The following is a 72089-nucleotide window of genomic DNA, read 5'->3' on the forward strand; positions in this document are numbered from 1 at the left end:
TCCAGCTTATTTGTCAAAAGAAAATCTTTTCGCCTTTGACGTGAGACTCTGGGAGTGTGGTGAGGTTGGCTTAGCGTGCAGGGCATAGGGAGCATAGCAGTTGGAGAAGAAAGCAGGTTGGGCTAGAAGGGAAAAATTGTTCCTCTTTTACTAAAATAAAATACATAAATGAATTACCACAGTGGCAATAATTCATAAAATGGAGTACACATGGAAAAATGTGTGTGGGAAGACAGAGGAAAGGGATAATTTTTGATGTGATAACATTCATTTTACAACCAAAGTGTGTGTGTGGGGGGGTGGGGTGGGGGGGCAGGGTGTTTAAGTTTTAAGGAGAGGGAGAGTTACAGGAATAGGTGATACTATTTAAAATGAGTATTAATCATTCAAAACAAAAACATGCTCATCTTACCACACACCGCTCAGGTTTCTTCTGAAGAAGCCTTGGCTATTAAAATACGTAAATCCTACCTGTGCCTTAAATCTGAGCCCCAAACGTTAGCATGGCAGTCTCTCAAAATTTGTAGCTGTTAGACCAGTTAAACCTGTATCACCTGACTCTAGACTCATAGGAGGCTGTTGACTTCTCTAAAGCTGTGCTCAACCAGTTGAGAGATTAATTTACCTACAGGGTGAAGTCGATGAAGCTTGTTTTTCTTAAAACCTTTGACCTGGCAGTGATCCCAAGTGTCATTTGGTTTCTGCTTCCGGAAGGGAAGGGCTACAATGATACCATTCTACAGTGTTCATTGGTTTTCCTGTCAATCTACACGTCCTCAGAATGCGATTCCTTAGGCTTCTGTAGTGAAAGGGTATTGCATGTTTCACAGCCTGTGTGGGGACCCACTCCTGCTTTGGTTCATGTAGTTAATCCTTCCCTGGCTAACACTGCATTTTCCCTCCTCAGCCATGTTATGTCACTTACCCTGCTTAGCCAGGGACAGACTGCAGCTTCTCATTTGCTTTCAAGGCTGTGGACAGCCGCCACCTGTCTCAACACTTTTTATCATCAGATGCTATTCTGTAGTCCCGCCTTCCACACTATACTTGATTGCTTCTGAGTGCTTGTCTTTCCTAAAACTGGACCCATGTCCTCTCTCAAATGCAAAAACACAGGGGAAATATTTGTGTTCTGAAGCCTACTTTTAGATTTTTAAAAGGTGCTAATCATGTGGATAACATTATGCTAGACACGGAGAAAATTACAAAGTAAGAAAAAACAGAAATCTAGCCAGAGAAGAAGAGTGTGAAGAGAAAGTTGTTCAGGAAACAATCTCATATGATAGAGGGTCTTAAATCCATGACTGAAATATTTGAACTTTACCACTGGGAGTAGGTATATGGGAGATACTGGAGGCAACAGGTTGGAAGAACAAAGAAACACACTGATACAGCACTATTGTGCAGCAGATTGGGAAGAGGTAAAAGGTTACATAGGGAGGTTGTTAGGAAGGTGGTATAGTAATCCCCTTGGGAGTCAATTACATTTAAGACATTTTATAAAATAAATTAGGAGAAATTGTTTTTATTATGAAAGCAATAACGGTTTGAGAGAATGTGGAAATTTCTAAAACATATAAGGAAGAAAAATGTCACCCATAACCTCACAATCTAAAGATAATTATTGATATTTTATTACTTTTCTATGGACATAACTGAGACCATATACATGGAGTTTAATACTCTTTTTAAAACTTAGCATAAATATTTGCCTGCATTACTATTATATGAAATACAATCTATAAGTAGTCACTAAGTCTACCAAATGGATGGTCCATAATCTGATAGCATTGCTGCCTTTGTTGGATATCCAGATTATTTCTAGTTTTAGCTATCAGTAGTCAAAGTGCAATAGTTATCCTTTCTCTAATATCTTTACTTCCCTAATCATTTGCTTAGCATATATTCAGAGGGCAAGTTCCTTTTCAGGTTCTTGATGTTCCATAGAGACATTTGCTCCTCTTACACAAGCAGTGTGTGGCACTGAGAATACTCATTATTAAATAATTGTGAATTTGATAGACAAAAAAGGTTATCCTTTGCGATAAGCACTACTTTGCCAGTTAACTATTAACATGGTTGAACGTTTCACTTAACAATTACAGTTTGAGGTGGGCGGATCACTTGAAGCCAGGAGTTTGAGACCAGCCTGGCCAACATGGTGAAACCCCATGTCTACCAAAAACACACAAAAAGCAAAAAACAAAAATTAACTGGGCATGGTGGCACATGTCTGTAATCCCAGCCACGTGGGAGGCTGAGGCAGCCGAGGCTATTGGCTTCATCTGTGTTATTTTGGAATTTACAAACTGTTTCCTCCTTTGTGATTCTGTACTAGCTGTTTCCTACTTTGGGGAGAGCCCTTCTCCCAGACCTCCACGTGCTGGACTCCTTGCCTTGACACGGGCCTCTGCTGCACCATAGACCCTTCTGAAGGGAGGACTTCCCCAACACCATCTCCATCACTTCATCATAATTGCTTTCAGGGTTCTCACCAACCTGAAATCATCCTTCAAAAGTTTCTATTTATTTGACACTAGAATGACTGTAAACTCTAAGAGGGTCTGTCTTCTGTACAGCTGTATTTCCAGCACTTAGAATGTCACCTGGAACATAGTGGGAACTGTATAAATATTTGATGAGGGACTGAGCGAACTAATGAACGGAGCTCAAGGGAGAGATTAAGCCCAGTACTGCAGGAAACCAAGTGCTTTAAGGACCTCTCTCTAGTCTCCCTGGCTGCTTCTTCCATTTCTGGAAGTTCATTTTATCCCAACAATAGCAGTCTACTACAGAAATGCTGCTATATATTCCCAAGCCTCACGGAGCGGAAATATGAGAACTTAAGGGCCTGAAAAGTATAAAGATCTTGGTGGAGCCCGAAACCCCCACCCCAACCTAATACTGAGTTTTGCAAAGTTTAATTGTTGCTTGTGAATATATTTCTGTTTCATTCTCATTGGGAAACCTTATCTGTGGGTTATGGCCAATGGGAAATCATCAGACATTTAGACATCAGACATCAGGCATCATGTAAAATACACATTTGTATATGAAATCTTTAATCCAAATTGTTGCCCTGCTACCCTTCTGAGTAGCCGTCATATCCTAGTCTGAGGGCCAAATAGATTGAAGGTAAAATTCAACCAAGCAGAATTCTGTAATGCCTTCTTCACACACAGATTTGTTGCTTTTTGTCTGCTCTCAGAATGAAGTAATGAATCTCTAGAGGAAGTTGATTTACTTCATTAAAAAAAACCAACTGAAAATATATCTCCTATGGCCACTGACTAATGCTAGAAAACATTAAGAATATTCCCCATTGCAAAAATATCTGCAAGTGGGAGAGAATTAGACAAGCAGGGGGATGGTGATAAGCATCTATTACATATTATACACCCTGTTATGGAGGCTTTACCACTGCCATCTCTGAAAAATGGGCTTTACCTCCCTATCTAAACATATATATAATAAAATCACAGGATAGCTTTTACATAAGAGCAGCACAACTGGCAAAATTTAAAAGTCTGACATTACCAAATATTGGTAAGAACATGAAGCAATGAAATTATTTTCCTCTAAAGGATATAGTTATGGCAAAAAATTGGGGCTTTTCTAATACAATTGAGGATGTACCTACCCAATGATTCTGTAATTCCATTCACTAAACGACCCCTGAAATACTCGCAGAGAAGGACATTACCAGGAATCTTAGGAGCAGCAATGTTTATAAGAGCAAAACATACATTTGGTAAAACTTAAATGTTCGAAGGAGATGAATACATTTAAGGTTTTTTTTTCCAGGTAATTGAGAATCTGCAGTAAATGTTATGGTTTCCTGTTATTTTTAATTGCTAAGTTTACAATGCCTGGAATCAGTTCTGCCTTCAAAGCCAAGTGTTCATTTTCCATGTATCAGGAAACCCATTTGGCACAGAGACCATCCCAGGAAGTTAAGTTTCAGATTCACAGAATCAGTAGCAAAGTGCAATGTCAGAAGTGTCCAGTGAGAGGGACTGCAGGGGACTGGGATGACCTGTCTTAACTTCATACATTCTACGGCAACTATACCCATTAGACTTGGCATATAGTCCTCAGGCTAAGAAAGAAGATAGGACACAAATGCATCTATTCATAAAGTGAAAATGAAAAAAGATAGCGTAAAAAAAGATTTAGAAATAACTTTATAACTTTAGAAACACTGCTTATAGCAATAGTTCTGAATGCAAATCATATGACTTTTATAAAAATAGTAACACCTTTGTTTTGTTTTGGATGAGGACATAAACCCTGAAGAATATACACATATAGAGGAACCTCATTTACTGCTGATGGTAGGGGAAATAAATAATAATCTCTATTTATAGCTTAAGAAAGAGGTCCTCAAAGAGTGGGAGCCGTATGGGTCCCTGACAGATCCTTCAAAAAGATCTGTGAAATCAAAACTATGTTCATCATGATATTAAGACCTATTCCTTTTTTATTCTCATTCTCTCATTAGTGTATGGTAGACCTTTTCAGAAACTATATGACATATTCTATCATGAGACTGATTGCAGAAGCAAATATGAGAATCCAGTCATCTTCTAGTAAGCCAGACATCAAAGACATCTGCATCTATGTAGAACAATGTCATTTTTCTCAATAAGCCTGTTTTAGAAAGTAGTTACTTTTCATAAATTGTATGATATTTGTGTTAACACGTAATGGGTTTATTGTTACTTAAATAAGAAAGTAAAAGTTTAAAAATTCTCACTTTAATTTCTAACATAGTAATATTGACAGGCATAACCTACATAGACAAAAGCACGTTGGAATCCTCAATACTTTTTAAGAGTGTAGAAATCTGCAAACCACTGACCTTCAGCCCATCACAGGAAGTTTTGCTATTAGCACAATTATTGCATCTTTGCTCCTTCGGTTGCTTTTGTCTCACTGTCTCTGATCTTTCAAAGACCATCTGGAAGAGCTTGGCCAGTCATCTATTGAATGGAGATTACATTTTGAATCTTTTCCTACATCTCAGTGCCCTGTGGGACGACTCTGGGGTGTCTCCAGATGGCTAGGGCAACAGGTCCCTGTTGACATCACCTTATGGGGAAGTTTTAGACAGGAACACTCTTCAGGCTCTGAAGTACTTGAAGAGCACCATGGGATGCCTGCCTTACAGAAGTTAATGAGCATGATTCAGGCAGATTCATAATTCTCCGTAGAAGCCATTTGGGATGCCTTCCACTTCGGGGTCATTCCACATAGACCAATGCAGAGCATGCAGTAACTGCTCAAATGGGATTTGGAAAGGAACGAACAGTTCATTTAGACGTTCAACTTGGAATAGACTTAAGCAGACACTCCTGGTGATGAAGGCCTTAGATGCCAGAAAATCAGGCTCAGAGGCTTTCAAGCCACTTCCTAGAGTGATGTCACATTCCTTTCTACGCTCCACTGGGGAAGGCAGGTCTGTCCCGCCCACGGTGGCGGGGAAATACCTAGGCATGGAAGTGGCATGACAGGGCTTAGGTCCCTGTCATATTTTCCAGTCTCCACGAGGTCCTGCACGCTTCAATCCTGCAGGCAGGTAGACACCGGGCCGGCAGTCTGGCTGAGCCAGGCATGGGTGGGGCCCCGACAGTAGGAGAGGTGTGCAGGAAAAGACGTGGCAACAATGTGTGCCACCGCAGGCCAGGGATCAGGTCCCCCAGGCGGGCCTCCGACCGCCTAGGTGACCATGGGGGAGACGACTCCCTCTCTGGGTCGAGGTGTGGAGCTCGCGGCTACTCTCAGCTCCAGCGGCTCCCTGCCTTCCTTTCTGCTTTCCCGCCGGCCCCTGCCAGGCAGGCCTGCTCTGGTTGCTCCCAAGTAAGCCGGTGTTTGGGGTTTCCGTTTAGACCGCGGATCCCGAGGACAAGGGCGCGCAGGAGAGGAGGCTCCGTGCGACGCGGGTAGGGATGGGGTCCCACATCCGGGACCCAGGCCGCGGGCTGCGCTGGGGGGCGCCCTGGCCCTCGCGGGAGCTCTGGACGCGAGCCTGCTTCGCTGTCAGGGGGCGGAAGCGGCTCCCACGCGGGCCGCAGCGCCGCCGCCGCCCACTCTTCGCCCATCCTCCTCCGCGGCGGGGCGAGGTCCCTGCCTTGGATCCTAAAGGTCGGGCGCGCAGACGAAGGAGACAGGGGACGGGCAGTCTTTGGGGAAACGTGGGGCCAAAGTCAGAGGGCTCCCCAGGAAGAAGGGAAGGTCAGCGGCCTGGGCGGTTGTCTTTGAGATTCCGAGGTCGCCCACGCTGGCGCCTCGGGCCCGCCCCACAGCGCTCTCTCTTCCCACCCTCTTCTCCCTTCCTTGCAGCCCGGTTTGGGGATGTGGTCCTTGCTGCTCTGCGGGTTGTCCATCGCCCTTCCACTGTCTGTCACAGCAGGTACGTCCGTCCCGTGTGTCCTCAGTTCCCAGAGGCCGCCCTAGTCCACAGGCTCCTGGCCCCTCACTGGGAGCCCCAGGGGATCGCGCCAGCCGGAGCGCGGCTGCTTATGCTCCCAAGACCGCGAAGAGGAAACAGAGCCAGCTCCACGTGCTGGGATGCTCAGCCCCATGCTGGGATGCTCAGCCCTGAATGTCACCTTTGAGCTTGGAGGTGACTTCGGGGAGGGGAAGGAGTTAGGCAAATTGCAAGTGAAGACTTGAGTAAAAATGCTCAAATGGAGTTACTACTGCCTATTTTATATGATAAAGGGTTATTTTATGACAAGATGAAAGCAAGGACGCCATCAATAGAACAAATTTCTTCTAAGAAATTTGGCAGAAATGAGCTTTAAGAATGAACCAACTTTTTTTTTTTAACGTTTTGGGATGAAATAGCTTTTACTCAAGGCAGAGTAACTGGGTGGCAGAGCAGAAACAGAAAAGACAAGAAGGGCTTCTTTACTCTGTAGATGAATGAGTGCAGAGTAAAGAACTCTGTGGATGAAAAGAACTAGGGGTCGTAGAATAGAAAGGAAAGAGGGAAATCACTCGCAATGGGGAAGAGGTTTGTGAGGAGGGAACGGAGTAAATTATGTCTTATGGATACATTTGAAGAACTTGGAATATACTTTATAATGAGCATTCTATTTTTAGGAAACTTTCAGACTCAGGAAACTCCCAAATAAAATTTCAAATTGACTGGAAAATTGAAGAGGCATTTAAAAAAACTAACAGTAAATAGAACTAAAGTTTTCTTTCACAGATAATTGTTTTGTTTTTCTTTCCCTAGATGGATGCAACGACATTTTTATGAAAAATGAGATGCTTTCAGCAAGCCAGCCTTTTGCTTTTAATTGTACATTCCCTCCCATAACATCTGGGGAAGTCAGTGTAACATGGTATAAAAATTCTAGCAAAATCCCAGTGTCCAAAATCATACAGTCTAGAATTCACCAGGACGAGACTTGGATTTTGTTTCTCCCTATGGAATGGGGGGACTCAGGAGTCTACCAATGTGTTATAAAGTAAGTTCCTCATTTAAAATAGAACTAACTCATGTGTGTGTATGTATAAATTCTTTAAGGAAAATTCTTAATGAACATAGAGAACTCATTGAGAAGAATTACTTTGTTGTATGTTTTTATAATTGTTACAAGACAGTTTCCAGTGAACACATTTTTAAACAGAACAGATTTGTAAATCATTTTTGGAATCTGATATGCATCTTTCCCCATGGAAATGGCACCTCAGACCAGACCCACTCACAAAGTGTGTCTGTCCCAATATTATTGCTGCCATCTTTCTTTCTTGTTTTCTTTTTCTTTTCTTTTTTTTTGAGTTTCTGAGACGAAGTCTCACTCCGTCACCAGGCTGGAATGCAGTGGCGCAATTTCGGCTCATTGCAACCTCCGCCTCCTGGGTTCAAGCGATTCTTTTGCCTCAGCCTCCCAAGTAGCTGGGACTATGGTGTGTGCCACCACACCTGGCTAAATTTTTGTATTTTTAGTAGAGACGGGGTTTCACCGTGTTAGCTAGGATGATCTCGATCTCCTGAACTCCTGATCCACCCGTCTTGGGCCTCCCAAAGTTTTGGGATTACAGGCCTAAGCCACCTAGCCTGGCCACTGCCGTCTTTCTTGAAATGCCAAAAGCTTTTGTGGGAAATGGCACATCCAGATAGGAATAAGCCTCCTATGAGCCCTTTTCACAGGGAATTTGCTTAAGGCAGGGAGTAAGCATCGAGCATGTTCCAGACCTCACTGGAGAACCCGTGCTAAGAAACATGAATGAGTAACACAGGCCTGGTGGTGACTGCCCCTCAAAGGTAGCTGTCTATTAGGATCAAGCCCATCCTCTCACTTTTCAAGGGAATCTGGAAATTGGAATTTGTGTGTGCGACTTTTTATAATTTGTAAAGCTTTGTTGGGCCTGAATAAAACACATCTGTAGACCAAATTTAGTTTGAGGGTCACAATTTTGTGACTCTCCCACACTGGCTTGCATGACCTTAACAAATTACTTGATCTCTCTGAGCCTTGGTTTTTTCTGTAAAATGGAATTAATACTGGCCCGATAGGGTTCAGGTGCAAATTAACTGAGACCAGGTGTGAAGTAGGTACTCCATTCTCTCTCTCTTGTTTTGATTCCGTGATATTTGCCGGCCCCTTTCTGTGTCCCAGCATGGCCCATGTCCCACTCTGATTTCTGCCAGATTCCTCATTTCTATCCACCAGACAGACAAAATGCACAAAATCGAGTGGTTCACATGTGGAAGTGGTCGTTAGCTCTGCCTGGCTCCTTTCCACAGATTTAGTCGCTAATAAACCACTCAGAGCATGTGGAGGTCTGCTTTCTTATTTTAGCCTAGGCTGTGAATTATTAACTAGACTTGAAGATCATACATCACATAAATGAATCTGGATGTCGAAGCTAGATTTAAACTATTTAAATCTGGGAGCTGTGAAATGAGGAAAAACAATCTTTAATATAAATTAGACAAGGATATCTGCCATGAAAGAAAATGAACGTGAATTCTCCAAGACTTTTACTACTAACATCCAGATAGGATACGTATTTAGGAAACTGTATATTTTTACTTTTTGCTTTGAAATAATTTTAAATATAAATAAATTTTGCAGGAATAGTATCAATAACTTCCTTCTACCCTTTATCTAGATTATCTAGATTCCTCATTTTTAAGAATATATTTTTACATTTATCTTATAATTTTCTCTTTCACCATATATATGATATAAATTATAAACAGTATTTTTCTCCTAAGCCATTTTTAAACCATTTCAGTTGTATGCATCATATCCTCTTAGCTCTTAATATTTCCATGTATATTTCCTATCAACAGTGTATATTTCCTATTTCCTTTCAATGTGTATCTGTTTATTTCTTACATAATGACAGTATAGTTATCAAATTCAGGAAACGTAACCATCATATAATACCTTAATCTATAATCTATATTCTAATCTTATCAGTGGTCTCATTGAAGACCTTTTATAATTTTTTTCTTTCTTTTCCAGTACAGTTACCAATCTAGGATCATGCATCACATTTGGTTGCCATGAATATGTAACTTATTTTAATCTGGAACGGTTCCTCAGTCTTAGTTTTTCATGATACCGTCATTTTTAAGGACTATAGGCAATTATTTTGTATTATCTCCTTCATTGGTGTTTGTCAGGTATTTCTTCATGATTAGGTTCAGCCGTTTTGGCTGGAATGCTAGGTGAGTGCTTTGTGTCCTCTTCAGAAAATTACTCAGAGGCACATGGCGTCCACTTGCCCCCAGTTGGTGATGTCCATTTTGATCACTCAGTTAAGGTGTTGTCCGGTTTCTCCACTGTATGAATACCATTTGTCCTTTCGTGATGAATGATTTGGGGGGTGCTTACTGCTTTGTTAGAGGCAGAGGGTTTGCGTGGTGCTGTGAAAATGATTTGAAAACATTTGAAAATGAGCTGAATTATTTGATTTTGTGATTTTTTAGAAGAGTTTATGAGGTCTCAATCTGTCTTACAGGGGTAGAGACAGCTGTCATAGAATACATGTAAACCTAACTGTTTTTGAAAAACAATGGTGTGACACTTCCGTAAAAGGTTTACCGAATTTATCAGATGAGTACAAGCAAATATTACATCTTGGAAAAGATGATAGTCTCACATGTCATCTGCACTTCCCGAAGAGTTGTATTTTGGGTCCAATAAAGTGGTATAAGGTAAAAAAAAAAATTTCTTATTGATATTTTTCCTCCTTTTCTTTAAAACCCACTGTTTTTTATAGGTTAAGTTGTATTTTTAAAGGCAGAATTGGTAAAGAAATTTGTGTTCCTAAGATAGATTAGTTAGCTAGCAGTCATTGATAATGTTACCTTCCTAATTACTGTTTTAAAAAATATTTTGGTTATTGTATCTTTGTAATATTTTATTATTTGGATCCATCACCTTCCTCCAGTCATTCTTGTTTTTCAGGCTGTTCTTTATTTTCTAACATTAATTATGTTTGTTTAAATACATACTACGTGCGCATGGTTCAATAATCACAAATCGTAAGAGGTCACTCTCTGGAAAACCTCTTTCCTGTTACCATATTTGCTCTGGGGTCATCACACCTTCCTCGACATGTGGCTACCATGATTAGTGCCCTGTGATTATTCTTGTATAATGCTATACTAGCAAATAAAAATATATAGTCTAACTCTTCCTAGCCCTTCTTTTTCAAGCTCATCTTTCTGCTCTTCATGTTTTCATCTTCGAAATTTCTCTTTTCTTGATGATCCTGGCATATGTTGACATAGAAAGTAGCCCTTAGCATGGAGGAGCACAGGCTAGTTATTTGAGATTGGAATTAGTTTTTCCTGCTTGTTAACTCTTGCCAGCACACCCCTCCGGGTCATGAGTTTTCTTTATGGGAAGGTTTTCATCTATTGATTCAATTTCTTTAATGGTGAAAGGATTACACAAATTTCTTACTTTCTCTTGTGTGAGTTTGGTAAGATTTTGTGTCTTAGGAAGTTTCTCGTTTCATTAAAGGTCTCGTATATTCTGGAAAATTGTTTATCAGCTCTTCTCTTTTAATGTCTGCAGACATTAAAACCTTCAAAGTAAGGTTCACCTTTAGTCATTATTCATTCTCTCTTTCTTACACACACATGCGCGCACACACACGCATGCTTACTTGATTAGTTTCATCAGAGACTTGTCAGTTCTAGTACTCTTTTCAAAAACTAACTTTCGGTTTTGTCGATCCTTTCTGTTACATATTTCATGTTCATTTAGTTTGTTTAGTTGCCCTCTTTCACAAGAAATGTGGAAATGAATGTCCTTATACCTGTCCTTTAAGCATATTTGCTAGTGCGTGCAGTTCTCTAAGATACATGATTGCTAGCCCTAGTATTGCTCATTTGTAGGGCATGCAGATTAATAAAGTATTCAACTTTGTTGATGTTGCAAAAATTGCTTTACAGAATTTTGTATCCGTTTATACTTTTGCCAGGAGTATTTTATTTTATTTTATGACAGAGTCTCACTCTGTTGCCCAGGCTGGAGCGCAGTGGTGTGATCATGGCTCACTGCAGCCTAACTCCTGGGCTCATGTGGAAGCCCAGGTAATTTTTAAAATTTTTTTGTGGTGACAGAATCTTGCTGTGATGCCCAGACTGGTCTCGAACTCCGGGCCTCAAGTGATCCTCCTGCCTTGGCCTCCCAAAGTGGTGAGATTATAGGCATGAACCACCATGCCTGGCTCACCATGAGTATTCTAGATTTCCTACAACCTTGTGTTGAACTTTGTGTTATAAGACGGATTTTTAAAATCAATCTGGTGAGTATAAAATGTACCTTTTTGCTATTTTATTTTGCTTTTCCTTAATTATTAGTGAGATTAACCACTTTTTTTCATATGTTTATTAGCCATTTCTGGATCCTCTTCTGAACTGCCCACTCATATCTTTTGGTATATTTCTTATTTTACTTTTCATGCCATTTTCTTGTGACTTATAGGAGATTTTATATATTTATATATCCTGGGTATGTTTGTTTGCAATGCATTAAAAAAAACCTTTCCATTGAAGTTTGACATATACATATAAAATGCAGAAATCATAAGTGAACAAGCTTGTTGGATTATCAGAAAGTGAACATACCTTTTAATTACCCTTTCCCACGAAGGTTAAGAAAACATTACTAGCACCTCTGAAGGCCCACCTCTTCCATCTTGCAAAACCTGTGCCTCCCTAGTCCCCAAATAACCACTTCCCTGATTTATACTATCATAGATTAGATTTACCAATTTTTGAATTTTATTAATTTGAATAAAATCGTATGTAGTATTTATGTCTAGCTTCCTTGGCTCAATAGCGAACCAGTGAGAATCATCCATGCTATTGCATGTGGCTATATTTCATCCATTTTCATTGCTTATACTATTTCACTGTTATTATTGTTAGACTCTTGAGTCATTTCCAATTTCTGGGTCTTAGAAACAAAGCTGGTATGAACACTTTTCTCACTTATGAATGCAATTTTGTGGGACATATTACACGAGAGTGAAATAGTTGGGTCATAAGGGTATGTAGAAAATGCCAAACCATTTTCCAAATTGGTGCCAATTTACAGTTCCAGCAGCAGTGTATAAGAGTTATTTATGCCCCTATATCTGACAACACATGGTACTGTTAGCCTTTTTAATTTGCTGTTTGGATAAGTGAGTAATTGTGTCTCATTTCAGCCTTAATTAACACTTCCCTGATTATAACTGATAATGTTGATCTTCTTTAAATTTTCTTCTTGGCACTTGGATGTGTGTGTGTGTGTGTAATTTTTTTTTCTTTGAGTGCTTGCTTGTGAAATTTTTTTTTTGAGATAAGCTCTTGCTCTGTTGCCCAGGCTGGAGTGCAGTAGTGCAATCATAGCTCACTGTAACCTTGAACCCCTGAGCTCAAGTGACCCTTCCGCCTCAGCCTCCTGAGTGGCTGCGGGTTACCTTGTCCAGGAGGGATCTCTATTTTTTTTTTTCTGTAAAAAACCAAATAATAAATATTTTAGGCATTGTAGGCCAGATGATCTCTGTTTCAACCACTCAACTCTGTTTTGGAAGCACAAAAACAGTTGTAGACAATATAGAAAAGAAGGAGTGTGGTTGCGTTTCAACAACATTTTATTTACAAAAACAGGTGGTTAGCCACATTTGGCCAGTGTGTGGTTTGCTAGCCTCTTGTCTATTTCTCATTGATTTGTAGTAGCTCTTTATAGATCTGGATATGAGTAATGGTTACACTGTGCCCTTCTAAGCAATGGCTAGCTTTTCAACTCTGGCAATGAGGTCTCAGACTTCCTAGTGTTAATGCAGTCTAATGTACTGATTTCCCTTTGTGATTAGTACTTTCTGTGACTTAAGAATCTTTTCCCACCCCAAGGTAAAAGGACCTTTTCCTATATTTTCTTCTTGAAGTTTCATTGTTTTTCTTTTTCCACTGATTTTTAAGTGTGTAGTGTTGGTAGGGTCAAATGTAATTATTTTCTGTGTGGACTTATGGTTTACCTGTTCTTCTCACGTTGCTTTGCATGCCACCTCTGACTTAAATCATATTGGTCTTTGTGTGTAGATCTGTTTCAGAGCCCTCTGTAGCATTCCCTTATTCTATTTCTTTCTTTTTCCCTCCCTCCCTCCCTTCCTTCCTTCCTTCCTTCCCTCCTTTCAGACAAAGTCTCACTATGTCTCCTAGGCTAGAGGGCAGTGGCGTAGTCTTGACTCACTGCAACCTCTGCCTCCTGGGTTCAAGCAATTCTCCTGCCTCAGCCTCCAGAGTAGTTGGGATTACAGGCACACGCCACCACGCCTGGCTAATTTTTGGTATTTTTACCAGAGACGGGGTTTCACCATGTTGGCCAGGCTGGTCTTGAACTCCTGACCTCAGATGATCCACTTGTCTCAGCCTCCCAAAGTACTGGGATTACAGGTGTGAGCCACCACACCGAGTCTTTATCCTTATTAATTATTATGGCATTAGATAAGTCTTGTAAGTTTTGTATAAGTCCTCTGCTTTTCCTTTATCTGAAATGTTGCCTTGGTTATTCTAACTTCTGTTTCTGCAGCACTTGGAGATGGCCTCAGAGCTGTGACTAGCAATCTTAAGTAAATATCAGAGTTGATCCTCTGGACCTTTTAAAAATCCAGATATTCAGCCTCACCCTCTACTAACTGAAGCAGGTCACCCATGGGTGGGGCTTAGATGCCTTTATTTTAAAAACAATCCCTGGGCTTGCAAAAGTAGGCAAAAGCTGGGGGCCAGCAGTGTAAGCGGGAGGGGCCACCTGATACTATACCACCTGCTCAGTTTTGGTGACCCAGGTGTGGCTGTTTTTGCCACTACCAGGTGCTCAGACCTGGACTCACTCTTTGGGCCTCAGTGTTGTCATCTGTAAAACCAGAGGGTTGGAATCAATTCTTCAAGTATTTGGAATCTGTGATCTTCTTGGTGCTGTGCCAAGGGATGTCATATGTCTTCAAAGAAGTTACAATTTATCAGAGGAAGCAGACAAGTAAACTATGAATTTTATTACAGCATGAGGTGAACATACAGAAAGCGAAATCAGAGCAGACCCTGGGAATGTCCGTGGCTATGCTTCCCGGAAAAGGTGACTTTGAACTGTGCTTGAAGAGTGACCACAGTTAGCCTGGTGGGTACGGCAAGGAAGGTCAGTAATTAGAGGGAAGCAGCAGGTACAAAGGTGTTGGGTGAGAAAGAGAATGGTGTTTAGGGGCCCTGGTTAGAGTTTAGGGCACATGTAGAAAGATGGTGCTAGAAAATAAACACTGTTTATGCCAACCTAAAGCATTTCAACAGTGAATCCTACCATCTGGAGAATAGCATGAGCAAATTCGCATTTGAGAAAAGTCCTTCCGTAGGGGCTGTAGTGAATCCACTGGAAGGCCTTGAGAATGGTGGCATGCTGATCATTTGGACTATCCTAGAAATCAAGTTAAGAAGTGTGGTTCATTTCAGAAAGTTCTAAAGTAGAACTGATACAATGAGGGAAAAGGAGGAGGAGAGGAAGTGGGGGAACTCATGTCTGAGGGCTCCTAATTTTTATAATTGTAAGGATATGTTATGGGGAGAATTTGAAAGAGTAATGTAGGTAAATAGATGGAGATGCAAAGAATTGCTAAGGTGAAGACCATGAATTTGTAGTGGTACCAAGACGCCTGTATATGTGATTAGCTCCTATAGTGCTCTGCTCTCTGGTTGGAGGTGTGTAGGAGAGGGATGAAGGGATTCATCAGAATGGGGGCTTTGCAGGTGAAGATGCTGGAAGGATGGAGGGCTACAGAGTTGAGGTATTGGAAAGGAAATGATTGAAGTGATTGAAGTGATGGATAATGGTTCTGGATAATGGCAAATCCCTATGATAATCCTGGCTTATGTCTGGGAGGATTGAAAACTGAGAGAAGTCCCCAGGAAGTCTTTGAAATTGAAGAGCTTACAGAGGACAAGGTTAGGGTATTAAGACATCTGTCTACACCTGGAAAAGTGGTAATGTCTCCAGTTTTGTTTTCGTTTCAATCCCAAATTACTCCTCAGCACAGTGGTTTGGGGCCCCCATCATTGTGCTCAATCTGAACTTGCTAAAGTTACTTCGGGCTCTCCAGTTGCTAAACTGACATTGATTTTCAACCTGATTGTGGCATTCAACATTGCTGGGCACTCCCATCAGCTGGAAACTCCGTTCTCATTTTCTTCTAAGACTTACTCATTCTTTGTCTCTGTTTATCTTTTTTTTATTATTATTTTTATTTTTTCTGGCACTTCCTTTGTAATCATCACTGAGTTTTTTTCCTCTATAGTTGGGTCTTAGGATTTGAGGTTCCCCATAGTTTCAGCCGTGGTCACCTTCTGTGCTTGCTTTTGCTTACATTCAAGTGGATGATTTATAGAACCATCTATTTCACTTTATATTCTCCGTATGGCTCCAAGTTCTCTTCCACTTGGATCTTTCTTCCACCCTCTGGATTCCTTTGTCCAACTGTCTAATATAGATTCTTCTTAGACCCTCCCATCCCCACCACTCGCCTCATGCACCGTGGTTAGAGCTATTTTTTAATCTTACCCCAGATAGGACCATTTTTTCCATTTCTTTGCATTCTTTCTTCTTTCTAGTAACACCTTTGCATACCCAAGCTAGGACTGTAGAAGTCCCGCTCCCTCTGCGTAGCCCAAATCTGTCACTACATTCAGTGGACTGGAACTGCTTAAAATCATTGTTTTTGTTTTTTACTTGTTATCCTTACTTCCCTGCTTTAGTTTAGGTTCCATTTGGCCTCAGTTTATGGAAATAAGATCTAAATGGTCTTTAGCATTGCATTATTTTAATCCTTTAAACTACAGAGCAACTAAAGGATGTTTCTCAAAAGAAAATCTGATTGTCTTATTCTCTTGCTCTGAAGGCTTCTGAAGCTCGTCTCCTTTTCATGGTTTTCTGTGACAGGGCTCCTGACTACCTCACCAGTTTTATCTCCATCACTCTTCATACTCATTGCATCTTAGTAAGAATTCTCAGGTTATTTTGTGTTTCTGAAATATTGTACGTCCCGGGTCAGGAGTTTTCTTCACGATGCCTGGAATATATAAGGTATTCAAAAGTGGACACTATTGTTCTTAATATTTTAATTTTAAATCTTGTTAGTGAGACATTACCCTAAAGATTTTAAATTTAAATCCAAGCTTGTTGAAAGTTTAACCTTTGAAATAATGCTCCAGTGGATCAGAATAGAGGCAGTTCAAGTTATAGCAAAGTGACAGAATGGCCTTCAGCTGCAAGGCTGAACTTTAAGATGATTAAAATATGTATATCTTGAAAGAAAAAATGCATCCTTCAGAAAGAGGACTGCTCAACTGTGAAAGCACAGAAAGGGAGGCCCAGAGATTATACCTAGCCAGAGACTATCCAGGGAAGAGGTTTATGAAGTGCAAGGACTAGACTTTGTGCTTTGTTCGGGCTGAGTGCAGTGGTTTACGCCTGTAATCCTACACTTTGGAAGGCTGAGGTGGGCAGACTCCTTGAGCCCAGGTGTTTGAGACCGGCCTAGGCTTCATGGTGAAACCTTGTCTGTATTAAAATAACAAAAAATTAGGGTGTGGTGATGCATACCTATAGTCTCAGCTATTCAGGAGACTGGAGTGGGAGGATCCCCTGAGCTCAGGAAGTGGGCGGCAGAGCTAAGACTCTGTCTCACAAAAAAAAAAAAAAACAAAAAAACAAAAAAAGCAAAAAAAAGGGCTTGTCTGTATCCTAAAGAAGGAGACACCACAGTATCAGGGTCTGATGCCTTTATACATCTAACTCTGATTAGTAACTCCCATTTTGTTTGATAAGCAGTTGTCAGATTATGAGTTGGTTTCCCCTATCAGGTATTTACAGGGAAATAATGTAAGCCTTCTAGGAAGTAGCATTTCACATTATAAATAAACCAGTGCTTGTTTGGCATTAATTATTTACTGCATCCTGCTGGGCGGCTCTATTCATGCTGTTCCAGGGGTGGAGAGTGAAGTGTGACTCTGAACCGTGCCTAAGTGAGGAGAGAGCTTAACGCTTGGGCAGGTGAATATTTATTTAATTAGGGGTTTCCATGTTGGTTTTATCTTTTATATTGTGTACTTCCTGAAGAGAGGGATTGAATGTTAGTCCTGCATGGCCAGGCCTGTCACAGTGCAAGCAAACTGCAGGAACTCAAATGTTTGAATGAACAAATGGACCACTTAGCTAAGCAGTCACTCTGTGGAGTGCAGCTTCTTGAAGGACAGGGAACAGGTTTGGGAGAATTCAGAAGTGGGCCCAAGGTATAAAAGAAGTGGTGATTAGCATGAGAATGTGAGCCTAGGACAGGACAGAGGAATGGTGAGGCTTGCCCTCTGGGTGGTTGCTGGGAGAGAAAGCATTCCTGAAACTCACTGGTCTTCTGGTTGGTTGGGTGTGAGGTTGTTGCCTTGTCCATGGAGGAGGCGGGGGGAGCAGGAGAAGTGATGTGATATCTGCCCTCCATAAACCTGGCCAGCTTCCTTTGCTCACTGTTCAGACCTTCAAATTGGATGTTGGCGAAGAATTATTTTGGATTTCTATAAAGTCCAATGCTTGATAAGTGCAGAAATTGGGCCCGCAGTGGGAGCAGTCATTATGAACTCGGGTTTCCAGTCTTGGCAGAGGGACTTGGGCCATTAAGTGGGAGTCCACTGGCAGACGTGGGCCCCTGAAGGTGGAGGATGTTCCTGCCTGTTCATGTCCTCCTGTGAAAAACTGACCCAGGCTCAGTTTTCCTCAATGAAGTCTTCCTTCCATCTCACATAGGCCACTCTCCTCTCAACTCCTGCTAGACTTAATGTTTGTATCATTCACTTCAGCCTGTAAAATATCCTTTGTCAAATCTGTGTATATCTATATACACATACACATATATATACACATTATATACAGACTGGGCAAGGAATTCTGCTGTGTCTGTCTATCTATCACCAATCTGTCATCTACCTATTTTTCTATTTACCTAGCTAGCTAGCTATCTGTTGTCTTTCAGTTAGATTGTAAATTACCTGAATTCTAGGGATCACATAGGTTTCTAAGTATTCATTGAATTGAATTTTGTTTTTATTTGTATTAGGACTGTAACGAGATTACAGGGGAGCGGTTCACTGTTTTGGAAACCAGGCTTTTGGTGAGCAATGTCTCAGCAGAGGACAGAGGGAACTACGCGTGTCAAGTCATACTGACACACTCAGGAAAGCAGTACGAAGTTTTAAATGGCATCACTGTGAGCATCAGTAAGTATGCTCATGTATGTCTGTTGCCTTGTCTTCTTTTGGCTTTGTGGGAACTGGCTTCTGGCTTTGGGCTTTGGGATTTGAGCAGGAGTGATTCTAGGTCTTGGTTTCCCTGAAGGCTAGTAGGCTCTCAGATGTGCCACTCTTAGAATCAGAAGGTGGGAAGACTGAGGCAAAAGGGCATGAGCAGCTTAGTTCCCTCTTCTGAACAACAGAACACTCAAAACTCTTGATTGATTTTTGGTGTCCTCTTCAATTTCTTTCATCAGTGCTTTATGGTTTTCATTATAGAGATCTTTCACTTCTTTGGCTAATTCCCAGGTATTTAATTTTGGTTAATTCCTATGCATTTTAATATTTTTGAAATGATCATATGGTTTTATGTGTGGCTATTGTAAATGGGATTACTTGTAAAATTTCTTTTCACATTGTTCACTGTTGGCATATAGAAATGTTACTGATTTTTGTATGCTGATTTTGTATCCAGCAACTTCACTGAATTTATTAGTTCTAATAGTTTTCTTGTGTAGTCTTCAGGTTTTCCCAAATATAAGATCATATCATTTGCCAACAATGATAATTTGAATTCTTCTTTCCTAATTTGGATGCTGTTTATATCTTTCTCTTGTCTGATTTCTCTAGCTAGGACTTATAGTACTATATTGAATAACAGTGGTGACAGTGGGCATCCTCGTTGTGTTCCAGAACTTAGAGGAAAGGCTTTCAGCTTTTCCCCATTCAGTATGATTCTAGTTGTGAGTCTGTCACATATGGCTTTTATTATGTTAAGGCATGTTCTTTCTACTTCCAGTTTTTTGAGGGTTTTTATCATGAAGGCCTGTTGAATTTTATCAAATGCTTTTTCAGCATCAATTGCAATGATCATATAGTTTTTATCCTTTATTTTGTTGATGTGATGTATTACATTGATTGATTTGCAAATGTCAAACCATCCTTGCATCCCAGGGATAAATCCCATTAGCTCATGATGAATGATCTTTCCAATGTATTGTTGAATTCTGTTTGCTAGTACTTTGTTGAGGATTTTTGCATCAATATTCATCAGAGATACTTGCCTATAGTTTTCTCTCTCTCTCTTTTTTTTTTTTTTTGATGTGTCTTTGTCTGGTTTTGGTATCAGGGTAATAACTGGCCTCATAGAATGAATTTGGAAGTATCTTCTCCTCCTCTATTGTTTTGAACAGCTTGAGTAGGATTGGTATTAGTTCTTCTTTAAATGTTTGGTAGAATTTGGTGGTGAAGCCATTGAGTCCCAGGCTTTTCTTTAATAAAGAGACTTCTTTCTCTTTAATAAAGAGACTTTATTAAAATTTTTATATTGTTACTTGTTATTGATCTGTTTAGGTTTTGGATTTCTTCCTGGTTCAATCTTGATAGATTGTATTTGTCTAGAGATTTGTCCATTTCTTCTAGATTTTCCAATTCATTGGCATGTAGTTGCTCATAGTAGCCATTAATAATCTTTTGGATTTCTGCAATAACAGTTGTCATGTCTCCTTATTCATTTCTGATTTTTTTTTTTATTTGTATCTCTTCTCTTTTTTTCTTAGTCTGGCTAAAGGTTTGTCAATTTTGTTTCCCTTTTCAGAGAACCAACTTTTTGTTTCATTGATCTTCTGTGTTTTTTTCATTTTGATTTAATTTATTTCTTCTACTGATTTTGGGCCTGGTTTGCTCTTGCTTTTCTAGTTCTTTAAGATACACCATTAGACTGTTTATTTGAAGTAGTTCCTCTTTTTTTGATGTAGGCACTTATAGCTATAAACTTTTCTCTGAGTACTGCTTTTGCTGTATCCCATATGTTTTAGTATGTTGTGTTTCCATTATTTGTTTCAAGAAATTTTTCAATTTCCTTCTTAATTTCTTCATTGACCCACTGGTCATTCAGAAGCATACTGTTTAATTTCCATATGTTTGTATAGTTTCCAAAATTCTTCTTGTTATTAATTTCTAGTTTTATTCCATTGTGGTCAGAGAAGATGCTTGATATTTTTCCAATTTTTTCAGTGTCTTAAGACTTGTTTTATGACCTAACATATAGTCTGTCCTTGAGAATGATCCATGTGCTAAGGAAAAGAATATGTATTCTACAGCCATTGGATGAAATGTTCCGTAAATGGATCTATTAGATCCATTTGGTCTATAGTGCAGATTAAGTCCAATGTTTCTTTGTTGATTTTCTGTCTAGAAGATCTGTCCAATGCTGAAAGTGGGATATTGAAGTCTCTAGCTGTTACTGTATTGGAGCCTATCTCTTTCTTTAGCTCCAAGAATATTTGTTTTTATATCTGGGTGATTCAGTGTTGGGTGTTGACCTTTTTATCATTACATAGTGACCTTCTTTGTCTTTTTTTATAGTTTTTGTCTTGAAATCTATTTTCCCTAAGTATAACTACTCCTGCTCTTTTTTTGTTTTCAATTGGCATGGAATATCTTTTTCCATCTCTTTATTTTCGGTCTATGTGTGTCTTTATTGGTGAAGTGTGGAAACAATCAATGGGTCTTGTTTTTTCATTCATTCAGCCATTCTATGCCTCTTTATTGGAGAGTTTAGTCCATTTACACTTAATGTTATTATTAATAGGTAAGAACTTACTCCTGTCATTTTGCTATTTGTTTTCTGCTTGTTTTGTGATCTTCTCTTCCTCCTTTCTTTCCTTCCTGTCTTCTTTTAGTGAAGGTGATTTTGTCTGATGATATGATTTGGTTTCTTGCTTTTTATTTTTTTATGTCTCTATTGTATGTTTTCTGGTTTGAGGTTTCCACGAGGCTTGAAAATACTATTTTATAACCCATTATTTTAACCTGATAACAACTTAATATTGTTTGCATAAACAAAAAAGAAAAAGAAAACTAATAAAAATTCTACACCTGAACTTTATTCCCCTGCTTTTTAACTTCTTGTTGCTTCTATTTATATCTTATTGTACTGACTACACCTTGAAAAGTTGTTGTAGTTATTATTTTTGATTGGTTCATTATTCAGTCTTTCAAGGATAAGAACAGTTTCATACCACAGTTACAGTGTTAAAATATTCTGTGTTTTTCTGTGTACTTATTATAACCAGTGAGTTTTGTACTTTCTGGTGATTACTTATTGCTCATTAATGTCCTTTTCTTTCTGATTGGAGTAGTCCCTTTAACATTTCTTGTAGGACAGGTCAGCGAATGAAATCCTTCAGCTTTTGTTTGTCTGGGAAAGTCTATTTCTTCTTCATGTTTGAAGGTTATTTTTGTGGATATATTATTCTAGGGTAAACGCTTTTATAATGTGTCATGCCACTCCCTCCTGGCGTATAAGGTTTCCACTGAAAAGTCTGCTGCTAGATGTGTTAGAGCTCTATTGTATATTATTTGTTCCTTTTCTCTTGCTGCTTTTAGAACCCTTTCTTTGTCCTTGACCTTTGGGGGTATGATTATTAAATGCCTTTAGGTAGTCTCCTTTGGATTAAATCTGCTGGGTGTTCTATAATCTTCTTGTATTTGGGGACTGATATATTTCTCTAGGTTTGGGAAGTTCTCTGTTATCCCTTAGAATAAACTTTCTGCTCTTTTCTGTTTCTCTACCTCCTCTTTAAGGCCAATAACTCTTAGATTTGCCCTTTTGAGGCTATTTTCTAGATCCTGTATGCATGCTTCATTGTTTTTTATTCTGTTTTCTTTTGTCTCCTTTGATTGTTTATTTTCAGATAGCCTGTCTTCCAGCCTGCTAATTCTTTCTTCTGCCTGATACATTCTGCTATTAAAGGACTCTGATGCATTCTTCAATATGGCAATTGCATTTTTTTCATTTCCAGAATTTTTGCTTGATTAAAAAAACATTATTTCAGTCTCCTTGTTAAATTTATCTGATAGAATTCTGAATTTCTTTTCTGTGTTATCTTGAATTTCTTTGCATTTCCTCAACACAGCTATTTTGAATTCTCTGACTAAAAGATCACATGTCTCTGTTTCTCCAGGATTGGCCCCTGGTGCCTTATTTAATTCATTTGAGGAGGTCATGTTTTCCTGGATGGTGTTGATGCTAGTAGATGTTCTTCAGTGTCTGGGCATTGAAAAGTTAGGTATTTACTGTAGTCTTCACTGTCTGGGCTTATTTGTACTTGTCCTTCTTGGGAAGGCCTTCAAAAGGATTTGAGTGTTTTGATCTAAGCTGTATCTGCTTTAGGGGGCACCCTAAGCCCAGTAATGTTGTGGTCCTTGCAGACTTGTAGAGGTACCACCTTGATGATCTTGGACAATATCTGGGATAATTCTCTGGATATCAGGCAGAGACTTGTTCTCTTCCCTTACTTTCTCCCAAACAGAGTCTGTCTGTCTGTTCTGAGCCACCTGAAGCTGAGGGTGGAGTGACATAAGCACCCCTGTGGCCATGACCACTATGACTGCTGGGTCAGACCTGAAGCCAGCACAGCACTGGGTCTTGCCCAAGGCCTGCTTTACCCACTCCCTGGCTACTGCTCATGTTTGCTTTAGGCCCTGGTGCTCTACAATCAGCTGGTGGCAAAGCCAGCCGGGCCTGTGTCCCTTCCATCAGGGCTGATTGCCATTGGTGAGGTCTCTCAGGCCCTGGGAGGATCCAGAGGTGCCGTCTCGGAGTCAGGGATTAGAGTAAACCTTAGAAGTCTACCAAGTGTTTTTTTTGTGCTGCAGCTGAGCTGGCAGTCAAACCATAAGACGTAGTTCTTCCCACTCTTCCCTCCCCTTTCCAAAGGCAGAGGAGCCTCACCATCCATAGCCACCGCCACAACCGGCCACAAGGAGTCCTGCCAGACTACCGCAGATGTTCTCTTAAGGTCCAAGAGCTCTTAAGTCAGCTTGTGGCCAATGCTGCCTTCCTGGGACTCACTCTTCAGGGCATTGGGCTCCCTTTTGGCCCAGAGCACGTGCAGAAGTGCCAGCCAAGATTCAAGTCCTAGAATCGGGGACCTCAAGAGCCTGTTTCATGATCTACCCTCCCCTGTGGCTATGCTAGTACCTAAAGTGCAAGACCAACTTTTCCCTCTGCTTTTCTCAAGCAAAAGGAGTTTTGCCCTATAATCACTGCAGCTGGTCATGTGCTGAGTCTCACCTGAAGCCAGCAAGTTTCAGACGTTCACCCAAGGCATTCACCGTAGTACCTGGATAATTGCTACTGATTGCTCATGGCACAAGGGCTCTTCAGTGAGCAGGTGATGAGTGCTGCAAGGACTGAATCCTTTCCTTCAAGGCAGCGGGTCCCCTTCTGGCCCATGGTATGTCTGTAAATGTTGTCTGGGAGGCCTGGAACAGGGGCCTCATGACTCTGATCATTGTCCTCTCTTGCTGTGGCTGAGCTGGTATCCAAGATGCAAGATGAAGTCCTCTCTAGTCTTCCCTCTCCTGTCCTTTAGCAGAAGGAAAGCATCTCTTTTAGAGCTATAAGCTGTGCAGTGTGGGATGATAAAGAGGGGTGATGCCCACACTCCCTTGGCTGTCCTAGATGGGATTACTGAGGTATATTGCATGCCCCACTCCAGTACACGGTCTCTGGGCAGCACTAGGATTTCACCTAAGAGTTGCAGTCCAGACTGCCTCTCAAGTTTAGTTAGAGACCCAGAGCACTTTAGCCTTTGGTGGTAAGATTTATGGGAAGTCAAGTTCTGATCACTGGGATCAGCAATTCTCTTCTGTCTCGGGCTAGTTTAAATGCTCCCTCCATGTGCCGGTGGCAGCTGAGTTTGGTCCGGTTTTCTGTTCTGTTCTAACAAGACGGCACTGCGTTCAGTGCCTCACAATTGCTGTGTTCTTTCTTCCCCAGCAAACAGAGACACTCTCAGTACCATGCCGCCACTGTGGGGGGTTGGCGAGGGTGGCATTGGCAATTGAGGACTGTTTCTTCTATCTCATTAGTGTCCTTTTCTGTGATACCGAGTTAAAACCAGATACTATGAGTGATTTCTGGTTCTTATGAAGGTGTTTCTTCTGTGTAGATAGTTGTTAACTTGGTGTCCTTGTAGGGGAGACAATTGGCGGATTCTTCTATTCTGCCATCTTGGTCCACATTCTCTCCCCAAGCTATACATTTTACAGAGTTGCAGGAGAGAAGCAACTTACCGAAGGTCACAAAGCTGGTTATTGTCAGAAACAGAGCCAGAGTGCTGGCATTCAGTGCCCAGGCAAGCACTGGTTTTTCCAAACACATTGGACAAGGAGTTCCTGCTGTAGCGGCTTTTGCTCTTTCTTTAGTAGAAAGTTGTTTTCTATATTTACTCATCTAGATGAGAAGAACCAAAGGCTGGATACTTCTTTGATGTAGAGCTTCCTATTTGTCACTAGTTTCCAACACACTTCAGAGTACTGGGGGAGACGGAGCTATTTCCGGATGCTGTGGATCCCTAGGGGGTCTGTTCAGCATGGATGGGAGCCAGCATGGTTGGGTGCTGCCTTTGCAGGACAGGGCTCTTTATTCTGTACAGTCCAGTGACTCCCTGCATTCCAGCTGTTCTTCTAGAGAGCCCGTTCTAGTCCTTCCATGTTCTTTGCTGCAACTGCTCCTTTGATTTAAATATTTTTGGGTGGTTTTCAATTTTAATTGTTCTTGTTAAAAGCACAGTAATTAAGAAAATTAATTGTACAAGGTTTTTTTTTTTTTTTTTTTTTTTTTTTTTTTTTTAATGCTCTTGGGTTTTCTGCTGACCATTATCTCTCTGAAAGAAAGCACCTTCCTCATCTTGTTCACAGTGGAATCCCTGGCACTGAGCCCAGTGCCTGGCCTAGATTAAGCACGGATCTATTTATTAAGCGAATGATTGACTTCTATAACGCATTAACTGTACATTGGTAACTGAAGGGAAATTTCGAAAGGTAGAAATTGCTCAGGTAAAATGAAGAATCCCTTAAGAAGTAACGGGGTTCAGTAGTCACTACTTCGTGTTCAATAAACATACATTTATGATCTGTTATATGCCAGTATTATGGTAGGTCCTGATAATTGAAAAATGAAAAAAGTGTTGTTTCTTCTGCTATGAAACTATCAGCCTGGTTGTGGTGAATCTAGGGGTTAAATGGATCATTTTAACATCATGTGCTAAGGGTAGAGTCACAGACAGTGTTTGCGGAGCAGGAAAGGAATAAGAAGGGTCCATGGGTGGCAAGCAAATGGTCTGGGAAGGCTTCCAAGAGGAAAGGAGTTCTCAGCTGAATTTCGAAGAATGAGTAGGATTCACAAAAGTAGAGGAGGGTGAGGAGGGGGTCTCTAGGCAGAGAGAACAGAGGGAACAGTATAGGACAAAGCATGGAAGTATTAAGCATTATGTTTATGTTGGATCTAAAATGACTTTCGTTAGAGCCTATGTGAATACGGGGTGGGGAGGGTGGGAGCTGAGGCCATGGAGTTAAACGGGGGCAAGGTACAGGTGGCTGCATATGCATAGGCTTTACCACGCAGCCATTGAAGGGCCCTGGGACGGTGCAAATGCAGAGTCATTGGGCTGCATTTGTGATGGGAGATGTCAGTTTTGAGATGGTTTGAAGCCAGAGTTGGCGAGGGCCTTGCAGCTTGGAGACCACTTAGGAGGCTGATAAAATATCCAAAAGAGCACTGATAGTCTCAACTTGGGAAGAGGCCATGGGAGAGCTCTTCTTCAAGCAATCATTTAAGGACTCTTTGCTGAGTACTGAACAAAGCTATGTTCTGTGCCAGGCAGAGAGAACATTGTGGTGAAGAAAACAGCCACCACCACTGCTCTGATGAAGCTTGAAGGCTGAGAGGAAGGAAGGCAGAGATTAATCAGATAATTCACTAATAAGATGTGTAATTATAGGGAAGATGAAAGCAATGAAGGAAAGGAAAAATCTGAGATCAAACAGACCAGGGCCTGGTGAGAAAGCAGTGGCTCAGGGAAAGCTTTCTAATAGTGATGCTGATGGTCAGGAAGCATTATGTGGATGACGGAGTTGGGGAGATTTTTTCTAGACTGAGGAAGTAGCAAATGTGAAGACCCTAGCACAACAGGGAACTCGGAATATCTGAGGAGTGGAAAGCAGGGCTAGAGTGATCCTGAATGAGAGAAATTATGGTAGGTGATGAGGCTGGGTAAGTAGTCAGGAGCCGAGATCATGTAGGAACCAGCAATTCAGAGTAAGTAGCATGAATTTTATTCTAAGAACAATGACAAGCAGCCAGACAGATTGAAAGCAGGAGAGTAGCGTGGGTTGATTTTCACTTCTGAAACAGCAGACTGGCTGCTGTGCACAGAATGATCTATTCTAGGGTGGATCCGAAGTGCAGGTGTAGAAGTTCAGGTAAGGCATGAAGGCACAGGTAACATGGTGTCATTGAAGATGGAGAGATGTGGATGGGTTCAAGGCATTTTAAGAGGCAAAACCTACAGGGTTTAGTGTTGGACTGAATATGGGGAGAAATATGGCAAGGTCAAAAAAGTTAACCAGGCTTTTTGACATGCACTATTGACTGGATGGTGATGCTATTCGGTGAAATAAAATGGCTCTGGAGGAAAACCAGATTTAGGAGTGAGACCATGAGTTTGGTCATTGCTACGTTGAGGATGAGGTGCCTTTGGATTGTGGAGGTGCAGAGTAGGTCATGGCCTGTATGGGTGTGGAGCTTAGAGGAAGGACTGGAGACATGACTTTCAAAGTCATTGGCCTTGAAATGATATTTGAAGAAGTAGGTGTGAATGAGATTGCTTAAGAAAAGAATGGAAAATAGAAGGCTTAGGAGTAAAGAAAAAGCCAGACTGAGAAATGAGGAGGTAAAAGTAGTTGAATTTGGTGATTGATAGATTGAAGAAGGTGAAAGAAAAGCTGTTGCCCAGAATGGCTTCTGGATTTTACATGTGTGCAATCTAGTGGGTGATGGTACATTAACTAGCTGGGGATAACTTTTGTTTGGGACATGCTGCATTTAAACAGTGTGTGGAATGCACAATTATTATTGCCATCATAAAATGTATGTGTTCTTGCATTTTTCTTAGCTTCTCTCTTGCAACTTTTCCATATCCCACTCCAAATATATAGGAGGAATAATGGAACTAAGTAGGTGATCGCTAAATTTTGGTAGACAAATGGGAGAGGGAAGAAGTACAGAAAGACTCAGGGGCAGGGAGTCCAGGGAGTCAATACAGGGAGACAATGCTAAAGCTTAGTGGTAGGATGAAAAGTTGGAAGAATAATAGAAGAGGATGGGATATAAAAGAATATGGAAATGCAGAGTTGGAGGAGGAAGAGCAAAACTGAAGATGTGATGAACCTTCACAGATCCCTCACCCAACTTTGACAATTATCAACTTCTGGTTAGATTTTTTTCATCTTTACCTCTACTCACTCCCACCAGTTCCCAAGGTTATTTTAAAGTAATTCAAAAACATGATATTATGTGTTTTTCCATCTCTATAACATTCTTAAAAGGACAAAACTATAGAAATAGAAAACAGAGTAATGGTTGCCATGGAACAGGAATTGCATGAGGGAATTTTCTGAAGGTGAAATAAGAGGGTTACTATTTCTCTCAAGCTAGCACCTAAGCCAGGCCTTTGCTTATTATAGCCACTGCCTGAAAAGTGTCTTTGGATTACTAAGTAATGAGATTTTATTATACAAGCTTATTATACAAGCTTTATTATACAAGTAATGAGATTTTATTATACAAGTTTACATTACAAACAATATAGTTTATGGTTTATATCAAAATATAATGGCCAAAGTGGACTCTTTTTATAGCTCAGCTTCTAGCTTATTGTTTTTTCTTTTTTGGCAATTCAGTTACTTCTGGTTAAAAATGTGTATTTATGGAGTGAGATTTTGACCAGAGCTTATTGATGGTCTGCTGTGTTGGGCTTCATGCTATTGCATCAAAGTACTTGGGAATGTATCATATGTGATTCTAATTAATTTCCTGTGGTATGATTTCTTAGCAGAAAGAGCTGGATATGGAGGAAGTGTCCCTAAAATCATTTATCCAAAAAATAATTCAATTGAAGTACAGCTTGGTGAGTAAAATCATTGAAGCCATTGAAATCACCAGGGGAAGAGCTCATTATGTTTGCGTATTCTGGTGAATATTTGAATGTTAAGGATGAAGATAAATCCCAAACACACCCAGTTTCCAACTTTTGATATACCTGAACTCATGGGAAGAGGAATCAAAATAAAACACCAGAGAGCTGAAGCTTGGAAAAGTTGTGGTGGCAGAGAAGTCTGTCAGTGAGAACTCTGGGCCCAAAATGATTATTATAAATCTGTTTATGCAAAGGCAATGAAGGTGCAAATAATTCTTCAGACAATATGTAGTATAATATAAAACTACTATTAAATAATGTTGACCAAGAGTTCTGGATTGTATTATCTCACAATGCAAGGTATATGAAAGGAGTGAAAAAAATATGTTACATTCCTTAATCTGCATGGAAAAGCATCAATAAGCATTGCCTCAGTTTGTGATCTAAGTAGATAAAAAGGGGTCAAATTATTTTTTTAAATTAAAAAATAATCACTAGTGGCCGGGTGCGGTGGCTCAAGCCTGTAATCCTAACACTTTGGGAGGCCAAAGCGGGCAGATCACGAGGTCAGGAGATCGAGATCATCCTGCCTAACACGGTGAAACCCCGTCTCTACTAAAAAATACAAAAAATTGGCCAGGCGTGGTGGCGGGCACCTGTAGTCCCAGCTACTCAGGAGGCTGAGGCAGGAGAATGGCGTGAACCCGGGAGGCGGAGCTTGCAGGGAGCCGAGATTGTGCCACTGCACTCCAGGCTGGGCGAGAGAGCAAGACTCTGACTCCAAAAAAAAAAAAAAAAAATCACTAGTAAAATAAATATGCTGTATTACATCTGAAGAAAAAGCAAATTAGACAAAAATCTCAACACCTCCCAAAATAGAAACTTTTAAGTGTCAAATAGTAGTGTATCAAAATATATAATGCTAAAAGTCTCAGAAATACAATACAATAAAACAACACAATTGTTTCAGTTGTAGGGGGAGGTTTTAACATACTCTTGCTTTGAGAAATTTGCTAGAAAAGTAAGAGTCTACATGGTTCGAGTAATCTAGCAAAAGTAATGTGTCTAATACATAGATCACTCTCAGAAACATCTATGAAAAACCCAGAGTCCAAAAGAGGAAATTGTACAGATCATGGGGTATAATCATGATGCAGTAAGTGTAAAAATTTGTATCTAAACCAAAACAATAAAATAATCACATTCATTAAGTATGTGAAGTGAATTTGTTAATTAGCTTGATTTAATTATTCTACAATATAAACATGTATCAGAACATCACATTGTACCCATAAATATATGTAATTATTATTTGTCAATTAAAACTAAAAAAAAATTTAAAAACGTAAACAAAAAATCCATCTCAATTATTTGCATTTTTTTTTTAGAGAACCAAAGCCATAGTTAAAGAATATTTAGAAAATAATGATAGTGAGAATACTTCATATCAAATTTCATGGCATATGACCAATGCTGTACTCTAAACGAGTTTATATCTTTAAATAACGTTATTATTAGTAAGTGTGGAAATAATTAAAATATGCAACTAACCATTTGACTCTATAAGAAGACCAATTGAACAACTAGAATAAAAGTAGAAAATAATGAATTTATTAAAGGAAAATAAACTAACTGAATCTGTCCCAAAGTTGGTTAAGGGCAGAAGAGTTGAGGTGGGAGTTGGGGAGAAAGATAAACTTCCAGCAAATCTAATCCCCTAAATGCAGAGACACCCAAATATAAAATAATTAGAAACGTGGGAAGGTTTATATAAAAGAACAAATGGTAAAAGATAAAATCTGTTTAAATGCCTCTAGTCCCATATGTTTTTAGGAGAATTCTTTTAAACTTTCAAGGAAATAATAATACCCATAAAAAGGATAATTGTCTACACATTACTCATTATGTGACTAGTCTTAAAAGACACATTTGGCTGTTTTATCTCTCTTAGTTGACTTTCTTCCCCTACTCCTGTCTTTGGAAATTCTAGCCAACGTATTGAGACAATTAAAAGGCAAGAGAAGGAGTTTTGGAAGTCTTGGAGGGAGGAAGACAAACATAATTTTTAAAACATGATCTATTGGTTTCTACTTAGAAATTTTAAGAAAATTAAGTTAAAAAATGACTAGCATTTGCTTATTAATGTTATTTTAATACAAGATAAACATTCAAAGCTCATAGCATTTTTACATGCCTGAAATAGCACATATTATGTAACCAGGGAAGACAGCATTCACAATTGCAATACAAGAAACAAAATAGTAAGGAACAACTGAATAAGAAATTAGAAAGAGTTGCCTACATGATTAGAAATGCAACATTTTATCATTTTATAGGTGGAACATAAAATAATATGTGTTTTAGTGAAATTTCAAAAGATGTTCCTAAATAGAAACACTCAGTATTAAAAATGTTATTTCTCCTAGATTAATATACAAGTTTAATATAACACCAATTAAATTACTGAATATCCTAAAACTTGTCAAAACATTTCTAAAATTTCTGTCAGAAATGCTGGAAAGAGCCAAGAAAAAAATTGAATAGAAGAAAAAAGAGAGAGTCATTTCCTTGTAAGTATTAAAATATATTATAAAGATAGAGATTATTAGTATGTCAACAAAATTGCTGACTAGGGGTTCCTAGCACTAATTCCCCTACAAAAGGGCCAAAATATTAAATTAATAGCTACATTTTGACTAGTGTGTCTGAAGGAGGGCGCTAGAGTACAGCATAGAAATGATGGAATCTCTGCGGAGCACGGAAACCCAGGATGGCAGCATAGAGAGGGGAGGAAATCACCCTTTCTCTGTCACTCTGTTTTCCCCACCAAGATTGACTTGGCGCCAAGAGAAACTTCTCCTTGAGGGAAAAGGTAAGCAGAAGGCCCCTGCAACCTTCATTATTACCACAGACACCTGCAGTTCTTGCTACAGAAGAAACCTGCAGTCCTCACAGGCCCTGAGCCCAATTTGGGGAGCAGCCTGGGGTTCTCATGGCTACATTGCTCCAGTGCGGGAAACTACCTATTGCACACCCTTATCCCCTATGACCTACGAGCTATGTCATGGCACTATCTTGGAATTATAGCTACTGCTAGAGTGAGTCCTGTTCTGGGGGCCAGTAGCCCCTGCATCTCTTCATCCCCAAGGCTTTCCCATTATTCCACCATGTTCATACAGGTGGCTACAACTTCACAATCCTGGTTACTTAGAGTATGGGCCCTGTGAAATTACTGTGCCCAAAGGCACATGGTGCCCTGCTTCCTGAATGGACAGGCAGTCCTGCACAACCGGGGAAGCTTCCCCTAGCCAGCAGATCTACTCTGCTCACCCTCGTACGCATGAGGGTGTATGTACTCACCCTCAGCCTGAGAACCAGCTCAGTAGCCCTGCCCCTGGCAAGACCACACCCCTTTTCGATTGGACCTACTGTGTGTGCACACACACCCTTGGCCTGAGAACCAACCTGGTAGCCCAGCATCCTGCAAAGCCATGCCACTGCCAGTACAAACTCTTGCAGCCTAGGCCAGTGAAACACTCAAAGATATTGCAGGTGTGGATTGTAGCTGAAGACACTGCATGAAGACTACACTTCTGTCTCTATCTAGAACCAAAGCCAACATACCCTATCCAACTGACATGCTAGGATGCATCTACAGAAAAAGTCTTTCTCTAAGAAAGCTACTTCATAAAATTAGAAGAGGTGACTGTTGCATCAGATGTGCAGCTATCAACATAGGGACACAAGAAACATTTAAAAACAGGAAACATGACACCTCAAAGGAGCACAATAATTCTCCAGTAACAAACCTCAAAGAAAATAAGATTTACTAAATGCCTGAAATGGAATCCAAAATAATGATCTTAAAGAAACCCAACTAGATACAAGAGAATACAAGCAAATAATGTAATGAAATCAGAAAAACAATTTATGAAAAAAAATTCCTTAGGGATTTCTTGTAAGGCTGGTCTAGTAGCAATGAATTCCCTTAGTTTTTGCTTGTCTGGAAGGGACTTTATTTTTCTTACATTTCTGTATAAGAAATTCAACAGAGATATACATTATAAAGAAGAACCCAAGAGAAGTCTGAGTTTAAGAATTCAATGAATGAAATAAATGCAATTGAGAATTCAACAACGGAATTCAACAATCTAGTGATCATTATATAATGACCTTCTTTGTCTCTTCTTACAACTTTTAACTTAAAGTCTATTTTTTCTGATGTAAGTGCAACCATTCCTGCTTGCTTTTGTTTTCCATTTGCATGGAATATCTTTTTTTCATCTCTTCACTTTCCATGTATATGTATCCTTACTGGACCTACTGTGAGTCTGTGAGTAAAGTGAGTCTCTTTTAGGCAGCACATAGTAGGTTCTTGTTTTTTCTTTTAATCCAGTTTGCCACTATATGTCTTTGAAATAGATAATTTAATCCATTTACATTCAAGGTTATTATTGATCGGTAAGAACATGACTCCTGACATTTTGTTAATTGTATTCTGGTTGTTTTCCAGATCCTTTGTTTCTTTCTTTCTCTCTTGTTTACTTTTGTGGTTTGGTGGTTTTCTGTAGTCCTAAGTTTGGATTCCTTTTTCTTTTTATTTGTGTATCTACTGCAATTTCTATCATTGTGGCTACCATGAGGCTAACATAAAGACTTTTATAGTTATAATAGACTATTTTAAGCTGATTACAATTAACTTTGGTCACATAAAAATACTCTAGACTTTTATCCTCCTCCTAACAGTTTATACTTTTGTTGCCTTAATTCACATCATTATACATTGTGTGTTCTTTAATAACCAATTGTGTCTGTAGTTATTTTTGACCATTTTGACCTTTAAACTTATTACTAGAGGCTTGAAAGATTTACATAGCACCATTACAGAATTGAGATATTCTGAATTCAATTTTGAATTTACCTCTACTAGTTAGTTTTCACATGTTTTTATGATGGTAATTATCACCCTTTCACTTTCAGTTGCAGCATTTCGTTAGGGATTTCTTGTAAGGCTGGTCTAGTAGCAGTGAATTCCCTTAGTTTTGCTTGTCTGGAATGGACTTTATTTTTCTTACATTTCTGAAGGATAGCTTTGCTGGGTATAGTATTCTTGGACAGCAGTTTTTATTTTCATTCAGCACTGAATATATCATCCTATGCTCATGAATTGGAAGAATTAATATGGTTCAAATGTCCATCCTACTGAACGCAACTTACAGATTCAGTGCAATCCCTATTAAAATACCAATGATGTTATTTTGACAGAAAGAGAAGGAACAGTCCTAAAATTCATATAGGACCACAAAGCACCCTGAATAGCCAAAGCAATCTTGAGGAAAAGACCAAAAGGCCCCAAACCAAAGACAAAGCTGGAGGTATCACACTATCTGACTTCAAAATATACTAAAAAGCTATAGTAATCAAAACAGCATGATATTAGCGTGAAAACAGACACATAGATCGATGGAACAGAATAGAGAGTCCAGAAATAAATCCACAAATCAACAGACAACTGATATTTGACAAAAGTGCCAGGAACACACATTGAACAAGTAAGAGTCTCTTCAATAAATGGTGATAGGAAAATTGGATATCCACATGCAGAAGAATGAAACTAGACCCCTATCTTTTAACGTATTCAAAACTCAACTTGAAATGGATTAAAGACTTAAATATAAGACCTGAAACTATGAAGCTACCAGAAGAAAACATAAAGGAAGTGCTCATGACATTGGACTGGACAGGGATGTTTTGGATAAGACCTCAAAAGCACAGACAATGAGAGTAAAAATAGACAAATGGGATTACATCAAATCAAAAAGCTTCTGCACAATAAAATAAACAATCAACAGAGTGAAAACACAATCTACAGAATGGGAGAAAATATTTGTAAACTATGCATCTGACAAGAGGCTAATATCCAGAATATATAAGTAACTCAAATAGCTGAACAACAAACAAAAAAACCTAAAAAACAAAACAACAAATAATTTGATTAAAAAAAGGACAAAAGACATTACTTCTGGGATTTGGACAATATCCTGTTTTCTTGATGAGGTGAAAGTGTTATAGATATTTGCTTTATGATAATTCATTAACTTTGCATTTCTATTCTATACTCTTTGGTATATGTGTGTTATATTTCACACACATATATTTTTAAAACATATCATTTAGAATAAAGAACACTCCTTGAATGTTAGAATTTGCTAGGCTCATGGGACAAAATCCACTGAGACTATAAATTATGAAATTTGTGAATGTGTGTAGAGGCAAGATAAGGGAAAGAGAGGGAAAGGGTGGGGGTTACATTTGTTGAAGTAGAAATATCACTGGATTTGATGTTAGAAATCTAGAGTTCATCTCTCATTTCTTCCTCTAATTAATTTGGGCAAGTCACTCCATCTGTCTGAACTTCAGTTTTTGCATCCTTAACATGAGGATAATCGCACCTCCCCTTTTCCTGCCTTGTAAGATTGTTTTGAAGATACAAAGAATGAAGGAGAAAATGGATAAAATACTTTGTGAACTGTCAAGTTCTTTGCTAGTGTTACTAGGAGTAGAAATAACATTTGTGTACCTGATGATGTTTGGTAATGTACATGTATCGCTTTACAATGGATGTCCTGGAAGGCCACTTGCCCCTCATGGTCTCTCTCCAGGGAAAGAAAAAAATAGATTAACATTAGCCTATGGGGGTATTTCTGGTAATCAAAAGGTATTTGAGGCTTGAGAGTAAGATGCACTCGTTATCCAGGTGTTAACAAATTTGAAAGTTTGTAGAATTTTCATTGAATATTGATAATATTGATTTTTTAGGTACCACCCTGATAGTGGACTGTAATATAACAGACACGAAGGATAATACAAATCTACGATGCTGGAGAGTCAATAACACTTTGGTGGATGATTACTATAATGAATCCAAACGAATCAGAGAAGGGGTGGAGTAGGTATTTTGCTTTTTTGACTTCTGTAAAAGCTAGCAAGGATTTCTCCATCTGAGTGAATCTGGTATCACTATTGCCTTCTCCTCTTGTTTTTGCCTCTCAGTGATTCATGTTATCAATCCCACCTACCACATAGTTAGGGAGATATGGTAAAATACCAAGTATCCCTGAGAGCAGTAAGATCCATTTCTCTCGGCTACTACTTAAAATTAGTACCATCTCCATTCAATTATATCATGATCCATAGGCCTTCAAAGCTTAACGCCCTGGGCATACTAGGGAAACACTGGAAGTGACACAGATGTGTATACTGCAACAGTAGAAGGAAGAAATAGTAGTATAATTCTTTACTATACTAAACAAGCACCAACAAGGACTCTGAGGGAAGACAGTGCATAATCATTAGCTAATTAAATGGGTATAAACTCAAGTTATGGTGGTATAAATGGAGTGGTGTAAATAAAACTAATGAAGTCAGAGGGCAGGAGAGCTTGCGTTGGGCCTTACAGGGTGGACAAGTTAGGATACGTGGAAAGGAATAGGGGAAGGGCCTTTGGGGCTGAGAATGGTGTCTGTAGCTTACAGAACCATACTTCCTTGTCACCATGCAGAAGAAAATGCAAATTTGGAAATACACAATCTACATACCTCACTGGGCCAGTCAGCAAAGTATTCTTAGGATAACATGATGGTCCAAAGTGTTCTCCAAGAAAACACTTAATCTCCAGAAAACAGACCTTAAAACATGTTAGGTAAATACGACTCATGTATTAATGGCTGGCTTTTTTCTTTTATAGAACCCATGCCTCTTTTCGGGAACATAATTTGTACACAGTAAACATCACCTTCTTGGAAGTGAAAATGGAAGATTATGGCCTTCCTTTCATGTGCCACGCTGGAGTGTCCGCAGCATACATTATGTTACAGCTCCCAGGTAATACTCCAGTGGGTTACACACTGTTCAGAGTGTTCAAAACGATGGCCAGAAAACACATCTGAAGGAGGAGTGACTCTAAATGCTCAGAGTGAGGCATGAGGATGGTATTAAAGGGACAAACTCAGTATGAAATCTAGGGAAAAGTTCATGCAACGGCTCATAGTGTTGTTGGAATGAGGCTGTGATTTTATTGCAGTATATTTTGAAAGTGCCATATTTTCAATACATCAAGATTTATACATCAAAACAGAAAGAAAACAAAAGCTTTTCTTTATTAAGTGTGATTGCCAAATGTTTATAATTTGATATAAAGCCAAAATGCCTATGTATATTTTTACTATGTAACTTTGTAAAATTATCTGTAGAGGCTGAATTCTGGTATTTAAGCAGGAGGGCTTCCAACTCAATGTGCGTATACAAATTGCACTCTGAGCACCGTACAGAACTAATTGATTATCCACTGGAAGTTTTAAAGCCAGTGTACAGATAGCGGAGGGTGAAGCCAGAATCTTGAGAACAACTTTAAATTCGTAACATATCAGAAGTGTATGAAATACCTTGCAAAATTCTGTGTGGTTTATCAAGACAGTGGTTCTTCTTGATTCTATTAATATCATTAGCGTATGTGTGTGTGTGTGTGTGCACGCGCATGTGTTTGTGTGTTTGTGGCTAGCTACATGCAAGAAAGAGGACTTGAATTTGCTGGTGTCCTTCAATGATCAGTTAAACCTATGCTTGCATACATCACACTGAAGCCCCACCTAACAGAAAACACCTAACAGAAAACACAGTGTTTGCTGTATGGAGTTGGCAATTGTGCCTTTGCCCCTGCCAAGATCCTGGCCTCCTAAGTGCCCGTGACCTCTCTTAGAATTGTGATGAATAGAGATCTGTGCACAGCAGCTTGCAGCTCTGGGTGCGCACGTTCTCTGCCTCACTTCTGTGTCCTGAAGGCCAGTGTCATTCTGGCCTCAGCTGCCTTAACTGAATGAACACAGCACCCTCTCCTCACCCTCATGGCATGGGGAATCCTTCTTGCGTTGCGTCATGTGGAAGGACCCTTGGGCTCATCTGTCACCACTGCCCATTTTTTCTCTTCTTACTGACTTTTCCTTGTCATAAAGCATCCTTTTCCATCACTTTCCCCTAGTCAATCTTACATTTGCCATCTCTCTCTCTCTGGTACCTCTATGAGGTTCATCATCTGTGCTGCTTTTCTTTCTGTGTCCTCATCCCTGAAATCTTTTTCCCCTTTATGGCATCAACTGTCATTCCTGGGCAGGTGCAAACATGTTCCATATATCCAGCTGTATACTGTTTTCCCCCGTGACAGCTCTGCATTTCCAACTGCATAAGGGACTGCAGATACACTGGCTGATGTCAGAAAGCATGTTTAAACTCTCCAACCTCCTGGTTCTGTTCTTCTTACGTTTGTAAATGGAACCCCTGTATCTTCCACGTTGTTCAGGCTCAAAATCTGGGGTCATTTTGATGTTTTCCCTTATCCTCCCTCATGCCAGCACCCAATGACTTGCCAAGTTCTGTGGATTCTTACCCTCCTGCCCATTCCCACTAACAAGCTGGATGGTAGGGTGAGTCCTGCCCTGGACTTAAAGGTCAGGTTTTCAGGCTCAGATCCTATCTTGTTCACTTGGGAGCTCTGTGAGGACAGCACTGTCACTCAACCTCTCTGTGCCCGCGTCTCCTCATCTGGGAAATGAGGAGGATAGCGACTTCCTTCCACAGCTGTTGTAAGAATCAGCTGGGATTTTCTTTTATACTTTTTTATTGTGGAATATAATGTATATATTATACATGCTATAACACATGCACATATATGGTAAAGGAACACTGAATATCTGCATCACATAACAAGTCATTGTATAGCAAATACTCATGAAACTACCACCTGGATTAAGAAAAATGCATTGCCTGAAAAACCCCTGGATGTTCTTCTTGATCCTTCCCTCTTGATAATTATCCTCCCAACTTTTAGGAAAGTCATTTCTTTGATTTTCTATCTATGCTGACAGTCCTAATAATACAATTTATTTTTGCCTAGTTTTGAGTTTTATATTAAGAGAGTTATATAGTATGTTTTATTTTCTTAGGTGTGGGGGGCTTATCAGTGTATCGCTGATATAACATGTAGCATAGTTCATTAATTTACATTGCCATATCCTAGTCCATTGAATAACTAGGTCACAATTTATCCACTGGGCTATAAGTATGTGGTTTGCATTGTTTTGAGTTTGGAGCTATTAACAAATGATACTGCCATGGAAATTCCTGTTTGTGTGTCTGTGTACCCATGTAGAGGCATCCCTCCAGGATATATGATGAAGAGTAGCTTTGCCAGGTGAGAGTCTGTCGTTAACATTTCCATAGAATGCCACACTTTTTTGCAATGTGATTCACTGATATTTGCTGCCAGGCGATGAAATGGAAACTCCTGGCTTGGCATTCAGGGCCTCCCTGATCTACTTGTTCCCACTCATTTCCCAGTTGTCACCTTCATCTACCCCACAGAACAGAGAGCCAGATCACAGACAAAGGTGGGTCTTTTGTGAGCTCATATTGTGATGAAGGAGGTGACTTTGAGACAAGTGCAGAAATGTGTGGTAGGTCAGTGAGGACAGCTTGAAAACCTGTTTTCACTGAAGCGGAGCCTGCTGGCGTTTCCTCCCTCTGACTCTCCATTAGCTTACAGCAGAGATGCAGCCTGGCTCAGGTCAGAGAGAGAGAGACTCAGGGTCCACCCCGGAGAACAGAGGTGAAGCTGTTGTAAGAAGTCTTGGAGAGTCCACGACACCTGAAGTGGTTACAACTTAAATCTGTCCCAACCTAGAAGTTTGAGTTCTTTATTGGATAATATAGACTGAAGTTGGCCAATAGTGATTTCCACGCCAATACTGACTTGTTGGACTATTTGAAAGCACTGTGTTCCGAAGGATTCTGAGGCCAAGTCCAAGCTCAGAGGAGCTAATGCTGTGACCAGTTAACACTTGTCAAGCTTGTGGAGGGATGGAGTCCTTTACCTCCTTTGTTTTAAGCTCTTGCTTCTTAAATCCCTTAGTTCCTGGCAATGCTCATTTTATCTCAAATGTAGAGTATTTTGGTTCTATTGACTTAGTTTTGTTTGTCCTGAGTTCCTGGAACTTCACCCTCTTAAATGTAAACCTCTTGTTGGTTTACTTGGGGACAGAGCTAAGGTTATAGCTTCTCCATTTGACTTCCTTGTGTTTGTTGAAGACACCTCCAGATTTGAATCTTATCTGGTTTTTCTGAAGCAGGGTCTCTAGAAAGTTGAGTGTGCTCTTCTGTGAATTCGCTTGTTACTTATGCTCACCCACCATCTCAGTAGAAGGCTGGTAGTAGTCAAATGACTCAGATGGTGAATACCACCATTAACCTTTACCATGACATCTAGTACATCAAGAATGGACTCCCCATTTATTTCTATTTCGAAGCCCCGAGTCCTTCTGAATGTATTCATTAATGACTTGTTTCCAATTTCATTCTCTTTTAGCTCGTTTATAGAGCAGAGGGCATCAATACTCCTGAAGGCAGTGAGTGAAAAGCCCGAGAATTTTAGAGCATCACTCCTGTCTATGTGCCAGAGGCTTTCTGAGCCTCATTAGTACTGTGGGCATGGTCTTCTTATTAGGACAGTTAACAACACCAAGATCTCTGAAACAGACACTAAATATTCCCAGACACAAGTCATCCCAAAGAGAGAGGTGGCAATATTGCCCCTAGAAGGAATTCTAATGAGAGCTGAGAAAGGGCAAAGAGGGGTAGAAGATGGGGAAGCAGGAAGGATCTGTCTCATGATTGAAGTGAGAGGTTCTCGCAAGTGCCCAGGCTTAGCTCGGGCACCGGTGTGTAGTGCCGTGCGTCTATTCTGGCTGCACTGGGACTTACTCAATGAATTCATTTTGTTTTGGCACAAATTTGTTCTTAGTTATTGTGCCATGTATTTAAAGATGTGCAATAGTAAATGGGAAATCTTGGGCCTCAAGATGTTTACGACATGGTGTGGCCTAAGGCAGGTGGCAATAAGCTCTTTAATGTGTATTTTATAGTCACTGTGGAAAACATAGTGGTTCCTCAAAAAACTAACAATACAACTACCATATGATCCAGCAATCCCACTGCTGGTTATATACCCCAAAGAAAGGGCATTAACATGTTAAAGAGATATGTGCACTCCCGTGTTTATTGCAGCACTGTTTACAATAGCCAAGATGTAGAATCAACCTAAGTGTCCATCAATGGATGAATGGATAAAGAAATTCTGTCACAGATGCACAATGGAATATTATTCAGCCATAAAAGAGAATGAAATTCTGTTATTTGCAGCAAAGTGGATGGAACTGGAGGCCATTATGTTAAGTGAAGTAAACCAGGCACAGAAAGACACATATTGCATATTTTTACTCATATGTGAGAACTAAAAAAATTAATCTCATGAAGGTAGAGAGAAGAATGGCGGTTACCAGAGGCTGGGAAGAGTAGTGGTGAAGGGGGAATAAAGAGAGGTTGGTGAATGGGTAAAAAAAAAAAGAAATACATTTTGATAGTAGGAATGAGATCTAGTGTTTGGTAGCACAACAAAATGACTATAGATAACAAGAAGTTATTGTGTAATTCAATATAACTAGAGGAATAGATTTGGAATATTCCCAGCACAAAGAAATGATGATTGTTTGAGGAGATGGTTATCCCAATTACCCTGATTTGGTCATTACACATTGTATGCTTGTGTCAAAATATTACACATACCCTATAAATATGTGCAACTCTTATGTACCTATAAACTTTTTTAAAAATTGAAGTGCTCTAGGGGCTCAGTAAAAAAGAACCTCCCTCTTCCTCCCCTCCTCTGCCCACCCCACCATCCAGTGAGGACTGCAGGATGAGGAAGGGGCTGAAGAAGGAAGTGGTGTGTGAGGTGGGTTTTAAGAATGGGGAGGACTTTTCTTCCTGTCTCCCTCTTCCCCTTTTCTAATTCTTTCCTTCCCAGAGGGTCTTCTTTGGTGGTATGGGTTTGGGCTGTGGTGAGACAGAAGTCATGCTGTTCCTTTTCTTGGATGTGTAGGAGCATGTTTTCGGGGACTTGAGGTTCCAGAGGAGCTGGTTCTGCTCCTTGGCCATCTCCTGCCCACCACTTAGGCTCATAATTGCTCTGCAATGGACGCATGAAGCAGGGTAGGGTGTAAACATTCTTTCTGAGACTGTGTCTCTCGCACAGGCACCCAGCCTGGAAATCGATGGCACAGAGAGGATGAGGTAGAGGTTTGGCTCTTGGCCTGTCTTGTGGAGCCAGCCACGCAGGTTCCAGAGGGGACAACTGTTGGCTCTTTAAGGATGATGGGTGTCCGTCCAGCTGTTCAACTTTGAATGGCTGGGAAAGCAGTTACAATAGGATTGTAATCAAGAACGGGCAGCAGAACCAGCTGGAGAAGGTGCCCCATGAACATACTCAGGCGCCACCTCTGGACAGTCTCAGCAGAACCTGGACATGGGTGTTTTGAAAGCAGCCTTCGTGCAGTTGGGTCCATCCTGCGTCTACCACTGGAAACTAGGGCTCTGCAGACTTTTACTCTCATAGGTTCCCAGGAGCTGAGTTGTTTCCTAACAATCGTGGTCCAGATCAGATTATTCCGCTCCCACACCACTCTTTTGACTTTAAAGAAATGTTTAAACAGTGCCCTCACTGATGTCCAGAACCTTTCCATTTGGCATTCATAGTGTAATCTGTATTAGTAAAGTATATAATGGACTCTTTGTATCATTATTATTATTATAATTATTTTATTTTTTTGCTGTCATTTGTAGCACCAGATTTTCGAGCTTACTTGATAGGAGGGCTTATCGCCTTTTTGGCTGTGGCTGTGTCTGTTGTGTACATATACAACATTTTTAAGATCGACATTGTTCTTTGGTATCGAAGTACCTTCCAATCTACAGAGACCCTAGAAGGTAAGTGTGTGTAATCCCTGAAAAATGCCTCAAAATTGGCATCCTCTTATACATATACAACGATTTCAAATATACTTTGTCATATTTTACTGTGTTGCTGGCAAATTTCCGGTGAAGGAATCTCCTTGGAACTGCCTATGCTTTAGAGAAATGATTTGTCCCTAATCACCAGCATCATTCGGTCAGATAAGGTTTGCAGGCTTGTAGTGATCGAGGAAATATTTGCTAAGCTGCGGGAGGAGACCATCTTCTGAGTCCCGCTGCAACCATGCTACAAAGGTCTCCACGTCCATCCTCTGCCCGCTGCAGGAAAGTTTCTCCAAGGGCAAAGTGCTCTCAATCCGTGACGTGTACTCAGCAGAGTGGGCGAGCACACGTTGCAGAATAGGTGTCATGGAGAGGGATGAGCTGCCTGCAGTTGGAGCTCTCTCTAGGCCCCGTACTTGGTGCCTGAAGGGATTTAAGTCTTCAACTCTCAGATACGGAGAGAGATCGAACCAAGTTTGAATGTAACTTCTCCACTTACTCCCTATGTAAACTTGGATTTTCAACTTTCTTCTATTTCTCAGCTATAGAAAGGAATGGAGGAAGGAAGGAAGGAGACAGGGAGGGAGGGAGGAAAGAGAGAGAAGGAGGAAGGAAAGGAGAGAGAGAGGGAGGGAGGGAAAACGGAAGGAAGAAGGGAGGTTCGTAGAAAAGAAACTAAAGAAAGCAGGGGAGAGAGAGGGAGGAGAAGGGAGGAAGGGAAATAAGAAGGAAGAAGGAAAAAAGAAAGAAACAAAGAAAGGGAAAGTGATTACATCCTGCTTTTTGACAGTGGGGATAGCTGAGCTGAAGCACACGGAAGCATTCAGCAGGGGCCTGGGGCACAGGGCGGCCTCTGTTGCTTGTCTGGAGGTCAAGACAAATCCCCAACACCACGGCTGTGGGTTTTGGTCTGTGGGCCTATGTCCTGCCAGTGCTGTTTGGTACAGAAACGCCTCAGTGTGATCCTGACTCTCTGAGAGCCTGGCATTTCCCACCGTGGTGCTTGTGACTCTTTACGCTACTTTTTTTTTGTTTTGTCTCAGAACAGATACAATATATTAAGTCCTTGAAAAAGTAATAAATCTGCTCTAGTGTCCCCTAATTAGATGAAAAGATTAATATAAGCCCAAAGAAGCCGGTGCAGCTGACCTGTGTGGAGATGCACGAATTTATACCTTTGAAGTCCAGAGGCCTGAGTGACAAGAGCAGGAAAGGGAGGGAAACTGGGTGTCCGAGAATGTTGTATGGGCAGCTAAAACATAAAAGAGGTCACTGCCATCAAGCACCTGCTTTGCACACAAAATACACAGCGCAGTTGTTGTCCACATGTCTGATAAAACATAGGTGTCCTAACTTGGATTTTTTCCAAATTAAATTTCAGCATTCAAAATTAGCAACCCCGAGCAATGGAGAAAGCAATAAACTCCTTTTAATGACACAAGTCATCTGGACCTTAAGTGTCCAGTGCAACCTGAAGTACTCCTAGCCCTGTGGATAGTCCGACTGGGCATGGCGGGGTTTGGCTCTGGCATCTGGTTTTGGCTCTGGCATCTGCAGAGGCTGCCCTGTCTAAGCACACCCATGACTGCTCTCCTGCTTGCATCTTTGAGAAGAAGACAGTTCAGTCCCCCACCACTTACTGTTTTCTGACACAGATGTGAGTGCTGCAGCTGCTTTCTACTTTTTGACTCACAGAAGCCTGCGTCACTTGACGTATTCTTCCTGGCAGCTCAGGCCCTGTGGCGTGTCTCTCTCGCTGTCTCTCTCTGCCTCTCAGTGACTCTCTCAGTGACTCCCTCACTGAGTCATTGCGACTCCCAGGAGCGTGATTACAGCTGTGACTTATGAGTGTTGTGCAGAGTGTGTGGGGAAGCGGCTCGTGAGGTCGAGTTTAGCAGGAAGAGAAAACAGGAACAGTGACTCACACTGAGTAGCGGGGGCTGGGCAGATGGCAGAGTTAGGCAGCCCTACCCTCTGCCGAGACTGGGACGCAGCCCAGATTTTCCACCAGTGGGCAGAGGATTTGGCGATGGAGGCCCACAGGCCGCCGGGGTCCTTTTTCTTCTTTATTTTTATTTTGCTTAATTCAGAAAACTATGTGTGCATTTTGTCATGAAATTCTCTACAGTTCCATCTACGAGAGCTGCCTGTAGTTGGCTTTAAGCTACTGATGACATTCTGAGATGAGTCCCAGATCCTGTTTATGTCCTTGTTCCCCTTGAGGATATTTTCTGAGTTCAATCAGGAAACGCCAATTAATGGATGAAAATGAGGAAGAGAGAAATAATGTCCTTTGTAGGATAAGTCATCTACCCCGACTGGGTTAGCTAAGCTGTATCGCTCAATTAATAATTAGGTGTGCATGACTCACCGTTTTAGGAGAAGCCATTGACAGCCCTGGCTGAAGTCAGCAAGTTCTGTATCTTCTCCGGCAAGCCACTGGGGCTTTAAAAATTCTCCTGGCAGGGCTGCGTGTGTGTACGAGGACGGAAGGGTCTGTGTACAGATCTCTTAGAGAGATTTGAAAATGCCTCGCCTTCCTCCAGATAGGTCTTTGGAGAATGTGCATGTAGGATAGAATGGTTAAAACGAAGACAAGGCAAACAGTTGGAGTGATCAAAGGGAAACCAAGGAGACGAGGAAAACCAGTCGCGGTAGAGTTAATGATACCTTTGACAATTATTAAAGATGAATTTGCTTTTCAAGCCAAAGTAAAGGCAGCGACAAGATCCATTGTGTGCTGTTCACAACCACCTTTCCAATTTTCATGAGAGAACGTGGCTTTTTCTGAGACTAATTTCCCAAGGCAGATTTTTTTTTTTTTTTTTTTTCCAACAGAGAGTCCTCATTTCAAAAGGGCGTGGTGTAGGGAAGCTTGACTGCAACAACTTTCCCATGTCATAACATGTTTTGTGTGACTTTTCTTCTAGTGTTTTCTATGCGTATTGGGGCTAAACCCACCAAACGTCCTGCGGTTCAGTAAAAGCATTTGCGTGGAGGCCAGATTGAATCTGAGTTTTCCACTGTTCTGGTTTGATCCGGCCTAAAATTTAGCAATATTATATTAAGAGAAAGTAGGGAATTGAATAATCTTGAGGCAATATTTCATAAATATTAATTTATGTGAATGAACTTTTATATATTTTTTGCCAAGAGCCAAGAAAGACGTAACGATTTTAAGGGAGTGGAAAGAGACTCTGCGTCTTTGCGAAGGTGTGGCAAAGTTCTGGAAGAACACGTGGGACTGGAAATATTGCTGGGGCTACTTTTGGAAAACTCAGACTGACACAGCTGCACAGGACTAATCAGGGATAAGTTTTGTGAAATTTCCTGCTCCCGTTTCTCATTTTAGTCACAGCAAAAGGAACGGCGGACCTGGGTTTACATCAAGGCCACGCACTCACCAGCTGGGAGACTTTGGAGAGAGCACGCTGTCTTGCTGGTCTCAGCTTCCTTACTCATAATTTGAGATAAGAACCACGTCCCACACGGTTGGTCATGAGAAGCGCGGCCAGGAAGTGTTGAGGTGCTGTTGCCCAGCAAGGCGCTTCGAAACCAGTGGCCTGATGCAAAAAGCAAAAGACTACAACTTGATCTTTTGCTCTTAATATATTGGTCAGTAAATTAGGAATTAGTCATTTGAAAGTGATGAAAACTCACTACATTTTGAGAACATCAGCAAGTTCTATTTCTACTCAAAAGCTTAGACAGAAAGAAAAAAAAAGATGACCAAAAAATTGGGCACGTTCGTACATTTTGAATTTTTAAAAGGTGTGAGACTTTCTTGCTACTCAAATGTCTTCTGATCCTGAAGTTGCAGAGCATCAAGTACCTATATCCTCAGACACCTCATTTAGAAACAGGGAACAGGGAACATTGGCAAAAGACAGAATACACTTAGCACACATGGTTGTTGGTTTTTTTTTTTTTTTTTAATCAGAAACAGTAGGAAAAAAAGAGAAACAGATTGAGAGAAGCGAGATACTAGTGGCAGGGTCTGGGACAAGTGGCAACAAGCCTGCATGTCTGCTGTAGTTTAGAACAGACCAGGAAATACTGTATTCTGTGGTGAACCGAGCATCAACTCAGCCAGCCCTTCATCAGAAACCAAAGGATAAATATGATCACATTTTTAAATGGGAAAATTTAATTCCTTCTCCAAAAGTTCAGAAACATAAGAACCTTATGAAATGTTTCTTTTTGGATTTTCTATCTACAGAAAAAAAAAATCCTCTGGTTTTGGAAAGTCAAATGTGTGCTATGGAATTTTACACAGAAAAGTATCTACTTATGTGAGCGGTGGTCTCGATCAGTGACCTTCAGGATTCCACAAGGAGTTTCAGCTTTGTTGGGTTTTTGCCAATTCAAGACACAAATCAGTTATCCCTTTTGTACCTGCCCTGTGATCCCACCTTAAAAAGCTGAATCTGACCTCAGCTTTGTCCCCAACATAGATAGAAGCTCTTTGAGGCTCTGTAGAATCAAGCTTCATTTGGACATTTGGTGAGCACTGATGAAGGCCTCCTCTGCACCCAGTCCTGCTCCACGGGCTGAGGGTAGGGCAGGGAGCCAACAAAGTCTCCACTCTCACACAGCTTCCTTTCATGATGGGGTGGGAGGCAGAGAAGGAGTATGTACCTGTGCGTGTGCATGCATGTGTATGACTATATGTGCACACACGGGTGTGCATGCATGTGCATGCATGCGTGTGTGTGTTACCATTCTCCGTAAGAGATGGTCAAGAATGGTGAGCAGAGACCCAAAGGTCAGCAGTGGTTGGTGTGAGAACTGATGGAATGAGAAATGGTGATATGCAAACTGTCAAGATCTGTGCACGTTTTCATTACTATTATTTGGACGAAAGCTAGAAGACTACAAGGTTTTCCTTTCCCTTATTAATCTTAAAATCACCTGTTTCTGCAAGTCTGCTCATCCAATAAGCTCTCATGAAAAGGGAATAGAGAAGGACACCACTCCTCTCTAGTACCTTCTAGGTTGTCTGAGTTTCTCAACAGCCCAAAGCTCGAAATTGCATTTTCCCACGAGACGCCCACACTTACCTCTTCTTCCACTCAAGCCCTCTGGCCCTGCTGAAGTTCCTTATTGATTTACATGATTCCTGAGTAGGAAATGATTCCTCCTTCCATGCCCTCCTGAACCTGCTCCCTTGCAAGCCTGTTTACCATCCACTCTTAGACCCTCACTTTTTTTCCTCTAAACTCTCCCACCCTTTAAAATCCAGGAGCTCCAGCCTGGCCAACATGGTGAAACCCCGTCTCTATCAAAAGTACAAAAATTAGCCGGGCATGGTGGCGGGTGCCTATAATCCCAGCTACTCAGGAGGCTGAGGCAGGAGAATCGCTTGAACCTGGGAGGCAGAGGTTGCAGTGAGCCGAGATAGCGCCACTGCACTCCAGCCTGGTAGATATGAGCGAGACTCCATCTAAAAATAATAATAACAAAAAAATTTAAAAATCCAGGAGCTGTCCCATGTTCATTGTGATTTTTTTTTTTCCCCAAGGACTCCAGACCATGGAAATTTTTGTTTCTTGCTGTCTTTTCTGTTCGTTTGGCTCTTGTCGCCGTGTTGTGTCTTGTGTTGTTTCATTCCTGTGCATGTGAATGGTCTGCCCAGTGAGGTCTGTGTCTTGCTCATCTCTGCACTGGCCAATGCAGAGGCTGCTTTTGAGGCCGCTCAATAAATACTGATGACGATGATGACGATGACATGCGCCATTGTGTTTGACTTCTCTCAACGGCACTGCAGATTACTAGAGTCTGCTTAATTGCTTGTTCTCTCGTTTCACAGATGTGAGTCTGTGGGCTTGTAGTGATGGAATTCTTAGACTGGTGGGTCTGAATCAGGAGGGAGTCATCCAGTTTGGCCTGGTGCAGTTAGGACAGTGCTCCGTCACACAGAACACGCTGAGGGTAACCTGGGTAAATGGGTAGTTTCCTGCTTTTTTGTTTGTTTATTTTAGAGATCCTTTTCTTGTTTGTTTTAGAGATATGGTCTTATTCTGTCCACCAGGCTGCAGTGCAGTGGCGTGATCATAGCTCATTGCATCCTTGAACTCCTTTTTTTTCTTTTTTTTTTTTCCCCAAGACAGAGTTTTGCTCTTGTCCCCTAGGCTGGAGTGCAGTGGTGTGATCTCGGCTCACTGCAACCTCTGCCTCCCAGGTTCACGCAATTCTCCTGCCTCAGACTCCTGAGTAGCTGGGATTACAGGTGTCCACCACCATGTCTGGCTAACTTTTTGTATTTTTAGTAGAGACAGGGTTTCACCATGTTGGCCAGGCCGGTCTTGAACTCCTGACCTCAGGTGATCCACCCGCTGTGGCCTCCCAAAATGCTGGGATTACAGGCATGAGCCACCATGCCTGGCCACAACCTTGAACTCCTAAGCTCGCATTTCAGCGTCCTGAGTAGCTGAGATTTCAGGCATGAGCCATCATGCCTGGCTAACTTTTTAACAATTATTTTCTTTGGAGAGTCTTGTTACATTGCCGAGGGTAGTCTTGAATTCCTGGCCTCAAGCTATCCTGCCTCAGCCCATTTATTACAGCCATGCGCTACTGTGCCGGACGAGTCTCCTGCCTTTAATTCTCATTTCTGGCTGCATCACAGGGAGTGGTGGACTTAGAATCAAAAGACGTGGGGTAAGGTTAGGGATTGCAGATGTGATGCAGCCTACCCAGTCTCAGCTTCACTCTTGTGCGTTGGGGATAAGACCACCTCCCTCAGGCGTCCATTTGTGAGAGGAGATGACGTCGCTTGGCAGCCCCTGGCACCGTCAGCCAGCTGGGCACTTGGAAGTCATGGATCCCAGGCCAAAGGACACCATGGTAGCCGCTCAGGCTTCCGGTTTGTTAACATGAGAGAATTCGGTAGCAACAATTCCACGAGCGTGTCCATTTCCTTTTCAGACGGGAAGCTGTATGACGCCTACGTCTTATACCCCAAGCCCCGCAGGGAAAGCCAGAGGCATGCCGTGGATACCCTGGTGTTGAAGATCCTGCCTGAGGTGCTGGAGAGGCAATGTGGATATAAGTTGTTTATATTCGGCAGAGATGAATTCCCTGGACAAGGTGTGTTTTAAGTGAGGTATAAAAATAACAAATAAAAGAAGGAAAGTGACCCTTCTGTTCCTCCACTTTACTAATGGCGATGACTCTGCCTGCCTTCCCCATGGAACCACAGGAAGTCTATGACCAGCGCCCCCCGCCTGCCAGCCCCTAGTCCCCAGCCAAGGAGGTTAGGCGCAAGCTCGCTGCCCACTCTAGGCTCCTCCCTGCCCCGCAGTGTCTGGGATTCATGCTTGCAGCAGCGTGCATCTCACTTTGAGTGAGGATATGGTTAAGCCGTTCACAGAAACAGGTGGCCAGTGATGTAACTACATTGTTACAACTGTACAACTACGTTGTGGCTAAAGGACTGAAAGGTGGCGAGTGGTCATTTGCCCTCACGTCCCTGAGACGAACTGCTGGGTGTTTTCCATGGGTTTGAACAATGTAAATCAGGTCGTGCTTAAAGCTGATTTTATAAACCTCAACCCTACTTGCCTCTCCCCTCCCTAAATACAATGGAAGTTTTAGTGCACTTTTCCCATTTGATAGGAAGGTGGCTTTGGACAGTTCAGTTAACATCTCTGAACCTCAGTTGTCTCATCTGTAAAATGGGGATGGGGTGCTCCCCTGACTCAGATGAGAGAACTGAATGAGAAAACCTGAGAAGGGGCCACCGGCATGGAGCTCAGCACACTTTAGACACTCACAAAATGGTGCCTTCCTGTCCCTTTATTCTCCTTCTTGGAAGGCTATACAGCAAAATGACTGAAATCTGGAATAAGTGTTCTTTTCTAGTCACCAGTAAATGCCAGTTCTCTCACTTATTCAACAAATATTTACTGAAAACCCCTCTATGTGATGAACAGTATTCTAGGCGCTAGAAATACGAAAATCAGCCAAGCAGAAGGGCCTGTCCTCAGGGAGGTTCCAGTCTATTCTTATTTCCTGTGAGAGGCAACTGTAGACTGAATAGCATCTGCAGAGCTGGGTATTTAAAGAGCCCTCCCTTTCCCAAGCAATCATCAGGGCATGTTATTTGGTTTCTAAATTAGTCACATAAATCCTGGTCCTTTAAATAACTATAAAGAAAAAAGGAAAACACAAATTCAAGATTAACGCAACATTTCAGCTAACTACATGTTTCCTATCCTTTTAAAATCTATTTTTAAAAATGTGTTCATCTGCTAATATACACCAGACCTTCAGGTAGTCTGGGGATACAAAGTTAGGCACCATCAGATACTTGTTGGCCAGGGAAAGTGACATACAAAGAAACCACATGCAAAACATGATTCATGACTATAGAGGACCAAGGCTTCAGGGAAAGTCACGGAGGCTTCACAGAAGAGGTGACAAATGTTAAAAAAAAGAAAAAACCCCAAAACTTGTATTAATCCATTCCTGACTAAGTCATGTTTATTCTGAAGTCCATTTTTGGCCAGGCATGGCGGCTCACACCTGTAACCCCAGCACCTTGTGAGGCCAAGGTGGGCAAATCACTTGAGGTCAGGAATTTGACACCAACTTGTGGTAAAACCCTGTTTCTACTAAAAATGCAAAAATTAGCTGGGCGTGGTGGTACGTGTCTATAATCCCAGCTACTCAGGAGGCTGAGGCAGGAGAATCGCTTGAACCTGGGAGGTGGAGGTTGCAGTGAGCTGAGATTGCATCCCTGCACTCCAACCTGGGCAACAGAGCGAGACTTCATTTAAAAAAAAAAAAAAAAAAAGTCAGTTTTCTCCTCTCAGAGCCTGTTTCAAATATTCTCACTAGCATGAAGACCCGGGCTGTTTTAATTGTGAGCTCTTCTGAGCCTTCTTTCTTTATTTCCAGCTGTGGCCAATGTCATCGATGAAAATGTTAAGCTGTGCAGGAGACTGATTGTCATTGTGGTCCCTGAATCGCTGGGCTTTGGCCTGTTGAAGAACCTGTCAGAAGAACAAATCGCGGTCTACAATGCCCTCATCCAGGACGGGATGAAGGTTATTCTCATTGAGCTGGAGAAAATTGAGGACTACACAGCCATGCCGGAGTCCATTCAGTACATCAGACAGAAGCACGGGGTCATCCGGTGGCATGGGGACTTCACGGAGCAGTCACAGTGTGTGAAGACCAAGTTTTGGAAGACAGTGAGATATCACATGCCGCCCAGAAGGTGTCGGCCGTCCCCTCCGGTCCAGCTGCCGCAGCACACGCCTTGCTACCGCATGACAGGTGAGCGGGTGGGAGGACACAAGGTTCGTCACGCTCTGATGGAGGGTCTGTCGTTACGCGGTGGCTCACAGCTGGAGGAGGACACATTTCATCGGGGCCGTCCGCTCTGAAGCTGGCAGTTGCGTGCTAGTGAGAGGGTCTGTTGTATTTGTTGGCATTTGTTTGCTTCGATCAGAGCTGCTTCTTCAGGGAAAGACACGGCTTCCGCAGAAGGCCCTCTTTAGCCTGTGGGCTTGTTGACACGCATGCACACTCACTGCGGCCTGGGTGGACACAGCACTTGCGCACCCTGGGAACAGGACAGGGAGGGTTTTAGAGATGGCAGTGGACATGCCCGGAAGTTTGCCCATGCTGTGGCACCCATGGAGTCTGAAATGGCAGCCTGTGCTGTCGGGGGATGACAGGAGGGCAGTCTAGCACCAGGAGAGGGTTGGCAAGGATAGCAGTATTTGTCCACGTCTGTTCAGTTGTCCGCAGGGCCTCGTGCTCAGGGGTCATTTGCTGTGTCCGTGTCCCTCTCACTCTGCCAGTGCAAAGAGCTGTGACCACAGCCTTAGCACTGTGCTTCCAGAAGCGAGTTAAAAGTCACCTAGACCAGTCGGGACCCACGGGTGTGGCCATGACTGCCTCTTGGTCACCCTTCCATGCTTTGAGAGGCTTTATCTGTCAAACTAAAGCAAGCAAGAATTCCTTTCCTTTCCCCTTTAGACACGTCAGCCAGAATTCTGAGCAGCCTGTGAGAGACGCAGTTAGCACACAGCTGATAGAATTCTAATCCGAGCAAGGCAAAGTCAGTTTCCAGTGAGCCAGTGTGCCCTTGTCACAGGCCAATTTGTAATTTAATGATTCACAAAGTTTTTTAATACAAAAAATTAGCTGTCAACCCTCATCGCTTTTTTCCAAGACCCTGGCCTGAGGGAATTAGACATAGCTCAACCCTCTGAAGCTGTGGTTGTTGACACTGAGACTTAGCAAGCAGTCAGTGCGGGCTGGAGGGGAATCAGCCTTGAGAACCAGCCGGTGGGGTCGGGAGTGGGAGCGGGAGCCAGATGGAATGGGGAGTGGGGTGGGTTGGGAGGCGCTGTGCCTTCATTCACAGGCGGTGGGTTGTGCCCAGTGTGGGATGAACTTTCAGGTGCTAAGGAGCCCACTCCTGTGTTTGAAGGATTTCTGTTCCAAGGTAACCTCACATTACACATTTGTTTAGCATCCTACAGAGGCCTCGACTTGACATTGGTCCACTTTTTATTTAACATTTGCTTTTTAAATTTTTTATTTCGGTAAACTATATGAACATAAAATTTACCATTTTAACAATTTTTAAGTGTATAGTTCTGTGGCACTGTTGTTTGGCCATCGCCACCATCCATTCCAGAATTGTTTCATCCTCTCAAGCTGAAATTCTGTACCATTAAGCTGTGCCTCCCCATTGCCTTCCCATTGCCTCCCCACTGCTCTGAGGTAGGACATAAAATACATTTTAAGAATAACAGCACTAAAAAATGGCTACTATAATTCATTACTACTATTACATTTTTGATACTTTTCAATAAAAAGAAAGTAGAGACACATATTGGAAAGAGGGAAGCTTTTTCACTTATAAAACTCCAGTTAAAGAATTCACCAACAGTGCTGGTCTCCTGTAAGTCAGAGGTTTCCAGAAAATACCTTTTCTTCCGACGGGTCGGCTTTCTATTTTGCTGACAGCCTCGACTGATGTCCTGTGAGTGTGATCATTCTCTTCTAAATAATTAATTGCTAGAGAATCCGTTTTGTAAAATTCACAGGCACGCCCTTCAGAGAGGACACATCCCGGCATCTCTCCCGTCTCCCCACACTGTGGCTGCCTCTGGCTCCCTCCATCCTGCGGAGGGAAGTGGCTGGGAAGGGAGGAGGAACGGGTGCTGAGATGCCCTCAAATCGGAATGGGGTGAGGGTATTCCCCAAATCCTCACCAAACCACAAACCAGTGACCACTCACCCATTGCGGTCCAGATCTTACTGCACCAGGGCTAGTCAAGCGGCCAGAGGTGGGGTCCACTACCCTCAGGGGGTTTCCTGGCCTGGTCTCATACGCACTCCGCAGAAGGAAGGGCGAGGCGTCCTCAGCCAGCCCGCAGCCACCCTGCCCGCTCCAGCATCGCAGGCAGCTCCAGAGACCAGCCCAGAGAAGAGAACAGCAGCGAGTGACGGGACAGAGTGCGGAACAGATCCAGCAACGCCCATTTTCCTCTTGGATGCATCAGGAGAAAGAGCCTGTTTTAATTAAACTAGCAAATCCTCCATGAGGAATGACGACTCCCATGTTGGAGAGAGAAATCGAGATGCAAAGAAACTTTTTAAAGTTCTACTAATTCCTAATGAAATAATAGGGATGCAGTGCAGCAAGAATACGAATAATTAAAGTAGCCTGGCGTCACCGCTGACAAGTAAGCAGGTTGGCAGGTAACAGCTCTGCTGATGGTCTCAAGTCCAAATTTGCATAAGAAAGGAGGTTTAAGAGTTCAATGGCTAAGGGACAAAAAGGCAGTTTATAGGAAAGCTGAAGGCCACCCTCAATTCTCTCCCGTTTCTCCAACTGGGCTTGGAGCAAATATGAGGTCAATGGGGTCCTATCCCTAGTCCTTGGGGGTGGGCTCCAGAATTCTAGTCCAAGCAAAGCGAAGTCCGTTTCCAATGAGCCAGTGTGCCTTCGTCACAGGCCAATTTATAATTTAATGATTCACAAAGTTTTTTAATAGTATAAATTAGCTGTAAACCCTCATCATTCCTTTCCAAGATCCTGGCTTGAGGGAATTAGAGGCGCCCCTGGGAATCCCCAGGGACTGACCTGGAGGTAGGGCTGAGAGAGGAGATTGGACCCGAGAGGTGAAATATAGGTGTTGAATTGCTGGGTTACCTTTACATTCACCTTCCTATAATGACTGAGTCAGCCACAAAACCCACTTCCTTTGGTATCTCCCCTCAAATACCCTGAGTCGGCTCGTGAGAAAGGCCCTGGGAGAGACCCAGTCACGTGAAATAAAGGGCCCGGGAAGGTGCAATCTTTCCCTGGAGGACCAGGCGAGATGAAGTGCTTGGCACACCATGGGATGCCGTGAGGGGCTGGCCTGCCAAAATATGGAATGTGCTCAGGGAGCCTCAGCCCCCAGGGCCCCCCACACCCATCAGCACCCCATAGTGACGCAGACCACTTCCTGCCACGTCACAGTCGGTTGACCTTTCCTTGGCCCTTGGTCCTGTTTTTTATTTATAAACTTCTCTCCAACACATGCTTGTCTGGTTATTGATCTGGGGCTGTGTAAAGTGGAAAATTCCTTCCTAGTTTCCTTGAAGAACAGAGGCTGTTCCAGATGAGGTCTGGAGTGAGCTACAGAGGGTGACGCTGGCTCTAGGAGCGGTGGCTGCTGAGTCTGAATGTTAGAGGCCACACATCTCCAGTAATATTATTCTGGGAGATGGAAACTCTGTGTGTGGATGTCCCCGCCCATACACCCAGGGACTTCTGAGAAACGCTGCTGTTCACAATATAATTCCACCCGCATCTCCCAGGCTGTCCCTGGAGAGGGGCTCTCCACTTGAGAAGGACCTCAGAGCCCTGGCTCTTGTCATCCAAATTCACCTTTCCTCTGGGGCTCTCATAGGAAAGGCGACAGTTGCCACTGCTCACCTGTGATGCTCTGGCATAACCACCTTGCAAAGATAACCCAAGAGAAATGGAAGCCTCAGGGATATACCACCAGATGAACTGACTGCAAGGTAGAGATTTTCGCATTCCCATGGCAGGTTTCCTCCTCGGCCCCCATCTCCCACCACATCAGAAAAGGGGGAAATAGATCTTTCCTGATTTCAAGCCCAAAACTAGGCTCAAGAAGAAAGAAGTGTACTCTCAAGACTGGCTAAGACTTGCTGGACTGACACCTATGGCTGGAAGATGACATGTTTTGCTCCACACCTCCTCATTCCTACACCTATTTTCTGCTGCAGGATGAGGCTAGGGTTGGCATTCTACACACCCGGTTGAGCTCAGGCTTAGAGAAGAGGATGGGATAAGAGCTGGGGCATCAACATGGTCATGGTGGGTGAGAGCTGGGGGCCATCCCCATGGTCGTGGAGGGTATTCCCGTGTCATGGTGGGTGAGAGCTGGGGGCCATCCCCATGTCATAGTGGGTGAGAGCTGGGGGGGGTATCCCCATGTCATAGTGGGTGAGAGCTGGGGGGGTATCCCCATGTCATAGTGGGTGAGAGCTAGGGGGGTATCCCCATGTCATAGTGGGTGAGAGCTGGGGGGGGTATCCCCATGTCATAGTGGGTGGAAGCTGGGGGGTGGTATTCCTATGTCACAGTGGGTGAGAACTGGGGGGTATCCCCATGTCATGGTGGGTGAGGTCTGGGGGGGATCCCCATGTCATAGTGGGTGAGAGCTGGGGGTATCCCCATGTCATGGTGGATGAGAACTGGGGGGTATCCTCATGTCATGGTGGATGAGAACTGGTGGGGTATCCCCGTGTCATGGTGGGTGAGAGCTGGGGGGTATCCCCATGTCATGGTGGATGAGAACTGGTGGGGTATCCCCATGTCATGGTGGGTGAGGGCTGGGGGGTATCCCTATGTCATGGTGGGGGGTATCCCTATGTCATGGTGGGTGAGAGCTGAGGGGTATCCCCATGTCATGGTGGATGAGAACTGGGGGGTGTATCTCCATGTCATAGTGGGTAAGAGCTGGGGGGTATCCCCATGTCATGGTGGATGAGAACGGGGGGGTATCCCCATGTCATAGTGGGTGAGAGCTGGGGAGGTTATCCCCATGTCATGGTGGGTGAGAGCTGGGGCGCATCACCGTGTCATGGTGGGTGAGAGCTGGGGGGATCCCCATGTCATGGTGGGCTGAGCTTTACATGGAAGCCTGTGCTTGCTTAGCGTTTGCCCTTTCCCCTGTTTTTCCAGAATGAACAATTAAACTGTATATGTTAGAAATATCAGTAATTTGTGAAATAAATTTTATTCTCATTTGAGCAACATAAATCACCATTTTGTTTGTTTACCACGCTTGTCAAAATCACAAACATGTTCTTATCAGTTTAAAAAATGAAAACCAAGTTCTGCTGTAATCATCTGACAATTAGCTTGTCAGCATTCAAATATTTTTCACCTTAAATCAACCGAAACTGTGATTGTGGCTGTAGAGAAACATGAGGATCATGTGCAATAGCTTTTTTCCCCCACACTTAGTAGATGAACTGTTTCTCAGTCTGATGGCCACCAAGACGGTGGTGGATTAATTGATATCCCCCACCTTTGGCCTGGGGAAGCCTGGAGACCAAAGCTTTATATTCTGATGAGTATTTTCATCCTCTTATCCTCTCTGATGGCCTCATTTCTCCAAATTTCTTCTTCTCCTGTTTTTTTTTTTTTCTTTCTGAGACAGAGTTTCGCTCTTGTCACCGAGGCTGGCATTATAAGCATGAGCCACCGAGCCCGGCCAAGGCTTTCATATTTTTAAAACTTTGAAGTACAATGAGAAACATAATTCAGTAAGCAACTCAGTATGCACACACGGAATGGAAAAAGCTCTGTTCTAGGTTATTTGTTCTGTTCTATTTTGTTCAAGTCTAGTTCAGTTTTTCAAAATACTGGTCACAGCTCGCCAACTTGTTTTAATAACCAACTTATGCCTTTCCACTGCAATCTGGAGAGCTCAGCCTCTCTGGCTGCTGGTCCCCCCGTCAATCACGGTACTTTGGCTACTTTGCTTTCCTCAGTCAACAAAGCTTTATCAAGAACTTAAGGCTCTTTTAATTATCTGACTTCCTGGTCAATCAGCTTTGTTTGTGGTTTTAAATGACCACAGGGTAGTAGAAGTGAACATAATTTCCTGCCTGTGTAAAAGGATGACATCAAGAGGAAAAGAAAACAGCCCATTGGGTGAAGAACCTTGAGAAAGAGACGAACATTTCCTCTCTCGAGACACAGGACAAGCAAGTTCACGCCTGAGCTGGGCAAACAAGGACTTCAGTGCCTGCCCACAGCGCCATTGCGCCCTCTAGTGGCTGCTGAGGAACCGCTGTCCAGCCTGAAGCTCACAGAGCCTCGCTCAGGCTGTCGCAACCTACCTAGGCGGCCAGAATGGAGTGGACAGACATCCCGGGGTGCACACATTAGCCTCTCGGGGCTCTCCAATTTAAGGCCAAGGATATCTTTCTTCTTTTTCGGCTGTGGAGAAGGTGGAGATAGTGCCGTTTTTCGAATGTGTTCCTAACGTTTGGGCTTCTGAGACTGCCGCAGTCTGTCCAAGGGTGGTGAGTGGGGACCAGCAGGCTCTACTTGCTATGTACTCGCAAGAGGGGACTACAGTTGTAGTGATTTCAGAGAGGTGGCCCTGGCGTCGGGCTGCCTGGACTCCAATCACAGCTCCACCACTTGCTAATGGAGTATGCTAGCTCAGTCCCTCGTGCAAGTCACAAACCCTGTGCCCCAGTTTCTTCCTCTGTAAAAAAGGGATAATACAATGTTGGTATCCTTACTGCCCACTCCAAAAAGGGCCAGAGACTATGAACAGGACATTTACAAAGTAAGGGTTAATTCATACAAAACCTAGTGAACGGAAAATGTGTGTAACATCGCAAATGATCTGATGCCACCATGTGCCAGACCCCAAGCTAAGCTCTTTAAGTACCGTATCTCATTAACAATCAATTATCCTATATCCTTTCCATTTTAACATGAAGAAAGTAAGTGTGTAAGAGATTAGGTAACCCACCCAGGGGTAACACAGTTGTTACACGTGGCCCCAGAGAAATATATCACTGGCTGGGTATTTCACGATGTTACAGCATTCCAGTTAAGTTGTTAGGTATGATAATGGTCGCATTGTTATGTTTCTAAAAGCATCTTATGTTTTAGAGGTGACATCCTGAAACATTTGTGAATGAAATACTATGATGTCTCAGATTTACTTCAAAATAATCCAGTGCAGGGAGTGGTGGAGGACATGAGTTTGTGAACAAGACTAGCCATGAGTGAAGTTCATTCAGTAAAAAATAGAGCAGTTAAAAAGATCTTAAAAAACAAACTAACTCTCAACCCTCTGATACTTACGCAAGTCTGCTGTGAAATAAGACATCCTGGCTATTCTGAAGAGCCGGATGAAACTAAGGACGGAGATACTTTGTTTTGCTTTCAAAATATAAACAGCTTTTTCCTCCCTGATTATTTGCTTATTGGGTAAATTGATAAAAACAGGAAGTTATAAAACTATTCATTATCCTTTTGGTGTATATATGAATATTCACATAGATTTGATCTTGCAGTACCAATCTTAGATTTATGAATTGCATTATTCAGGGTTTTCTAGAGAAACAGAACCAATATGACTTTTATATACATACAAAATTAAGAACTGTCTCCATGATCATGGAGACTGAAAAGACCCAAAATCCACTGTCTACGGGCTGGAGACCCAGGAAGGCCAGTGAAGTATTTCTTCAGTTGGAGTCCAACACCCTGAGAACCAGTGGCGCTGATGATGTAAATCCCAGTCTGAAGGCAGAAGATGAGATGGTTCAGTTCAGTTCAAGCAGTGAGTGAGGCAGATTTTAAAAAGGGGTGGGGAAGGATTCCTCCTTCTTCTGCTTTTTGTTCTATTCAGGCCTTCAAGGGATTTGGATGATGCTGGCCTGCTCTGGGGAAGGCTCTCTGTCTTACTGAGTCCACTGATTCCAGTGCTAATCTCCCCTGGAAACACCCTTACAGACACATCCATAAATAATGTTTAATCTGGGCATCTTTCGGCCCAGTCAAGTTGCCATATAACATGAACCGTCACATGGGTGTTTAGATGTGTTCCAATTGTTACTTTTACAAACAAAGTGCATTCATCTGACCATTTGCCTTAGACAAATTACTGGAAATAGAAGAATTTATCTATTAAATAGATAGATTCATAGCTGATCATCTGATGCATTCTTCCCAATTTCCCTCCAGAAAGCTTGTACCAGTTGTGGCTTCCACCAGTGTTGGCTGAAGACGTCAGAAAGCCAAATGTATTCTAAGGTGTCCCAGGCTCAAGCCTGAGTTCCTAGTTTGGTAATGACACTGGGGAACTTCTTGTTTTATATATATTTTTTGTGCGTTTCAAAAGAAATGATCAACAAGCTGTGATGGGATGTTTTTGGTCTTGAAGGACCTAGTAATACACTTCTCTGTTTCAGGGTGTGGCTGTGCAATTCCCAGCCCCACTAGTCCCCTGCCCTGTATGTTTATCCATCGCACCTACTCTGCTGCTGGTGATTCTCAGTAGGGCACATTCTCAAGCAGGCCTCCCCAGGGGTGGCACAGGCACTCCTGCAGAGTCAGGGTCTGTCCTTGCTTCCATCCAGTTGGGTGGATCCTAAAAACTTAAGAGGCCATAACACAGGGGTGGAGTAAGTTCAGAGCCCCAAACAAAAGGGGAGAACCATCTGGCCTTTCCCAGTAACCACTCTGGTAGAGTAGGTTACTTAAAAACAGTAGCAACCCTAAAACCTGACTGGTGTTATCTCTTTTCCCAGCCCCAACCAAGGCAAAACAAACAAACAAAAGCCCATACTGAGTCTCAGGGTCTTTTGTGTTTGTGATTCCCATGTGTGTGGTCCCAGAGAGAAAGAGGATGGAGGAGGCAGGGGCTTGAGGTCAGCAGGTTGCAGTGGAGAGCTGCTCTCTTGTGAGGAGGCTGAAGTCCCCTAAAACGAAGAGAAAGCTTTAGATGTTGGGCTATTCCCGACCCTGCTGTCATGTCACTCTCTCTGATTTCATTTCACATATCACAGTTGACAGGGCACAGATACTCTGGAGACATTTCTTTTCTTTTTTTTTTTTTTGAGACAAGAGTCTCACTTTGTCACTTAGGCTGGAGTGCCGTGGCATAATCTTGGCTCGCTGCAACCTCCACCTCCTGGGTTCAAGTGATTCTCCTGCCTCAGCCTCCCAAGTAGCTGTGACTACAGGTGCGTGCCACCACACCCGGCTACTCTTTGTATTTTTAGTAGAGACAGGGGTTTCACCATGTTTGCCAGGCTGGTCTCAAACTCCTGACCTCAGGTGGTCTGCCCACCTCGGCCTCCCAAAGTGCTAGGATTATAGTCATGAGCCACCATGCCCGGCTCTAGAGACATTTCTAATGGGTACTCTTGGAGTCTTGAGAATCTTTTTGTAGGCACTCAATTATCTGTTCATTGAAATAAGAAAGCCAAGTACTTGATTGGGGGCAGGTGGGTGGGCGATGGTAGGACATTTACTCCCAGCCCCCATGCTTGAAAATCAATTCCCTTTCCAGTTTTCCAATTTTTCTGTTTCAAGCAACATCAGTCAGGTGTCAGAATGCCCACAAAGCTTTTCTGATTGAATGAGTAATAGGTAGGCTCTGTTTTATTCTGTGTGAAAATTAAGGGTCTTTTTCTCTCAGCTCTTACAACGGCCAATAAATGCTTTGGAAGGTACAGCCATAGCCTTCTCTGGAGTTATGGACCCCCAGCACGCTGCTGGCACCCTAGACCTTCCACAGAGCTTGGCCCAATGAAATGAATGATGGGAACTTGGACGCAAGAGCAATGGTGAGATTTGCTTGGGTCTCTCCTGCCCAAGTTAATTTGCATATCTGTAGTACGGCTTCCAAGCAAGGTAAGGACCATCTGGCCTAATTTTATTTGTATCTGTAATCCGACCTGGGGGTTTGAAGGACAAATATCAAATGGTGGCGGATTTCCATTTCAGGATTGAGCACCGGGTCTCCCTTCAGGCCTTGTTCAAGGCAGCTCCCAAGAGTCCGGTGGGCAACCTAGTGTTAGGAGGGTGCCTGGCCCGCCTCTCTATGGTGTGAGACCAAAAGGTGGGCTTTGCTTGGGTTCTTGGAAACCTCACCTGTGTGAAAGAGCATTCAGGGATCTCAAAGGACCAATCTTGTACTTCCCTCCACCCCACCTGTCTAGCTTCCAAGCCAAAGGTGCATGGTAGCCACTTTAGGGGGAAATGAGAGAACTTGGGTGGTCATTTAGCCATGCTATGACCAAAGTTCCAAACGGGCTTTTTGTAGTTTTATTGTCGACTTCTGCCATTCATTGAACACATGGGCCTCCTACATGGATACAGAGGTGAGCACAGAGGCATGTCTCTGCCCTGATGGCATGCATGACCTAATGGATGGGGGAGACAGTCACAAGGAAGGGGCAGGAAGATGGCTGGGGGTAGGGGAGTGAGGAGGTGCAGAGAGAGAAGGGGAAGAAAATCATGGAAGAAAGTTATTTGATGACAGAGTCTTTCTCTTTCTTTGTAAAAATGCAACACTAGTCACAAGGGGTTGTGGCTGACCTGACTGCGACACCCCCGCCCGCAACCCAAGGAAGAGGCAACAGCTCTGGCACCTGTTTCTGACCCAGGGACCAGGTGATGGCCCGGCTCCACACCACATCAGGCCTGAGTGTGGGAAAGCATTGTGGCCAGGAGCCATCTAGGAGCTTGGAACAGAGCCGTGCTCTCCTCCGAGCTGTCTGGCTTCAATTAAACCCTCCACCAGGCGTGTCCATTTGGGACGTTGTTTTGGCTTATTTAGAATAAATAACCTAGAGTGGTTTTCCCTCGGTGCTCGGGGAAATTGTCATCCGGTGAAACCAGCCTGAAATCAGTACTGAGATCATGCTTGGAGGTCCCGCTGGCCCGTGGGGAGGGGTGGCGGTGGCGGTGGCGGTGGCGCGAGGTGGAAGGAGGGCCTGTCCTCAGGGCTCATTCTCGCCTCGCTCTGTCTGCCCCTGAGGGTCTGTCCGCCACACCACGAACCTTGCGGACGTGGTATCTGGTAGTCTGACCTCAGTGACAAAGAAGGGACCGTAAGACCCAGGCAAGTGAGCAGCGTTAAGTCCCAAACCCAAGTGAGGGCGCCCGCGATTGCTCCACGCGTCCCGCAGGGGGCGCCCTGGGGTTTTTCCTCCACTTCCTAAAGGGATTCTAAAAAGAACATGCAACCTTGATTTGACAGGAAGCAATAAAAACGCATGCAGATTGCTGACTGGAGCCCGGATTCTACATGCCTCCTCCTTGCCTCAGAAACACAGAGGAATGAATGAATTAAAGACACAACACTCAGCCCTAGGCTTCAGGATTGGATGGGTGAACATTTTGGGGTAAGCTTTTCTAGAGAAGTGCAATCAAGGTAGGAAGAGTGTCAAATGAAATCTCACTTTATCATCACAACAGCCTCATAGACTGTTGCGGCAGGTGGAAGACAGGTGTAGCCAGGTAATTGAGTTCAAAGCAGCGTGGTAGAAACATGATTTTTTCCCCCAATGTCAAGCCCTTTTTTTTTCCATGAGGTAGAAGCTCCCTTCAGTTATTTCTGCTAGGTTTCACAGTTTTGCGGTCACTTCTGGTGCTTTGAAGAGTCATTTGGGGTTTATCAGATTCAACTCTGGTTCATGTTACAACTTTAATCATTTGATTCAAAGCCTTTCTTTTCCTCTACTCTGCTCAGGGGAGATGGGAGCTGAGACTGTAATGGGTGGGATAAAGGTGGTGACGGACTTCTATCACACACCTGTCCTCTTCCTCCGTCTCTCCCACCTCATTTGGAGCAGTGAGAGATGGGGAAAAACCATGTCTACGTGTTTGACTACATATGATGGATCTCCCTGGGGTGCCGCAACTGCCATCCCTGCTCATTGCCCAAGGGCATCAAGTGGCTGGATGGTGACACCTTCATGTCCTACAAGGGGCTCACATCTGAGGAGAGACCCTGGCAAAGGTGGGTTTTGGAGGGACCCAGCTGTGCTTTCAGGCTGCCATGCAGTGGGTGGCCTCACACACACACCTGTGGGGCCTGTGCTGCTTTGTGCCTGGAGCTCCTAGCTCAGCTTCCTGCCACAGTCTACCTTCAGGTCTGCAGGTGCGCTGGGACTCCATCTCCCTACTTCTTAGGAATCAGAATCTCTCATGGCATGTGCCCAGCTTTGAGGGGAGCATGCCTTCATGCCCCACTCCATTGGGCAGGGCCTCACCAAGCCACCTCTTCTCAAGTCTACTTTTCTCTAGTTCTGGGGCTCAGCGACAGTATAGTGAATCTACCAGCTAATCAGGTGCACAGCAGGAATCAAAATCCAGTCCCGCTTTTTTGATGGCACTCAAAGTTTTGGAATAATTCTCTTGGGGATCTTCCCTCACCCTGGTAGAGTGAGGAAGAAATAAGCTCTTTTCATGAACCAAACACAAAGGCCCAAGGACGACCCATGAGCTCTCCTCATATGTGGAGTTGTTGCTCACTGGGGTGGGGGTGTGGGTGGGGCCAGTTCCTAGGGAACGTCCCTCTCTGTGGGCTTGTGGCTGGTGCTCAGCATGTTCTGCCTTCAGCCTCAGCCTCTGCTGAAGATCTTGAACAAGAGGGAAGATACTGTGTGGTATCTGACACCATGTTTTCTAAAAGAACTTCTGAAAACCAAAGAAAAAAGACAATAGAAAAATGGACAAACAATATAAACAGGAAATTCAAAGCCTCAGGACACCAAATAGTCAAGACTCATAGGAGAGCCCATCCTCATTAACAATAAGGGACATGGCATTCCACAATAGTTACTGCTTTATATCTTGCAGATTAGCAAAATTTAAAGAGCCTGGCAATGTTGGTGAGGTCATGGGGCAGTAGGGATGCTTCTCTGTTAAACTTACAGCACATTGGTAAAATCACCGTGGAGAGCATTTAGCTATAGCTCATAGCTGTCCTAGGTACATAGCCTGAAGAAGCTCTCATTCATGCAAACAAGGGCATGTGCATTAGAATGTTTATTGGTGTGTTATTTGTAACTGTGGAAATTTGGAAGCAGACTAAATATGTCCATGAACAGGAGTACAGAGAAGCTGTGTACCTACCCCAAATCCACTATTATCTGCAGCTTAAAAAGAATGAACTTCAGCTGCATGTATGAACATGGGTAAACTTCAAAGCCATGTTGATAAAAAAGTTTCAGAATAATATGCACAATATTTATATTAGTTATATATAGCAAAATATAACACACAAAACAGAATCTAAGATTGTCTCACAAGGTTACTTGTGAGTTTATCATAATCTTATTCACTTCCAGCTTTAATGTAGGATGCTTTTGTTACCTTATTCTGGGCTCAAGCTTTTGGGGACAGCTTGTGTCTGAAACACCAAAGGCCATTGATTCTATGTTCCGAATAAAAGCCTGCTATTGGCTTAAATGACAATAACAGACTTTTGTTATTGATAAAAAATAATAAGATCAATGCCTATTACTTGACACTGTGTCTCAGTTAGACCTGGCTTTCTATATAGGCAGTTACCTACCCACTAACATTTTAGAGATGCTGGAAAACTGTGCTGCTCCAAAACATCTCTGGTGGAGACCAGTCTACTACTACATACATTTCTAGAATTAAATTTTTTAAATAGTTAACATATGCAATCAGGAAGAGTGTTTTATTAATGTCTCCAACAGCTTCATTCACACACTTTCTTTGATTGCATTTCAATTTGATCGCTGAGATGGAAAGGAGACAAAATGGAAGCTTTGTTATAGGAAAGGAGTACAGAATTGACATTTAGTGTGGGCTGCTGTGGGGAGAAGGCATAAGTGGGTACCACTCTGGGGATGGTGTTACAATGTTCTTTGGACAAAAGGACAAGGCAGGACAATGTTGAATGAATGCAGGGGTTTTGTCTAAACATACAAACAAGTCACAGCAAACTACACTCGGCATCATGAAATGGTGCTGCTGACCACTATAGGGATTCATGTTTTGTTGAGCATTTAGTATGTGGCAGGCACTGGCTGTACAAGCCTTTACACGAATCTTCTGAGGTGCATTTTGCACATGCATATATCAGGCTTCAGAGACTTTTGGTTGCTTTCCCTAATACCCCACAGTATTTGAACCCGGGCTGGCTGACTCCAAAATTCAATCAGCCATAATGCCGCTGACAGTTTCCCTCCTACCCTATAGTTTATTCCTGGAGAATGTCTAAGTTTGTAATAGACTACACTTCGGGTATGAGCAGTACATTTTCTCACCCTTCCTTTGATTCCACTAGAAAGCTTCTTGTGTGCATTTGACTCCTGTGAGTCCATGCCCAGGCTTGGTCAACCCTGACATGGTATGGCTTGCACAGTTTGCAGGCAGCTTTGTAACACAGGATAGATGAACCTAAATCCTCTGACATTCTTTATGGCTGGATTAGGTGGGAAAATTTGTCTCTCTCGCTCCCTCTCCTACTCTGTCTCTGAAATGTGGGTATAGCTTTGCTGGTAGCAGTCTTTCCTTCCACAAGGATAGAATTTGTCAGCGTTAAGAATGAATCATGTCAAAAGTGAAGAGTCAGAGATAAGCAGAATCAGAGAAGAGTGACCAAGAGAGATCTGTGACAATGTTTGAGTCCCTGGATCCTGTCATGCCTGAATTCCTTGGAACTCTGAAGTTCAGGAGTTAAATATTTCTCATTTCTGCTTAAATTTGGTTTCTGTTTTTCACAATGGAAAGAATCCTAACAAATACAAGCCTCAATATGTTAGTCTTTTCCTGCAGACTTCTTTCTGATTGATATCCCCATAGCAACGTGAATTTTTCTATGAAATCATGTAAGTTTTTCTCCTTGGAAAAGAGAGAAAAAAAGTCATACTAGGTTTGGGGTTCCTACCATGAGTGCGTTTTGGTATAAATAATACAATGGCTCAAAAGTAACTTCAAAAAATTTTATTTCTCGGGGCAGTGCACACTTTGGGCATGAAATTCGGGGCCTCCGTCCACCGCTGGGATGTCACTGGTGGCAATCATCTTCTCCCAGCCCCCACATCTGAGCCTTGCACAGAGCGATGTCATTGCAGACCCTGCAGTGGTTCAGCCTGCGATCCGGGCATTCTGGGTTGAGCGAGGGCTCTGAGTCCCATGCAGTTTCCTAATTTTCAGTCTGTGTCTGGGTCCTTCTTCCTTGGTCCCTGGGCAGCGTGGTGAATGAGATTCCGACACCTGGCGTCTCCAGGCTCCTCCAGGTTTCCATGCCAAGATACGGGCTTCCTGGTGATCTGTGGACCTCGTGGAGGGGCTCACGTGATGCCGGCATAGACGTTCCGGGCTGGTAGCTCTTTAAGGTACAGCTCCTGCAAGATCTGGTTCTGACAGACCTCATCCTGGGTCACCTTCTCCCTGGGGTGTCCCGCCATGGCCTTGGCGTTGCTCCATCGGGCTCCATGCGCTCTCTGCTCCCTCGTGCCTCTCTCCCTGGCCCCGGGCTTCTGCCGTCTCCAGGCAACGGCGTCCCACGCGGTCTCCAGGCAACAGCGCTCCCACAGCCCCAGCTTCCTGCGATCCAGCCTTTACCCCTCCAGGAAAGGGCTTCCGGTCATGGGACAGACCCGGGGGTCATGGGCATGTGGTTAGGCCTCACCTTGGCCAGTCGTTTCCCTCGCAGCGAGCAGAGGCGCCGCTTCCTCGTGTTCTCCCTTCTCCGTCTCGGGCCAGCAGTTTGCTCGGGGGTTCCACACCAAGGCCCACGGGGAAGCCAGTTCCAAATGCAGAGGCGGGCCTGGCTGGCTGAGCAGGCAGCGGAGGCCGAGGGTGGGTGTCCGTGGTCCTGCGTCCCCGTGTCCACAGCCAGGCCGTGGGGTCCTCGGGGTCCGCTCCTTCGCTGCCCGAGCACGGTCCCTGCAGGGGCCTCTCCGTGGGGTCGTGGATCGTCAGGCCGCGTGGGTGGCTGGGGGCGGGGGGCGGGCTGCAGGCAGGCTCTAGAAGCAGGGGCTGGGCGGGGGCGTGGGGGGATAGGGAGGGATGTAGTGGAAGTTGGGGCCCCAGCGGACGTGCGGGCGGCAGATGCAGCCCTTCTGAAGATGCACGCACGAAGAGGTCGGCAGGGCGATGCCCACGACGGGGTAGTGGACGGGCACGAACTGGTTCAGAGACGGGTAGCAGATGGGGCAGAAGGACGAGTAGGTGGGATGGAACAGGAGCGTGGTGTGCGGGTCCAGAAACGGAGGACGGATGGGAGGAAAGAAGAGCCGACGGCCAGGGCGCTGCGGGGTGGCGCCGAGCGGGCGCCGGGGCTGGGGGGCGGAGATGCGGGGCAGCTTTCGAGTCATTTTCACGCGTGCAGCGCTCTCTCGTCGGAACGGCCGGAGTGCGCGGCGAGTGCGGGGCCTGCGCGGCTTTTATCTCCTCCGGGCGTTCCAGGGCGGAACGCGCTTTGTGACCCGCGCCGCGTCCGAACCCGGGAGCGCCCCGCCAGTCGGCACAGGGCCCCGTCTCCGGGTTTAGGACCAAGCAGGCGAAATGGAAGACAGAGGCAATGGGGCGACGTAGCAGTCCCTGTGCTTGTACCCCGTAGTTTTGCCCTCAGTAGGCAAAGGCTGATCGGAGGACTAGGATACGGTTAGGGGCCGGGGGCCTGGGAGAGCGGCTCTGAGCAGGAACTGGGAAAAGGGGACGAAGTCAGTGCTCCAGGCGCGTTCCCTTACACAAGCCCTTCAGTCCTTCACATCACTGCGGGAACATGCGCAATTAGACACGCTACGTCCATTTTACCCATGGGACATGGAGGACCAGAGCGGGAACCTCCATAGGCTGGTGGTGGGTGACAAAGCAGGTGGGGCTTGAACTTGGGGCAGGAGGGGGCAGGTAGGAGGGAGCGCAAAACTGCCCCAAGCGCGCACCAGCGGCCTTGCCTCTCCTGCACGTCTGGACGAGATCCTGCAGGGGGCGCGTCAGAGCAGACCTGGGCGTTTCCTAGCTTACCATTGACCCGTGTTCCTTGGTTTGGTGCTTTACTCTTTAAAATATATTTTTAAAATCTTTAAATATTGATTTCATTTTAGATTCGTGGGTACATGTGCATGTTTGTTACATAGATATATTGCATAACGGTGAGGATTTGGCTTCTAGTGTACCCATCACCAAAACATGAACATTGTACCCAACAGGTATTTTTTATTCCTCACTACCATCCCACCCTTCTCCATTTTGGAGTCTCCAATGTCTGTTACTTCCAACTTTATGTCCATATGTACTCATTGTGTAGCTCCCACTTGTAAGTGAGAACATGCAGTATTCTACTTTGTTTCTTAGTTATTTTACTTGGTATAATGGCCTCCAGATCCATCCATGTTGCTTCAAAGGACATGATTTCATTCTTTTTTTATGGCTATATAGTATTCCTTGCCATATTTTCTTTATCCAATCAACTGGATGGACATTTAGGTTGGTTCCATGATTTTGTTATTGTGAATGGTGCTGCGATAAACATCCGAGTACAAATGTCTTTTTTAATGTAATGATTTCATTTCCTTTGGGTAAATTCCCAATAGTGGGATTGCTGAGTCAAATGGTAGTTCTATTTTTAGTTATTTGAGAAATCTCCACACTGTTTTCCGTAGAGGCTGAACTAATTTACATTCCCACCAACAGTGTGTAAGCATTCCTTTTTCTCTATGTCCTTGATAACACTGGTTTTTTTTTGTTTTTTTGTTTTTTTTTTTACTTTTTATTAACAGCCATTCTGATTGGTGTAAGATGATATCATTGTGGTTTTAATTGGCATTTCTCTGATGGTGAGTGATGCTGAGCAATTTTTTCATGTGTTTGTTGGCCGAGAAATAACTTTTAATGGATCTACTTGGCATAACCTAGCCAGACAAATGCTTTCTGTAGTTGTGAAAGCAGAATTAAATTTGAACCAATAAATGTCATAATCCTCTACTACTCTGTCACTTTTCCCCACTCCTAGACACACAAGCTTTAGGAATAAATGAATGAGTGAGGGCTGATCCCTAATGAGGCAGTGTGGAGCAGATGGGCTATGGGTAAGTCTCTTCGGGGGACTGGCTGCTGCTAGGGAGGAAGGGCACACCCGGCAAGGGACCGGGGCTGTCACTGGTACACTTGGATTGTTCCGATGGTGCTTCGAAACACAAGAACAAGCCAAGCAACCACACAAAAGGGGGCTGAGCACAGCCATGCTCTGGGTTAAGTGGGCATATTGTCATCAAAGACCTCTCCACCTTTCTCTGTCCTGAAGAAGATTGCCCAGATTGTGAGAACAGCCCATCCTGGTTCCACTTGTGTTTGGGATGCTTAGAGAATTTCCTTTTCAAACCTGACATGCCCCAATGAAGAGATATCTCTTTTTCTCTTTTTAAAAGGACTGATTTAAAGACTGCATAATCAACATAGATGAATTAGATAAGTCATTATGCAACAATGCCTTTTCCATTATGACTCAATTTCTGACTATGGTGTGACTTGGTGGGTTGTGTTTTGCTCTGGTTGTTCTAAGGAGGGGAGCTTAGGGCAATGACCTGGGACAGCTCTAAGATTTTGCCTTTTCTTTTAGCTGGAACCATGTGCTAGAACTATCAGAGTATGACGACTTTTTCCTTTTTTGCTTGGTTTGACATTGCTGCCTAAGATAAGGCATACAGTACAGGCTGCAGAAACACACAGAAATTCTGCTGATAATACACACTTGTTTCTATGGCCAGGAAGTCCTGATTTGCTCACCTCCTCACCACCATGACCAGGTGTGAATTCACAGGTAAAAGGGCAAGTTTGTTTACTCCTAGTTGCTCTTGAATAGAGAGTTGACTTTTTCACCCCTTTGGCTTGTGACTGCTGAGTTCACTAATAAACCCCTCCCTTTAAAAGTGGGGAAAATAGGCCGGGCGCGGTGGCTCATGCTTGTAATTCCAGCACTTTGGGTGGCCGATCCGGGCAGATCACGAGGTCAGGAGATCGAGACCATCCTGGTTAACATGGTGAAACCCCGTCTCTACTAAAAATACAAAAAATTGACTGGGTGTGGTGGCGGGCGCCTGTAGTCCCAGCTACTCAGGAGGCTGAGGCAGGAGAATGGTGTGAACCCAGGAGGCGGAGCTTGCAGTGAGCTGAGATTGCACCACTGCACTCTGCCTGGGCAACAGAGCGAGACTCCATCTCAAAAAAATAAAATAAAATAAAATAAAATAAAATAAAATAAAGTGGGGGGAGGGGGATAAAACTAACAAGAAAATATCGTAGGAGATAAAGAAGAATCATAAGAACCCATTGTGGGAGTTCAAAAAGAAACCGTTGAAGGTCTAAAAGCTCAGAAAAATATTTAAATCACTGATGCTATAATAGATATAAGCAAAACAGACAGGGGCCACAAAGGGTGGCATTCTAGAATATTTTGAAAAATAAAACAAAATTTAGTGTAAGTCACTTGAGGGCACCCATTCTGCTCTGGATATCTCAATAGAGGCTCTACTTATAAACGCTTTTTTAAATCTCTGGGCTTTAAATTTCTTTATGCCAATTTTCAAACAAATTATTGAAATCTGACTGAAGAATAGGATTATAAACATCCCTAGTAAAATATCCAACTTGTGTTTTAAAAGTATTTTTGAGTTGAGATCAATAAACTGGTTTGAAGTCTAAGGTTTCAAACATGACTAAGACATGAATCTTGAAAATAACCCAATTAAGAAATAAGTAGATTTCAACATAAGACAATAAAAGACACCCCCCTTCCATAGTGAAATATCACCTTCGACCAAAGTTTCTTTTTCTTGAATCAATTTTCTTACATTTAATTTTCATATTGTGTAGGAAGGACAAGAGAAATGGGGCATGGGAGATCAGAGAGAACTTTCTGGAGAATGTGACCCCCACATAAGGGAGCGTTAGCTGGAAATGGTGGATGTAGTGGAGGTGGATGTGGCCGAAGACCTGGTGGGGCTCTGAACATTTCCTATGATTTTGTGCTTCTTTCTTTGTGTGATGGCCTCTCACACAAGGAAAGAAGCATAAAATCATGAGAAATGTTCAGAGCCCCACAAGGACTTCAATTTCTCAAAGCATGAAGTCTGGAATGAAGGGGGGACTAGGAGGTAGAGACTGGGGTGAAGAACTCAAGAATGAAGAGAGGGAGGAGAGTGTGGGAACCTTGAACAGGCACAGCTGGAGAAAGACTTAGTGATATTACATTTTTAAAGATTTCTCTGCTCATAAATACTTGAATAAAAGCTTGAAAATGCAAAAAACACAAAGAAGTCATCCCCAGTCCTGGAATATAGGCATAAACACAGACTCTTTTTACTTTATAATGTATTTTAAAATCTGGCAG

The 72089-nt window shown here is 42.9% G+C and overlaps 1 protein-coding gene across 6 annotated transcripts; it reads left to right on the top strand.

Annotated features, from left to right (window-relative positions):
• The first annotated feature begins 3040 nt into the window (after positions 1–3040).
• Positions 3041–53531, top strand: IL1RL2 (interleukin 1 receptor like 2). Of its 6 annotated transcripts, none has more exons than XM_077958928.1 (11): positions 3041–5578; positions 6343–6412; positions 7244–7478; positions 9988–10183; positions 18619–18778; positions 28696–28770; positions 35599–35728; positions 36527–36663; positions 42508–42651; positions 49606–49767; positions 51580–53531. In XM_077958928.1, the coding sequence occupies exons 1-11, from the start codon at positions 5507–5509 to the stop codon at positions 52068–52070; spliced, it is 1872 nt and encodes a 623-aa protein (XP_077815054.1). In that variant the 5' UTR covers positions 3041–5506; the 3' UTR covers positions 52071–53531. The 6 variants fall into 6 exon arrangements, with proteins under 6 accessions (XP_077815054.1, XP_077815055.1, XP_077815057.1 ...); XM_077958929.1 differs by having other exon boundaries at positions 28699–28770; XM_077958931.1 differs by lacking the exon at positions 3041–5578 and adding an exon at positions 5631–5834 and having other exon boundaries at positions 28699–28770.
• The last annotated feature ends 18558 nt before the right edge of the window (positions 53532–72089 follow it).

This window comes from Macaca mulatta, chromosome 13 (assembly GCF_049350105.2).
Source record: "Macaca mulatta isolate MMU2019108-1 chromosome 13, T2T-MMU8v2.0, whole genome shotgun sequence".
Taxonomy (NCBI): domain Eukaryota; kingdom Metazoa; phylum Chordata; class Mammalia; order Primates; family Cercopithecidae; genus Macaca; species Macaca mulatta.

Excerpts from the sequence above, each read along its gene's own strand:
- IL1RL2 (XM_077958928.1), top strand. The coding sequence starts at position 5,507 with ATGACAGGGCTTAGGTCCCTGTCATATTTTCCAGTCTCCACGAGGTCC. Across the intron at positions 10,184-18,618 it reads GTCCAATAAAGTGGTATAAG|GACTGTAACGAGATTACAGG; the intron begins GTAAAAAAAAAA and ends TATTTGTATTAG. Across the intron at positions 35,729-36,526 it reads CGAATCAGAGAAGGGGTGGA|AACCCATGCCTCTTTTCGGG; the intron begins GTAGGTATTTTG and ends TTTCTTTTATAG.